Here is a 56555-nt window from a genome sequence, read left to right on the forward strand (position 1 = left end):
AGCTAATGTTAGTTTTGCGCTGTCTGAAGGTGACAGAAACCCATGTCAGTGTTACACTTTTTTTGTACAGATTAAACTAACACGATATAATGTGTTGATCAGACGGCTCTAGAGGTGTTGGATTTTGCTACTTTTGGTTCAAGCTAGCTAGCTGCTTCCCCATTTCCAGCCTTTGTGCTAGGCTAAGCTAACCGGCTGCTAGCGCTAGCTTCATATACATGACAGTCGACTATCTAATTCATGGCAAGAAAGCAAATGAGTCTGATCACACAGACAGTACAGCAAAGAAAGACAGTGTGATTATGAATCCAACTACATTTCAAAGACTGCTTTTGTTGACCCTTTCTTTGAACCGGTAACATTCTTGAGACTACTTGTGTTATTGTGTGATTGATTGGGAGATGAAGAGGAATGTGCTCCTTGTACAGCATGTTTGCAGTGAATGCAGGCACACACCCATGCATGAGGACATGTAATCTGTATTTGACTCAAAATGAAACTGACACTGACATGTCAGATCTCAGTCAGAATAGTTCTACATGTGTTTCACTTTTAACTACCACATGCACGATATAAAAGCAGCATCCTCGTTTGATCCGACTGTGACCAAGATTCATATCACATACAAAGTCAATGCTCACCTGAACATGCTGGCATTGGTGTGGATTGTAACACGGTATACTATTTAGCCATACAATACAAAAATCAACAGAACTGACTCTAGCTCTGCAGGGCTATTAAATGTTGATTATAAAACATTATCGTAGATTATTTCTGAGTCCATTTTTTCTGAATGGTTTCACATTATTACATTTTTACAGTACACCAGTAGAACCTGAAAAGATGGCGCATTTCTTCATTGCAAATGTAATAATACTCATAACACACACTGTCTAGCACAATGTTTGAACTAAAACACTTTGTGGAAAGTACCAACATTAAAAATGCAAAACTCACAAACAAATTGGCAACACTGACTGTCAACGAGTCCACATCTTGCTGTGCTTCATACTCATGAAACTGTGCTAAAAGACTACGCAGTCAATTATATTCATTAACATAAGAGTCAAAATATGAATTCGAGAGAAAAAAAGAAAGAAATATCGATATAAAATGAAAGATAAAAAAATTGAACCAGAACGATGCACATACATTTTCAAACAGCCCAAAGTTGTGAAACAATTTTTAAAGCTAAATCTTCAGACCATCACTGTCTGCAACACAATTCATAAATCACTGACAAAAGCACAATCTAATTATATTGATGGAAAATGTCTCTCTTCAAATATGACTTTCAAAAATTCTATCCGGGTAAAATACAAATAGAACAAAAGAGAATGACTCACTTTTCACTTCACCAAATGACACAGCCCACACAATCCTCCTGAGAGCGGTAAGGTGTGGAGGTTGAGGTGGCACAGACCTGATTTAGAGATTATTGTTCGCAATATTCAAGTCTGAACTTGTGACCTGTAGCCAAACCCAACTGTATTTTCTCAAAGCACTGCATTTCTGTTATTGTACCTCTGTTTGGCAAATAGCGTAATGATCTTTTTCAACAAAGTCCTGTGTATGTACATGAGCCATGAGTGTAAAAAAAAGCGTTTTAGTTCAAATGATATCATGCACAAAGCTTCCATTTATTTTCGAATATGTTATATATTCTTCACGTCTTTGAGAAATGGAAATACAGAATTTGCAATGTCATGTTTGGTAAAGGTTGTGTTTTTGTTGCATCTCTGTGTTGTAGGTTGTTAATCCTTCCTTGATCTCAATCTGTGCAGGCTGGGCAGTTCACATGGCAGCTGACTGTGGTGATAGCCATCTCTGCATACCTGTGTGACATCGTGTGCTTGGTCGTGTCCGTGTGTCTGTGCCTGTGACGTCAAAAGGTGAGGGTAGTACCACCCACAGCGACTCTTCCTGCCATCACTGATTGGTTTAGTTTTGAGTGAAAAGAACTCCCCCTCAGAGCTGATTGGTTGACTGAACATTAAGAAGCCAGTCTAAGTCGGCTGCTGTAATGTTTGGTGTCTTACTTTCCTCTTACTTACGTGAGGATTACTTCCAGGAAGCAAAGCCAATAAATCACTCAAAATGAGTTTGGAAACTTGAGCGAGCTAAAGACATGAAGTAGAGACTTTGTGTGAAAGTGTGTGAGTGTGCGTGTGTATGAGTTGAAAGCGTTTATTTTCCATCATGACTGTGAGATGTAGGAGATTCTCGCTGGACAGCTCTATGTAAGTATAGATACATAATTGTTTCTGAACACGTTTCATTTCTCTGCACTTTTCAAATATTTCCTGATATATTGTTGAAATGAACTTCAATGTTTTTTGCATATTTTATATATTATCCTTTACAGTTGAAAAACAGTGTACATACGTCTCCCTCAATCTCCATAATCATGTTATGTATCCAGTGTTTGTAGCTGCTGGTTTTTAAAATTGAAGCCTCTGTCCAGACATCATTTGTGTTGCCTGGAAACAGCAGACTAACCACAGGTCGAACAAGCTGACAGCAAGCAGAGTCAATACAGCTGGTATTCAGTTTGGAGCTTGTTTAACTTTTGCTTCCACGTAAAGGAACTTCTTAAACTATTCGATTGGCCTCACAAACAAAGAAGAAAATCATATTCACATATTTTACCAACCAGATATAATGAAATGTTTACCATCAGCACGTCCACACATTCACTCTGTGAACTAAATCCATTTACTGACGTTCCCACCAGAGAGAAATCCATTTCTCTTTATATATATATATATAGATATATATATTTCTTTTTTACTTTATGTTGTTTACTTTATGTTCTTTGGACAGCTGTCTGGATGGAGTTGAAGTCATTGGAGGAAGAAGAGGCAGCAGCATGTTTAGCAATAACAAATCCGGAAAATGTGAAAGTCTGGACGATGCCCGACTGGAAATCCAGGAGCTACATCACAGCCTCAGCTCCAGCACGTCCCCCAGGTACACTCTACCTTCAACACTACACTTGGATTAAGAAAAACAATTAAATGTTGTATCCAGACAAAGTACTGATGTGGTGTCTTTCGTCTCCTCAGGCAGCAGACCATAGCAGAGGAGAACATCGAGCGTTCAGATGGGCTCGTCCATAAAAATGTAAGACTGCTTCTCGTCATTCAGCCACTTCCTGTTCCTTACAACATAAATGTTTTATCTTTGCAGCACAAGGAGAATTAAAGTGGCTATAATCTGTATTTTTAATAACAGCAATGCATCAAATGACAATGTGAAAACAATGTGTCAGCATGAAGACCTCTCGTAAAGAGGGTGAATATTGGACTGACATTCATCAGGTGGACTGAAACATGAAATGAATAATGATGTTGCTCGATGACGTGTAAGTTAGCAATTGTTTGCACAAGTTCCCCATATCAACTTCAAAGGGGATGTTATGTCAGTATTGTGTTCACAACTTCTGCTGCCCCCAAGTGGCCAAAAAACATAATTTTAAAGTCAATTATTTCAGACAACGAACACCAAACCTGTTCCTTATCTAAGAAAACAAATCCCAGACACATACTGAGTATTGTTTAACAACATTTGTTTCCCTACAGAGCTTCCAAAAGCACAGCAAAACCTTCCACAAACTGTTTCAAAAGATTCCTGTGGGGGAGAACCTCACACACAGTGAGTTAAGAGTCACTGTTACTTATTCCGTGATATTGATTATGGAAATGACATCACGTTGTGACCTTTTCTCACTTTGTCCCTGCTGTTTGATTAAGTGCTGCCTAATAATTTATATGTGTGTGTGTGTGTGTGTGTGTGTGTGTCTTTGTCTCTATTGTAGCATTTACCTGTGCCTTGCAGAAGGAGGTACTGTATCACGGAAAACTCTTTGTCTCAGAGAACTATGTGTGTTTCCACTCGTCGGTGCTGCTCAAAGAGACCAAGGTAACAAACTCAGATACAATGAGGTGAAGCATTAGTCACACCGGTGAAATCATTTAACACTGAAATGTCACAGCAGTGGTGGCACTACTTGGGTTCTCTCACATTCCAGGTTAATTAAACCAATATGTTTAATTTTGGAGGTACATTGCAATTTGGCAGAGCAGACTTTTAAGCATACACGTCCCAGAAGAGGTAAAAGGAGACGTCAACATTAACGTTAGCTGTCCTGGGAATTCACTTTCAACTCCAGTATTTTTGGCTTTTTGTCCTAAAATCAAGGACTTCACAGAGGGGAGTGGAATATGACTGTAATGTCCTCTTTAAGGCGGTGAACGCTACAAGAGTCAAAGTATTTTGTCCACATATTCCAGGTGGTGATTCCTGCGGCCAGCATCATGGGGGTGAAGAAACATAGCTCTACTTTATCCATGTTGTCTATTCAAACTGCTGATGGAGAGAAGGTCAGAAGACACACTTTAGAGATGCGTTTATTTTATTATTTCAAGTTACAGTCTCTCTGATTTGTTCTCTTTTCTTTTGAGCTCTATAAATATACACATTGACTCGACTGCATCTTTGCATTACAGATGAGCATTATAATTATCTAGCACATCTGTGGGGAGTAATTGTAAACCCTCCTGTAAACAGATGTGTTTCTCTGTTGGTGAACTCCTTAACCACATAACTGAAAATAGATAATTTATTCATGTTCTGTATTGTTTTGTATGTATTTTGCTGTAGTATGTGTATTTGTACATTGGTTCATTTAGGGAGGAGCAGTCCAAACTGGCTAAGACTATAACTGCTGTGGTTTGTGGCAGTGGGCAATACTATGTCCCTATTAAATCAAACATTAAATGTAGCAGTAGTGTCTTTATTAATCAAGTTTATGAAGTAATTATTAATAATAATCAATTCCAAATTAATTCAGCTATTAATTCTATTGTTAACTCAATACAAGGAAAGATGGAAACTGAATTTAAAAACCAGGGAAATTATTATTCAAAGTTTATGCAGCGAAACTGTCAGCTTGTCAAGCCAAGACGTCATCTCAACTTTAACATTGAGCGTACACATAGATTGTCTTGCCCTATAATTAACCCTTCCCTTGCCTCTCTTTTCAGCACACGTTTGTGTCTTTGATGCACCGTGAGATGTGTCATAAACTCCTCCAAACGGTCTGTTCCCGTGTACAGGTACAGGCACTCCACTGATCTGCATGCACAAATACGCATCAGTTTACACTCGCGTCTCACTCATGTTTCTATATTCGTCTGAAACAGGGGAAGAGCGTCAACAGCAGCCCTCATCTCTCCTCTGCAGAGAACGAAGCTGATCACGACGTGGTACGTCTGCTGCTCATCTAACGCAACCAAACTGAGAATTTCGGGGATTCGAGGTTATAGTTGAGTTGAATGTGAGTGCATGATGCACGACAGCAGAGTCTTTAACCTTCAGCGTCGCTGTCCTTGTCTGCCAGGCCTCCAGTTATTCGAATTTGGAGGACTGCGCAAATCGTGATCTCAGCAGAGAGGACGGCATTAATCTCGACAACAGCTTTCCTCAGAAGTCCAGTGAAGGTGAGAAACAGATGGGACATACGGAGAGAAATGTGAATGGACTACCGGTCATCGTCATTGGTTAATCCTATCTTCTTTGGCAATTTCAGCGTTTTTAATTTAAATTAAAAATTGCATTTGTCTATTTAGGATAATAATGTTGAAAGGGTTCTTTACTGAATGCAATATGTGTATTTATGCCTTTCCAGCTCCCACAAGACGACATTCCAACGGTCAAAACAGCTTAACGGACGAAGACAACAGAGGTGTGTGTGTAAGAGGTCACAAATAGACATGTTAACTGTAATGTACAGTCAAGTTACCCATAAGGCTTAGAGGAAAGAGCCATTAAAGAATCACAAGCAGATTTTTCTTTTAACCAGCTGTGTGCTGGATTTGGAGGCTCACTGAGAGGGTCGCACCGCTCTTCGTTCTGAGAGAATTGAGGAGTGTCAGCGCTCTCTTCTACGTCTACATTATGCTGTGAGTATCTTTGTTTCACACTTTTAGTTGTGATGAAGTACTTTTATGTTTTGACTTTGCAACTTTTACTGAAGTGAAGAATCTGAGTACTTCTTCCACCGCTGTGCATCGCTCTGCTGCTGCGTGCACAGTGGAAATGCTCATTTTTTTACGTAGTATATATTTCTACTTACTGAGTATATATTTCTACTCAGTATATTTTATTCATGCATAAGTAATTTTGCTCTGAACTTTGTTCAACTTCACCGTGTCTCTGTTGTGCAAAAGAAGAATTCTCCCTTGCCTGCTCCAAAGATAAGTCAGGCCGCTTGTTTTGGTTGCTGGCCGTTTGTTTTTGGTTGTTGCTCCTATCAGTCTGAGACCAAAATGTCTGACATTGGCCATCGGCCCCCACCTTTGCTCATTCAAGACCTGTTAATGGAGGAAGTTTGGAAGTTGACCGCGTAGGAATAAGAGACTCTTTTTCTTTCCTTGAGCTAAGACTTTCAAAGACGACTAAAAACATCTCCTGCTTTGTGTAGAATACTTTGCAGATCCCACATACTGCTGCACATTTTATGCAACTTTGCATATGAGCAGAGGCACATTTTGGTATGTTGACTTCCTGGATTGGCTGAAAGATGTAGTTTTAGAAATGGTATCACACAATGGTCCCTCAGCCTCAGCACAGATATAATTTACTGGTATCTTATTGTCAGGAAGTTACCGTATGTACCCATCTTAGACCGTCTGCTCGGTTTTTGATTCACTCTGCACAAAGTGCATTGTCGTGAGGGACTGTAAAATCCAAGGCATTGTTGGTCAGTGTACACTGTGTGCTTGCAGGATGGTGCTGCTCCTGTTGGCGTCTGGGTACATCGGGCTGAGGATCATAGCACTGGAGGAGCAGCTGACTGAGTTGTCTGTACAACACAAAGAGTGAGTAGACACAAGGACATAAATTAAAAGGAAGAAGAAAGAGAAATACCTGGTCTCGTGGGGAAAAAATGAAATGGTTTAAACCAGTTTTGGGGGCGTTTAAAACCATTATTCAGATCAGATAAGACCTGAAGAGAGTCGTTCAGCAGGTTTACGACAGCATTGTGAACAAGAGATAAGTGATGAATAGAGTCACAGCCACTATAATGTGTTTAAATATTTACATGTAGACATTCTTTGCACCAGTTTTAACAACGGTGTGGAATAGAAACGCCACTTAAATCCTGAAAGATTAGTTTGTAATCCATCAGTAATGAATGTAGTCTGTGATTACGTTGAACAATGTGCTCCTTTCTCAATGTTGGAAAGTACATCTTCGGGTTTTGACTTTGTACAAGGTATACTTTGCTCGAGCATCAACATTCCTGCGACTTACTTTTCAAAAGGAAATATTGTACTTTTTACTCCACTACATTTGTAAGAGCTGTAGTTGCTTTACAGATTCCCATTCACATGTATTTCATGTGATTAGAACACAAAATATGATGTATTTTCCAGAGATTATATTACCCTGCAGTATGGAAAGTATTCTGCTTCCATATTAATACATCTATACATCGAGCCATTTAGCACAATTAGTAACTTACCTTTAGTACATTCTGCTGACAATACTTTTATTTTGTTTTGCATTTTGACATTATGGTGCTATTTTTCCTTAAAAGGATCAGTGCTTCCTCCGTCACTGTCCTCTCCTCATGCTGCTTCCTCTACTTTTGCAGGTATCAACAAATGTAGCCAGTGGGAGAGGACCAACTCCTCCTCGGAACTAATGCGGTGCACCATTCTATTAAGATCCTGCTGTATATTGATCCCTGTCTAGACAGGCTCCCAAAAGCATCTTAGCTCTGAGACTCTGTCCATTTGACACACGGTACATCTTCCAGTTAAATTTACAATATTGCGCACAAACAAGTTCTCTCACAGTAGATATTGATCTCCTGTGATAGTACCCTCTCTGCGGAGGATGCAGGTCGGCAATAAGATGCTTTTTGGATGTCTGAACCAGGCCACACGCGGGGAACTACACGGATGACTGACTGCTTTGGCAGAGAAGCCATATTTCTATTCGGAGCACATCCATTCTCTGCTGACAAATCAAACATTGCAGTGAGGGGCTCGAGCCATATGGCAGCCTGCTGAAGCCATGTTTATTTCCTGGCCGGTGAATAGCTGAGGTCAGCAAGCTGAGTTCGCTGGAGTCTTGGTCATCGTTATCTTGGATCAACACAACCTGCAACAATGAGAACACACACAAAGTGGAATAAGCTCTTTATTGTTGCCTGATTTTAAATGATGTGTGCATCATTAAGTGAGGGTTCCCGTTTTCTGCATAAAATGCTGGAATCTCATAACACAAGTGGCAATAATCAGCCAGCAGAGGGCAGACACTCCCATTAAACACTGTTACCAAGGCAGGATTTCACTTGCACTTAAAACAATTCAGGCACTGAAACTTCTTAAATAATATTTAAATCTTTTGCCACTGCCCTTTTGTCAAATGTTGTTTAATGTGTGGTGTCAAAAAACTGTAGTGATACATAAGGTATAGTACATCTGCCTTAATATTGTGTGAATTAAAAAATATATACACAAGCCATGTTTGAATCTGATCATTCATTGAACTACATTAAACTATTTCCCGAAACCTTTTCAGGCCTGGAAAACAGTGTTTTCAAATCCCAGGATTTACTGTACATTATCTGCATCCTTGCAGTCAATCTTGGAAGAGACTGAATGATTTTATTTATTCTCCAAAAACCATCTTCACTGGTGAAATCATGTCATCTGAATGGTAAATCATTATGTACATATAAATATTGTATCACCATCTTCCAGATCTCCATTCGTATTAACTTCAGCAATGTACAAAAAAATACAACGGTTATTTTAAAAACAAGTCGGTCACATTTTTGTACATAAGTGGTCTTTTTTTATTATTTAGTTGTCCATAAAAAGGTCAAGATTCAGTCCCATGAATAATTCATTACATCATATTCTCAGTTCAAAAAAGCAACATAAAATTACAAATACAAAGAATAGAATAGGTAAGTACAGTAACCTTATAAACAGCCCACTAGTATAGTCTAGCCCCAACACTGCCCTGCTCAAACTCTAGCACAAAACTCATAACAATACATCAGTATCAGCATTTTAAAAAATTCAAATAAACGTCCCGTTTTTTTTGTTTCTTTTCAAAAGCACTTCAATGTTCCAATGCCTCGAGTTCAGCTTTATCCTCACATAGAATACATAGAGATAACGTCCCACACAATAGACATGCATACAGTTTTCACTGTTCAACCCCCCCCACCCCATCAATACACATTCAGGGCCAGAGGATACAATATACGTCAACCATAGTGGTGCATCAATAAAACGGCAAGTCTCCGCCCCGTTTCTTAAGCCCGATGAATGAAAGGTGGATCCAGTGGTTTCCCTGATAACACGACAAGTCCAGGAAAGAAAACTGAGGCCTACTTCTACTTCCACAGAGAGCTGATAACTCTCTCTAATTCTTCTATCAGCTCGGACCCCTGGTCCAAGACGGTAACAAGCTTTCCATTACATAAATATCAGAGACACAAAGCACAGGATGAGAATGGAAAGACTCCCTGTTTTGAAGTGATGACAGGGTACCCACTTGTACTCCCACAATAGAGTAATCAGATCAGTGCTAGTTCAGTACATGTTCCCTTAAAAAAAAAAAAAAATACGCAGCTACTATCACTGAAACTGACGGGTCTTGTGTAGATCTGAAATGTGGTGCTATAGCCTGCAACCATGAAATCAGTTCTTGGACTTTTTCAGGTCTACACACGGAGGCCTGTTGCTAGTTATTCAAATGTGATGTTAGTATCCTTAATGCTGGCCTGTGAAAGACAGTCAATAATAATGAAGAAACACAAACTTACATTTTATACCCTTATTACACTTTGGATACTTTGTACAATAGTGCTGAACTTAAGACCTGCTTTTGTCATGCTTGATCTGATATATATAAATATACTGTATTGTACAGTACATATTATGTGTGTTTGTAGGTGTGTGTGTGTGTGTGTGTGTGGTGGAACCTGCACCACACCAACAGTGAGAGGCTCAAATATGGCTTGTGTCAGACATGAAGCGTGCTGCCACCCATAAGAGAGCTCTTGTACATTTAGGGCCACAGAGGTTCGAAACAGCTATAGTAGGCATGATGTCCCGTCCTGACACCCGATCCGATGCGTTGGTCACGACATTGACACGCATGGCTCTGAAACAAACAACCCACGGCCCCCACACTACGACAAACACGTTTGGATTAATTACATCAAGACAAAAGAAAAAAAAAGAAATGTGCATATGAACAAGAGGCTGACTAACCCTTGTGATGAGAGCTACTGGAACAAGACTTGTAACACAAACTGTGCTATCAGACTACAAGTTCATCAGCGTAAAGCTTCTCGTGTAACTCAGCAAAAAAGCGAATGAGCGTATTTGCCTAAATGTCAAACAACACCTTTGAATCAGACTTAATCCTGCCGTTACCAAGTCAGTGCAGTCTGCCCAACCTTTAAACGTCGCACATCAGTAAATACTGAAGAGCAACAGCCTTCTGTTCGAGCCAACTGATCCAATGTGACATAAGAATTAGTCAGCAAACCTGCACTTCTATAGCGATTCTTTTAATGCCAAAGAAATGTCCACATACACAAGAGATATACTCTGTGTCGCTACCGAAGTTTCATTTCAAGCCCACCGTCATTCTTTATCACAAATATGTAGGACTGGTTGGAGAAAAGCAATGAAGGGGAATCAAAATAATTGCCTGCAAGTTGCTGCTGCAATTCTGTGGACAGGTAAAGGCTACAGCTACAGCACAGCCAGGAAATAAAGTGGAAGCTAGCCATTCTGCAATCTTTCCAGAGTCTAAAATGAGGGAGAGGATGAGACGCCCAGCAGCCATACAAGCTATGACAATATTCCAGACTAGTCCTTATGTAACCACCAAAAAGGCGAGGAGATGGACCCCCAAACCACACAGATAAAGTAGGTTAGTGTTAGCTGGACAACAACTTGGGAAATGCCCTGGCAGTCAGAGGGATGTCCGTTAACAGGTAAACAGGAAGTAAAGGAGGAGGGGGCGGGCACATGCTCGACCAGCATTTGTTCCCTGGAGAGAGAACTGGTCAAGCTGTGGAGGTATTCTTCATAAATACACTCACAAAAAGAAAAAAACATCAATAATGATAAGTTTCAATTAGCGTCCTCCACTTGCAGATGTCCAAGTCATCAGGATGTCCTTCATTTCTTTCAGCACTGCCTCACACACACACATATGGGCACGCATGTTCATGGAGATATGAATATACACGCGACACTTTCATGCACGACTCATACATTCACCATACTTAAAAAAGAAAAGAAAAAACGACATCTGTGTGCCTTTTCTGGATACTTCTTAAGTTATGTTAGTGACACATTTCAAAGCTGCAGTTCATAAATATCCTCATCCTCGGATTTGTGATATTGTTTCATCTCAGCTTTTGTTTTTAGCGTTTTTCTCCCCACACCCCACGCTACTGATATTAAAAACCATACGGGTGTGCTGCTTCAAAGACACACAGATGTGATTAAAAATAATCACAAATCGTTCTCTCACACGTACTTTGCAAACATGCTGACGTTCTCACTCAGTCGCCCGCACAAACACCCCCCCCCCCCCCCCACACACACACACACACACACACACACAGTGTGTCATTCATACAAACGCAGAGAGGCCGTTGTTTGTTTCTCAGGCATGCTGTGCAGCCAGGTCCTGGTTGATGAAGCGCCGTAGCCTCTCAAGGTACTGACTGTAAAGCTCAATGTCGTTGTGACCGGCTCCCTCCACCCAGAGGGGCTCCACGGCTTTGGGACAGCGCTCGAACAGGGCCAGGCCGTGAGAGAAGTCGATCACCTCGTCCTCCGTACCGTGGATGATGAGCACTGGCGATGGGATCTTTGACACTTTCTCTATGCTGCAAGAGAAAAAACGATGGAGGCTGTTCACGCACTGACCAGGTAAATCTGGAGAACAGGGTACAGGGTCGTTTTTCAGTATTGACCAACAAGGACAAACTACATTAAATACATTAAAGTGTATTACAAAAAAACAATTGCAAGCCACATAAAAAAAATTAAATGTTGTGGATCCATTAGTACCGTAACTCAGACGTGCTCAATGATGTGCAACATTGCCCACAGTGGTCCGATATAACCAGAGATACTTAAGTGTGGCCTTCCATCTCACAGTAGATCTTCATAATGCACAACTTCATTCATTGATCCGAGTTTGTCCAAAGTGACTTACAGTAAGTGCATTCAACCTCCATGGGCCATCATGCTTCCATGTTGCACTACAAATCCCCAACCACTATCAGAATTCCAATGGAAGCTGTGTATTTACAGCATCATATTCTGGCTTTGGAACGTCTTTTTCTTTTTTTAAATATTATATTTAAAACGTTGATACTGCAGAAAATACAACTAACATAGATCAAGAGACTTACTTAGGGAAGGCATCAAAGCAGTATGTTTTCTTAGTGTCGGGGAAAGCCACTCTCATCCCAGAGGTGAGGGGAGAGTGGAGGACCACAGCAGCACACTCAAACCGGGATGCCAAGTCTACTGTGGGCACCGTGCCGATGCTCTGCCCGTACAGGATGATATTCTCAGGACTGATGCCATACCTGAGACAACACACACACACACGCCAGAGTTTTAGTGCAGAATACAAAAATAAGAGTCGCTTTTATTCTGCTAGTATGAAAAGTGCAGAAGGACTGGCGCACAGTGTTTAAGTGTTTACAATTCCATATGCTGATGAAGTGCAGTAAGCCTGTGTTTCATGTTGATTATCATCAAGCACGTTTGACATCAGTACAGTACCAAATACTAGCTTAAGCTCAGAACCGGGGACTGTTTGAGTAAATTCAGATTTTATTATAAGACACATTTGTGTTGTCTTATGTCTTAATGTTTTAAGTTGCTCTGTTAAGTTTCTGCTGACATTAGGCTCATTAACCATGCTGGCAGCTGACAAGCAAGAGGAACATTTTTCAGAAGTTTAGTTGCTGAGGCTTCATGCAAAGCACAGTATGCGACGGCCAATCATCCGTCTTTTAGATACAGAGCCATTGTTTATCTTTGATTTGACTGGCCGATGGTCAGAGAGAGCCGTGCTGCCGTGGTTGGCAGGGACAAAGTTTGCATATAACCGAGCCAACGAAATGTTATTTTCACAAGAATTTACTGGCCAGTGATGTGAGTGGCCGCTTTAACTGGCATTTGGTGCTTGTTGGCTGTTCATTTCAGATCCTGTGTGGACGGTGACGGGGAGTTTCTCCCTGCTTACCGGGAGCGCAGGGCGTGCCAGGCAGCATCAATGTCAGCATATAGGTTCTTCTCGGAGGGCTTGCCAGTGCTAACGCCGTAGCCTGAGTAATCATAGGAAAAGATGTTGCAGTTGATGCGCGTGCCTAAGCCGATGTAGAAGCTGCTCATCTGGCCCAGATCTACTGCATTGCCGTGGGAGAACAACACGGTGAACCTGAGGGACAGAGCAGGTAGAAGAAGAAAAAAGAAGGAAGTTTGGCAGCAGGCTGAGGGGACACTGCTGAACTGGGGAGCCTCCAGCTGATAGAACAACATGGGATATAATGAAAAATATATTTGAATTTGGTGCCTACAAAAAACAGTTAACCCGCCCTATTAAAAGTACACACAAAACACAGAGATACAGGGTCGTGATCTGTGCATCTTCAGTCTCAGGTGTTGTGGTGCGTGTCTCACCTGGCATTGGGGGCACAGCGGATGTACATGCACCCCACCCTGTTCCCTCGGCTGGATCTGGTCAGGAATACATCAGTCAGATCCAGCTCTCTCTGTGAATACTGGAACTCCGCTCTCTCTGTCAGATGAAGCTTCCACTTGCCCTCACTCCAACCACTGCCGCCGCTGCCACCACCTCCTCCTCCTCCTCCTCCTCCTCCACCTGCTGCTGCTGTTGTTGCTGCTGCTGCTGTTGTTGTTGCTGCTCCTCCACCACCTCCACCAGCCCCACCTCCAGCACCTCCTCCTCCTCCTTTGTCAGCTCCACTACCAGTGCTCAGCCGGGAACGCAGTCCTGGTGCTCCAAGAGAAGGCTGAGCAGCCCCGGACCCAGAAGCAGTTCCAGCTCCAGCAGCTGGATCTGGGTCAGGGAGAAGGGCATAGGTGGGCTCTGGAGGGAGGAACGCCAGTTTGGCTGCAATACGGCTGGGGCAAGGGGGACAGCAGAACAGGCAGCATAGCTCTCGTATGGACAGGCCGTTCATCTTCTGGTAGAAAAATAAACATGTTAGACGGAATAATTAGGTGGCAGAAAATGTAAAAAGGAAAGCACGTAAGAAGCAAAACCATTCACCTCTGATTCAGAGCAGGGTTTCACTCAGTGTTTTATAATGGAGGCGCACTGCCTACACTGTTGTCATAAGAAAATGTTCCATTTTGATGAAATATAACATCAGGATTATTAGCTTTAGGGAAACTGACAGTGGCACTATATAAACACAGCAAAGGTGACATATTGAATTAATGAGGAGAATGTCATCTAGCAGCTACAGTAAATTGATTTTGAGATGTGAAGTGTAAAAAGCTCAGCAGGTGATTTATTGATCGATCACATCCTATATTTGCTTCACAGGGGAGAATGTTGCAATGTCAGGTAGAGATAAAAATCCACAAACCTATTTATTGAGGGAAACCCTGCACATATTTACAGTTATGAACATACCTGGATTCAGAAATGGGCCTCTCAAAGAAGTGGCACACGCAGGTGCCAAGGTCTTCTGATCTAATCACTGTACCAGCAGGATCTTGATACAAAGAAAGCATAACACATTGAAATGCAACAATTTACTATACATATCAGCATAAAGTCACAAAGTCTTAGTTAGCCTGGTCTTTAGAAGTAGCTGTTGCTAGAGCTACTGTGTGCCATTATAAAGTAACAGATTATAAATGTTAAAAATCTTAAATCTATATCAAATACAGCAGATGGAACCAAATAAAGTACACCGACACAGCTGTGAGGGAGATATTACTTTGATTTAAAGATGTAAAAAAAAAAAAAAAAAAAAAAAAAAATGGATTTATTATAACAGTTAAGGCGTCAGCTGTTGTCATTTCACAGCTCCTGCAACCAATTAGCATTTATTTGGGTGGCTTGATGTGATCGTGGACATTGGTGACTAATTACAACACCCCCTCAACACAGACAGGGAGCGACTGATATGCTAATGGTGGCTACATGGTTAAACAACGATATTAACCTCTAACGTTAGCCGGTGATGTGGGCACACAGCGGGAGCAGAATGGTGAAAAAGCACACGTAGAAGCGAAAAGGAAGATAAGCGACGCACTGCTGCTCTTATTTGACATTGCCCGCTGCACAGGTTACTGCCAGCTAACAGTCAAAATACCATCACTTATCGTTAGCAGGGCGACCAGCTAGCGGCAGCTCGTTACCGCGTTAGCCTCAGCTAGCTACTTACCGATTCACAGTCGGTTGGAAGGCAGGCCGGTGTACCCGTATATGTACACAGAAGCGGCACAACACTTCGACAATTCCTCTTGTGTCTTGACATGGATGGTTTTACTAAAGTGTAATGACAGTTCTCGGTGGCTAGCTAGCTGAAATTCATGGCAACCAGATTTTTTTTTTTACTACTGTCCGATTAAACTCGGAAGTGACGTCATGGCATAGTCCTTTTTCAAAACTTTATTACCTCGATATAATTTAGGATTATCACATTTATATCGCACATATAAACGGCATGATAGTGGAAACATCGCTCCAGGATTGAGAATGGTTTCATTTAAACAATTTTAAGACCTCGCAGCATTTCAGTTTGGTTGTATTATAGCGAATATCATAATAGTTATAGTAAAAAATGGCTTTAATGGTGTCTTTATTTATTTTTTTTCGATTCAGTTGATATGATTCTGTCATAAAACATTATAAATATAACATAACTCACAAAACCGGGAACAAAATAAAAAAATAAAACATTCAAAGTCAAAGTGAGTCTAAATGTTTAAAAACCTATCCAGAACCATTGCATATATTCAGATCCTTTACTCAAGTAAACATTGCAATATCACAGTGTAAACGTAATTATTTACAATTACATATTATCTTCTAAATGTACTTGTATTCAAAGTAAAGGTCCTCATTATTTAGCGGGATTGCCCTTATTGATGTTATTATTTGAGAAATACGTTAAAGTATTTAATGTTATATAGCTGGCCAAGTGGGATGATAATAATGCATCATATTTTAGTTTTTTTTTTAATCAAAAAAGTAACGGTATATGATATAATAATTTGTAATAATACAGCTAGAATTTATTTTTTTCACAAAATCATTGCCTATAAAGGTGTTACTCCCCATGAAGGTTTTCGTGTTTTAGGCCATCTAACCCACAACTTTCCTGAACATTATTGAACACGTATTTCAATAATGGCGTGTGTGTGTGAGAGAGAGAGAGAGAGAGAGAGAGAGAGAGAGAGAGAGAGAGAGAGAGAGAGAGAGAGAGAGAGAGAGAGAGCGCGCTCCTCCATTCATCATTGATCCACTGCAGGACTCTGTTTCAGGGGGTATGAATTATGGGCCCCTGCTGTCACTGTGACTGCTCTGCGTTGGACATTTCCCCTCGCCACTGTAAATTTAAACAGGGGATTACATTTTGCTGACTACTGATTTCAAAGCCGAAGCTTGCCCAAGTGCAGACTACAGCCCGGTCCCCCTGACAGTGGACCTAATACAGTCCGCAATTGCAGGATTTGGGATTTTACAGGGGTCTGAACAAAGCTACCGGGATAGAAAACGTATTCTGGATCACAGAAAACTCGCATAGGTTTCGTGTATTACGTATTAAGACAACGGACTTTTTTTTTCTCCAGGGGCAAAAAAAAAAGAAAAACCTTTTGTAGTGGACTGGGCGTTTTGTACGCGCTCGGTAAACGGTGATGCTACGGCGGCGCGCAGGAACCGTAGAGGGAAGAGACAGGTGAGGTGCGGCTAAGGAGCTGCTGTTATTTCAGGGACGCTTTAGATACCGAGAGTCGTGGTATCCATCACCCTTTTCTCCACAGAGAGGAAGAAGAGCGACCGGAGAGGGCGAGTTGGCGACTGGCACCTGCCACCTCCTCCCTACCTGGCCATCTGGTGCGGTGAGTGTGCCAAACGGTGAGATTGAGAGATGGATATGTGTGAGGGAGATGGGGGGTGGGGGTGGGGGTGGGGGCGGATGGAACGAACAGGTATACAGCATGTGAGCAATTTTATTAGGCTACTGCCACTTAACGCGATGCTGCATTATTAGGCTTCTCCTCCGGGTTAGCCAATGTGTTGTGTTTGGCATCGCCTGGACCTCATTTGGACGTGAATTGCTCTTTGTGTTTGCTGCGAGTTTGATGTATGATTTGCATATTATGTGCATATCTGTATTGCATATCTCTGCATGTCGTTGTTCTGTCACGTGTTGCATATAATCTTAGGTTAGAAGTGATGCCTCAGCAAAAACAGCTCACAGTTACAGCACTGCACTGGAGCACAAAGCCTGAAATTGTTATTTAGACGAGGACCTGTGATCTGGCCGGATGATAGGCCGTGATAGGTGCCCAAATTATGTCTCTTCAGAATTTCAGGCTACTTTAGACAGATCCCAAGACGACTGAATACTCTAAAAACTCCTTTGTCCAAAATATGTCTTGCGCACTTACGACAACATGTCACCTAAATTGGCCATGACCACGCTGCACACTCACAACCACCCCGGCCCAAGTGAAATGCTCACTCACTGGCGTCTCAGCTCTTACTGAAGTGATTTAGTAGTTATATGTAATTCATTGTTTACAACAGCATCCCTCAGACTAACAGCTACCGAGCGCCACAGAATGACTGTAACAGCTCCCAGCTGCTGCTGTTTATGTTTGTGTTTCTGTGTGAGTTGAAAGGCAACAAGAGATGGTAGCAGACAAAAAAATAAAATAGAAAGGAGCAGCGGGGAAGAGGAGGAGAGGGAGAGACAGAAACACAGACGGAGAGATCGAGAATGCAAAGGATAAAGTGTGGTATAGCAATCCGGCGTACAGGCTACAGGGGGATAGGCAGAGGACGTGAAAGACAGAAAAAGAAATGATGGAGCAGAAAGCTCAGAGCGAATGAGCGTTGAGGGAGAGGGGCTGCAGACAGCAGTGTGAGCGGGGTGTGAATGGTCTCCCTGTTATCCCTGCTGCCCACACAGACAGCCACACAGCAGCCGTGTGAGCAGGTGCTAACCCCAACACACAGCAACCGCAGGGAACAACAGGTGCAGCCACTGTTTCCTCCAGCCTCCCTTTGGAAGGCAGTCTAACAGCCGCCCATCCCAAACATCCAGCGATCCAAAAAGCCCTCTAACACCAAAACACGCACAGCCTATATAGTGAAGGGAACCAAATGGATACTTCAATCTACATTTAGGGAAATCGCATGCAAAGGCCAGGCTTGAGTAATTCAATTAGAAAATGAATTATGCCGCAAACAAAGTTGGAGCCACTTGAAGCAACAAGGCAGAGCAGGCTGCAGGTAAAAGCAATCGAAGAGAGCCTTAGGGTGAGACAACTGCCCACAGGGACATTTAATGAGCTCTATTGATCACATAGGACTCTATTTAATCACACATGCTGAGCCGCAAACAGGACATCTCAAGCACAGAAAAAATAGATTGGATTGCAGCATAATACAGCCTTCCCACAAAGGGAGCAATTCGCCAGCAGATTAGTATGTTGGGGTTGCTGAGGAGCACGTTTCAAGAAATGTGTAGAATGGCAGTCAGAGATCGTGTGTGTGTGTGTGTGTGTGTGTGCGTGTGTGTGTGCGTGTGTCTTTGTGTGTGGTAAACAGAGTGAGATGAAACGGACAGAACATTTTAGAGGGAGAGAGATGTTACCGAACAGCTTCTCTCTACGCTTCGCCAAGAGAATACGCCGAGCAATTGGCGACAGATTTCCTGTCTTTACCTCCGGTACACAGAGAGGATCATTGAATGAAACACTGTGGGGGCTCTAAGCTGCCACTAAACCCGTAGTTTTCTATTCCTACTTCATATCAGACAGTGGGATTGATTTAGTTTCTTTTTGCCAAACCTGAGCCACCCAGGACACTGTTTTAAAACTACTGTGACTCGCTTTACCCTCTACATGGTGTAAATGTCTCTGTTTTCACACAGTCTGGAGATACCTCCCTCACTCATACTGAGGGAATGTGGACGTATGCTCCTATGGTGTTTAGATGAACTTAAAGTAACTTTCAAATCTGCCCTGAAGCAACCACTCCTCTCTGCGTCAGAACAGAGGCAGGATTATTCACTAATCCGATCATAAAATAAAGCAAAGTTGTGACTAGTGTCAAGAGATTTGAAGGAATGCTGATTCTTTTCAAAAGCAGCCAGCTACAGCATCTTTTGAAGTTCTGGTTTCACACAGAGCGCTGTGTTTAGGGTTTGGTGGGCTTCTTTAGTACAAAATCAACACTTGAAAAGCGTGTTGACGTCTGCAGATCCCGGTGCAGTGAGATCAGAGGGACCTAGCTGGCCAGGCATCTGCTGGGTGACCTATTCCTGCAGAGTGCCCCCAGGTGTGGACCTCAGTGCTTCATTGTGCACGATTAAGAAGGTCAGAGGGTCAGGTGTCACGCAGGCATATACTTTACTTGTCAGAAAGTAGCTTTTATCCTCAGACAGGTACATTCTAAATGAACTCCCTTATGCAAAACATTCTGTGTTGACGTGAGAGGCTTTCAGGAGCCTAACTGGGCCTTTCTGACAACTCTTTCCAGATGTTTGAAAAGGAAAGGAGCAAGATAATAGGCACCACACAAGCTGAGGAGCTTTAGCAACCGCTGAATTGTCCATGGTACTATAATTTGAACGCCACCAGATGCATGAGATGGCGAAGGTGTCTGCAATATGTGGATTTGGTTGCCGTATCAGCCACATGTGCCGTATATTAATGCCTTGCAGTTGGTTTCAATGTAAAAATCCTTTGTATACTTTACAGCGGCCATGCATCTTCAGCTTTATGACTCTCTGTCTTCACTGATTCCTCCCCCGAGGAGCAGCCTCTCTTATGCGTCCCTCTGCACATTGTGTGGGCTATAACAGGCTAACATGTGTGATCATTGTGCAGTGTATTCTCCTGTCCACTGTATCACCTTAACAACACCTCTGGCGCTCCCTCATCCTCATCAGGGTCGGGCCAGATGATATGACACGCACGGCCTGTGTGGCGGTTTAAGGCACACATACATGCATATTTTATGAGCGTATTTGTTGTAGTGTACGTGAGGGGTCACAAGAAGTATGAGATCGTTTGTGTCTCCAATACATCGTTTTGGATGCAGCTGGTCCTCCCATTTAAGTGCCTGGCAAATTGGTTGTGAGTGATATCACAGCTGTTTCAACTTTTGAAAGATAAAGGTCGTCGAATCTCATACCTTCTGTGTTGTCATTTACATCACAAAATTGCAGAGTGAGAAAATGACCATCCTCTTCATGCTTTCACTGAGGCACTCACACACGTCTGCACGCACACACACACACACACACACACACACACACACACACAAACAAAACAAAATAAGCATATAAGAAAGTAACCTGTTCTCAAATGCCACCGCTGAGGCACTTGACCTGTTCCTTCTTTGCACAAAATGATTGCAGGTATACATATTTCTCGGCTGTTTGGTCTATCCTCTCATATTTCGCTGCCTTTGTTGTCCAAGAAATTCAGCCAGCACCTAAGCCAACGGCAGGCTTTCGTTATGGCAGCTTAGCAAGAGGGATTTGAGGACTTTTTTATTGGGCGATAAAGGCACATCCGAGTCCTTTGTCTCCCAGCTACGCAAGATGGTTTTGTTGCCCGATGAAGCTTTGTTGTGGTTCATCTTTTTCCCTCCTTCATCCTGTCCTCTCCCACACCCATCCCTGCCTCGCAACAAACACAACTTTTCTCTTTTAATTATGCCTTTTCATCTGCGGCCCAGTCACAACTGAGGGGAGAGGAACAAAGTGTAGCCGAAACACAATTATACCTGCGCGGAGGAGAGAAAGCTCCCAGGGGAGGTGTCGTCTCTGCGTACGGGTGTGTATGCTGTAAGCGTGTGTACAATGCACACGTCAATCCACGAGCAGGTTCTCTGGCATTTTGATTGTTGTGTGTAGACCACCTTTTGTGAGCTGTGATCCTCTTAGCAGGCTTCTGCCAAAATAGCTATATTTACCCTTACTGGTGATCGCAGCACACAAAGAACAACACGACAAGAATATGAGCTACCTTTCAGCTTCAGCCTCCTTCTACGGCAGCATAAGAGAAGCCTCAAACAGGGTGTGAGATATATGGTAATGGCTGCCACGTTGAGACATTAGCCTCGGCCTATTTAGCATAGTCTTTGTTGAGGTAGAAAAATGGCAAGCAGGAAGATGTTGGGCAGTGATCAGTAAAACATAGAAAGCAAAAATGTAACAAGAAAGAGATATTTTTCGCCTGAAATTACAACTTATTTATATGAAAACACCAATTCTCATGCCGTAAGATGATTCTGATCTGTGTTACCTGAAGACACAGTTAAGCAGATGCAAAGATGCACACTAGAGACAGATATCATGGACTACCTTGTACAGTACGAAGCACAACCTTAACACTGTGTGACAAAACCCAATAGCAGCAAGTCAAATCCACGGATTGAAAGCCCTCATCACGGCTGTGTAATTTAAACTGCATCTTCATTGCCATCGTACGCACTGGAGTGTGCGTGTGTTCAACTCTGTGCTCGTAGTGTGCGTCTGAGTGCGTGCACTGCATACTCATGCGCTCGCCTCTAGCTCAGAGCTGTGCAGTGAATGTATATGTGCTTACTGCAGTCAAACTCTGGTTAGTAACGTTTGCCCTTGCTGCAGCTTTGTACAGCACCATAAATGTGTGTGTGTGCGCGCGCGTGCGTGTGTGTGTGTGTGTGTGTGTGTGTAGGTGTGTGCGTGTTGTTTTCATGTGCATTTCTGTCTCAGTGCAGCACCACAACATTACCTGTTTTGTAGCCCAAAGTCATTTGCGAGTGTTTGATTGCTTTGCACCTGCATTTCTGAGCAGTGTGTTTGCGTTCGTACATGTCCATTAACCATGAGCTGATAACTCTCTGCATCCATAGGCTTCTGTGTGCCTGTCACAAGCAGCAATTTGGCTTTAGGCAGAAGGCCTGATTGGGGAAGAAGTCTGAGGGGAGATGGAGCTCTCTCTGGCTAGACTCCAGCTCTGTCCATCCTATTTTAATTACCTATGGCACTCACCCAGGGGAATATCTCCCTCCCTTCTTCTCTGTGTCTGTATCTTCTGTCCTCTCCCCCTTCATCTCCCTGCTCTCCCTGCGCTACCATCTCCCTCTTTCTATCTTATTTTCCCCTCTTTCACGCACACATAACAGCTGCGTCAAAGGCCCATGCAGAGGTAACCTTTGCATTAGCATATAAATGACCCTGTAGATTGAATAGTATTTTAGACCTGTATATTAGACCTGTTCTGAGGAGACAGGCAGCCACTTGAGGGAATATCGCCTCCACCTCGATAAGATAAAGACTTGACTCTTCTGCTGAAGAGAGCATGGTTGCGTGTGTGTGTGGGTGGGTGTGTGTGTGTATGTGTGTGCATGCATATTTGTTCTTCCCTGTGTTTGTATATGAGTGCATGTGAACAGGTCTGGCTATCTGAATATATATTGATGTATTTATTTCTTCTCATTTTGATATGATTGATTTGACAGCATGTGGTTCTACCTGTCTTGCCACCTGATATGGAAGGTTTTGAATAACACTTATTATTCCCACAGCAACCATTCTGAACCAGTTACCTCACAGTTACCTCTACGACATTTACCATATGAGCTTGTAATCTTTAAAAAAACTACTTAGACATAGTGAAATTAAAGGAATGGTTTGATATTTTTGGAAATATGCTCTGATGTCACTCATATGGGAAAACAATTCACAAAATGTTGCATTATTCCTTATACAAGGAATTTAAACACGAGAGTAATGAGCGACATTACTAAATACGTGTAGCCTGGTGGGCCAAATATACACAGATCTTAAAATTTGACCGTTATTGCCTCTGGGTTCTTTAGATCCATGTGTTTGTCAGACGTTCTTCAATTGAGTCTCAGTCAGACCAGCTGAATGTGTGAAAGTGCGAATATTTCTCCCTTGAATGCTGGTTTCCAAACCCTCTTCACTGTAGTGAACGAAACAAAATTCACAGCTTCTGTCTTCTACAAAGTCAGCACAATTGCATTCTTTCAAATTTTACTTTTTAAACTTTGTGTCTTTGTGGTGAATTAAAGAAAATAGATGTACGACACCAAAGAGGAATCCTTAATCCAAGCTCCAAAAACGTCCTTCTTAACAACTTTTGTCCTGCAGATTGAGGTTGGGCTCCCGAAACATCAGTTCAATTAACATAATGCACCTACATGGTGTTGTTGATGGACAAGCTATGATAGAGGTATGTTGTGGAGTCAAACAATGTTTGTCTGAACTTTTACGACTATATTAATGCTGTACTGGAATCATCACTGTACCGTGTGAAAAATAACTATTCTAAAATCTGTCACGGTTACATTTTGTTCACGCCTTGTCCATTTTCAGTGGAGATCCGTTTTAAGTCATGAAGTAATGAAGCTGTAGTGCTCGCAGGGTGGAGTCTTGAAGTGTGAAGGTGACCCACTTCTCCCAGTTTAGCCCGTGTCTGTGTTTCTACCCTCGGGCCATCTTTGTTTTATTCCAGGCTTTAACCTGCATTCCGTCTTCAAGGAGCAAGTGTGTTACACATGAGGAGATGTGAAGGATTCGTGTGGATACATCTTATCTTGTTCTACAGTTTATGTTTCACTTTCTTAATGCATCTGTTTCAATATTATAAATTGCTCATGCTTCCTTTGACAGCGAGCATGAGTTAGAAAGAGGGATTCATCTTCACACAATCTTTTTTGTTAAAAAAAATCAAGTTTCACCTCAGCTCCAGTCAAGTTGTTCTTTTTAATGAGTCTGAAAGGCTCATAAAGATTCAGCTCTCACATTGTTGAAGGGGAAACACCACGAAAAGAAGGGCTCAGCAGTAAAAAAAAACCTTCTTAGTGAATGTGTAATAAATGCATTGTTGAGTTTCAGATGAATATATTCCATTGTTGCCATATTGATTTCAAATGAGCTATACTGTCTTGCCAGAGTGTGGATAATGTGGAGACAAAATGCTTGCAGCTCCCCCATCCCCCTCCTTGCTGAGAAAAGGGGGGGGGGGGGGGGACCCCAGCACCCGGCATCTGTGTCCACGAATGTGTTCATGCACACGCCTATGAAGTACATTTGGGATTTGGGGTTAAAGCTCAAGCGTATGCATCAGTGTGTGCATTCTCACACAAATGTATATGCCTGTACGTGTTCAAAGGGCGAACCCGCCCTCCCAGCGTTCACATCTACTGCAATACAACATCGCTGCCTCGCTTTGCTATTGGTTGCTACGGTAACAAAGGCACGGAGTGGAGTGGCTGCAGCAGCGAGCGAGAGACAGAGGGAGAGACAGAAGGGGAGACACAGGGAGAGAGAGAGACAGAGGGAGAGACAAAGGGAGATACACAGAGAGAGAGAGAGAGAGAGAGAGAGAGAGAGAGAGAGACACAGAGACAGAGAGAGACAGAGGGGGAGCCAGAGGGAGAGAGAGACAGAGGGAGAGACAGAGAGAGAGACAGAGGGAGAGACAGAGAGAGAGACAGAGGGAGAGACAGAGAGAGAGACAGAGGGAGAGACAGAGGGGGAGAGACAATGAGAGAGACAGAGGGAGAGACAGAGAGAGAGACAGAGGGAGAGACAGAGGGAGAGACAGAGGGAGAGACAGAGGGAGAGACAGAGAGAGAGACAGAGGGAGAGAGAGATTTGTTTGCCTGTAGACCTAATAACAACGACAGATTTAACGCAGAAAAAAAACAGTTCAGATACAGAGACTAGAAAAATGTCAACACCAACGGACAGAAGTGCTTTGATTTTACTTGTCTCATTTCTATCACACACACACACACACACACACACACACACACACATATCAAAGGATTCATTTATTGCTGTAGTTGGTTGCAGAATGTCATGACTCGAGCATTTCAACAGCAGTGACGTTGGGCTTGGTTTTAGCTGTGCATCTGTGCCTTCAGACGCACCGCTGAGGCCTTTTGTATTTATGTCTCAATGCTTCCCCGTGGTCAGTAAATGCTGCTCGGTGCGGATAGGGATGTTGCTTTTTACTTGGTCTCTGTTTAGCAGGATGAGACTGTATTGATTTTGCTCAGTAGCTTTAACAGTTGAGATGCCTTGTGTAAACATGAGCATGTCCCATATGCACTAAAGGCCACTGAGGCATTTTAGGATGGAATCATGGATAGACATTGAAAGGATATATTTCATGTAGTTTGTTGACATACTGTGGGGCTGTGTAGAATTTCCCAGCGTGCTGCTTGACCCCTATAGCCTTCCCGTCGGATCAGCCATGTGGCAGCTGAACAAGACCACACTGGAGAAAAAAAGACTTCATCAAAAGGAGCTCAGTCGCAGCTGATGAGGACGAAACATATGGACAAACTGATAACAGGTGAAAGCAGGTGATTATGCTTCTTCAGATGACCTGCTGATTGGTTAATGATGTGAGTGTTAGCAGGTGATTTGCTAATGAGTTATTACCTGATGAGGGTAGATTGCACTGCGCGGCTGTCGCCGTCATTACATGCGTCCCATGATAACCGTGTCAGTGTCACACCATTTAATCCTATCACGCCAACAAGATCTGACACAAATACATAACACCCTTTCTTCTCTCCACTCGCCTGTCTCTCTTGAATTCATGATACTCAATCTGTCAACTGCTGCTGTTTTTGTTTTTTTAATAGCTTGATGAGCTGCAAGTCTGTCGCAGGCGGTGTCTCGCTTCCTCTTTTTATGTCTGTTACTCAAACCACGTCTGTCTTTTATCTTTCATCTGTCTGTTCTGTCTCTCGGCGCTGCAGGGAGGACTCAGAACCCTTGATAACCATGCGTCAAAGCGCTGCCCCAAACCTCTTTTTATAGCCCAGGGCATTAAGAATACTGCCTTCGTCATGGCACTGTCCAGCAGCAGAGTTCTAATACTCTGGCCTTGGCCCAGATCGGGTTTATCTTACAGATCGACAGCTTTAATCAATACACATTCTAATGAGGAGGCTACATCAATGATAGGCCGCTGGCTTTTGGTATGTAGCATGTGAAGGCGGTTTTGCAAGTGTGTTTGTGTGTGCGAGAAAAAGGAACAGAGTGAGGAAGGAAAGAGGGATGCCCAGCTTCTCTCTTTACTTGCAGGCTTTTAGCAGAGTCACTGCATGTATATATAAACACATTTTTGTTCGTTTTTTGTCTGTATGTATCTGTATATGAATGGATAGAGAAGAGTCTCTGTTGTTGATGCTGCAGTTTGGTTGTATTTGAACGTAATTGTGTGTGGGTTGCAGCCTTAGTAATGTACGTTTGTGTCTCACTACATCTGCCACAGCATTTACTCAGTCTATATTTTTTTACATTTCTGAAAATTTGCACCATTAAATGTCTGGCAAATCATTTATTAGCAGTTCCTGTCTGCAATGTACCCATTAATGTAGACAGTCATGTGATGTGATGATTTTGTCCCGAGTTATCAGGAGCATCTTTTTTCTACAATATCTAATGAAATGTATGGATGTTTATTATGTGACGGATGGAGATAATGATACTCTCAGAAATGCTGAATCCAACCTCACGCTGACTCTAAACATATGTATACCTCGGCGTGTGTTCAGATTTGACTGCGTTATGACTCTGAGAAGAGGCACTGGGATTTTATGATGCAAACCACAAACATATGATGCTTAAGCTCTCTGGAACACATGCTTAATTTAATTCCATTCATCCTTTTAGTCCCTACAAGACAACATCATTTCATTGCAGCTTTAAGCATCAAATTTGGTTTATTTCATGAAATGGCCATAATGAAATGGGCCTGACCCCCTGCACCTGACTCAATCAGTTCTAATTCAGGGAATCCCAATGGAGATTAAGATGAAACACGCTCCCCCCCCCCCTCAGGGCTGTTCCAGGGCTTCTGATGAGGAGAGGGCTCAGACATGTCAAACCTGCAATCTCTGGGCTAGGATTTTTATTTGAAGTGGCCCCATGTGTATCGTCTGCAGAGCCACATCGACTCACTGCTGTCGTCAAACAGCTTGTCACTCAAACGCATGCGCAGTCTGAGGTGCTGGCAACACATGTGAATGTGCTTATTTATATGTAAGCATGCCTGTTACATCTGTGCATCTGTGTGCTTCAAATAGCAGTTGTCATCACCTTAGCAACTAGCCCATCACCTACCTCTCTACATGTTCTGTCTTTCTGGAACACACAAGCTGAGAGGTATAAAGGAAGAGAAATGACGGCAGGAGGTGGGGGACGGAGGGACAGTGATGGAGGATGAAAGGAAATAAGCTGGGGTTGGGGGAAACTTGGAACACGGCATTCAGGTTGAATTTGCTGATGACATTCATATTGCTGACGTCTTTTTCTTCAATTTCAAACCTTTCTTTTTATTCGTGTTTTCATCAAACATTGTTCGCGGATTTTAGCGGCAGTCTTAAGAACCTTAGTCCTCCGCCCTTTTTGTTCTCCTCATTTGTCTTGTCTTTTCTTTCCTTCTCTTTTTATGTCCTCTCCTTTGTCAAAGTATTCTCACATCAAAGACGGTGCAGCTCAGCCACAGGCATTTTTAATAAATGCATAGAAAAGCTTATAGATTTACAAAGTGTTTGATGGCGCGGCGGCTACAATTTATGACTGGTTGTAACTTATGTGCTGCAGTGTTATTCCACTGTCTTGGGTTTATAGGTGAATGATATGTTGATGTACAGCATGGGGGCTTGTTTTTGACAGTTTGACCCCTCTACAATGGTTTTTGGTCAGTTTGGTCCGTTGTCAGTCCACCGCTTTTGTCTCGATTGAAATGTCTCAACATTAGATGGGTTGCCATTACATCTTGTACAGATATTCATGGTTCCCAGATGATGAATTACACAGACTTAAGTGATCCCCTGACTTTTCACCACCACAAGATATTATATTTCTATTTGTCCAGCAGTTTGGTTGATGAACAAAAGTATTGACATTTCTTTAAGCCACAGCTGTAACATGTCTTTGTGTTGAAAGCTAATTAGCAAATTGTAACATGCCAACTAAAATGGTGAACATGGTTAACATTAAATCTGCTTCACGCTTATGTTAGCATTTAACTAAAATCAAATCAACTTGTGTTGTCACACATGTACACTGCACAGCACACAGAGATATTAATCCTCTGCATTTATCCCATCCTAATATTAGGAGCTGTGGGCAGCTTCTATACAGCTTATACAGCAGTTTGGGGGTCTGGTGCTTTTGTACATGTGTTTGTGTGTGTGTGTGTGTGTGTGTGTGTGTGTGTGTGTGTGTGTGTGTGTGTGTGTGTGTGTGTGTGTGTGTGTGTGTGTGTGTGTGTGTGTGTGTGCGTGCGTGCGTGTGCGTGCACGCGCGCGGCCCTTGCACAGTGTGACCTTTTGTGGCCTCTTAACCTTTTAAAGACCAACGTTATTTTCCTCCTCTTTTCCTTGCTTGTGATTTAGAGCATTCTTGACTTTTGACCTTTCGAAAGACATTGTCCAGCTTCCCCGAGTCACTCCCTTCATCTTTTCTTTTTTTACTCCCTCTAAAGACCAGCTATTCTTTTTTTGTCACAAATTGCCAGTAATATATCCTCCATATGTCCGTACAGAAACACAATCAACGAAAGGAACATTATCACCCAAAGTGGCTTTGTAATCCTGTGACTGTTTTGTCTCTCGGTGTGTTATATGACTGTGAGAATCCCATTCGAGTCAAACAGTTTGACAATGGAGTGACAGTTCTGACAATAGAGCCCCATTACACCAGTGAGCAGACAATAGAAACACATCAGCTCCCTGCTGAAGCCAGGCTGGTGGCTGCAGTCACCCTGCTGCACTTCTGACCCTTTCTTCTTGCACACACACACACACACACACACACACAGAGAGACCTGTTGCGTATGTCATAATGTCAGTCACAATCTCATGCACATGCACACCCAGAGGAACATGTATTGTGCACAACAATGATATTCTTCTCTCCCGTCTCTCTTCAGTGCATGTGTGTTGCTGCCATGGCGACCGTGGCTCCACCCCTCACATTTCTTCTCCTGCTGCTTCAACTGGCGGATGGCTCATTCCCAGAGGAACCCAGTCCTCTCAGCTACGTCCCTGTAGAGGGTACGTTTCCTTCCTGCTGTGTGTGTGTGTGTTTGTGTGACTTGATGATGAATGGCCTCATGGTGGAGGTGGAAATCGGGGGTCAAGGGTCAGAGCCTGTGTGTGTGTGGACCCAGGCATACAGATAGATAAAAAGACTTCACTCGGCCTCTCAATGGCTGTATGGTAGACTGATACATACGAGCGAGAGAGAAAGATGTAAAGACAGAAAGAAAGGGAGCAAGAGAAATGATTGTTATGGATTTTTAGAGGCCCGGGAAGATGAAAAAGTGTGAGACAATTGGATCGGAGGGGGTGATACAGATGACAAGAGAGAAGGCTGAGGGAAGAGAGAAGGGGTGGCGACAGGTGGAGATGGATTGCAACGTCCTCCTTTCTCCGTCCCCTGCAGTCAAGGACAATGAGACGTTCTCCCAATCTGTCTCCTGATGATGAGGGCTCCCTGTGGAGACCGTCGTCCTCCACTTTGAAACTTTCTCATACTCTGATACCGCCACTTTCTCTCTCCGCCTCATCTGTACTCTCCCACTTATCTGAAATGTAGAGAGGAAAGGAAGGTGATTCATTTTTTTATGATAACTTTACAGTCATGGTTGCACACAGTTTTTGTCATTATAGAGCTACATGCATCAACAAAAGCAAAACAGAACGAGGATAAAAGTATTTTAGTGTACTTATGCGGCACCAATCATCTCTTCACATCTTTGTTTTCCTAAAGAAAGGCATCAAGAATGTGCGAAGATACAATTAAAGTGCAGGTGAGAGAAGTCTTTGGGGTAAATGTAGATTGACTCGCTCTGTTATCAAAGTATCCTTGTGCAATGCACTTCATTTCCAGATTCTTTTCAGTAAGCGTTTCACTCTATTCGACTGTGTGTGTGGGTGTCCATGTCAGTTGTGCGGAGGTATCCAGTGTTCTTGGGCAGAGCTCATCGTTCGGCTCAGAGGCAGGATCTGCTCATCCAGACGGTCCTCCAAGTCAACCGCACGCTCTACATAGGAGCCAGGTAACCAACGGCAACCACCTCCAACTGTGCGTTACTGACGTGTTCGCATTAATATCCGTTTGCTCTTCATTTGATGCCCCGGCTTCCATCTGCTGTCACTCCGCAGAGGACATTTTCAGTTTGTTGTGGCGAGTAAGCAATCAATCATTGTTGTTAAATGTCAAGTGAAAGCTGTTTGTTCACATTACTCTAATACATGATATTCGGAGAATAGTGGGCCCTGGGCACAAAAATCTAATTTAGCCAATGAAAAACACAAATACATTGTTAGTCAACCTCATTTACATGAAACACAATTCAAACTTAGTTTTAATTCCACTGCTGTAGCGGGTTTGAACAGATTTGTGTCATCAAAAACACAAACAGGTGGCAGTCTAACAGAAATGATGTGGTGATGAAATGTTTTTCTAAGGCAACAACAACAGCAGAACTTTCATTCAACTATAAACGAGTCAAGCCACTGTTATGGGCCGCACAGATCATACATTCACATCCACTCATTTTCTGCCAAATGAATATTAACATATAAGCTGCTGTCACTCTGTTAGCCCTCACGTACTAATGGGGGAAATTACATCTGCTGTTAGATAAAATCAGAGAACAGGATGTTTGATTCCGACATGAATTAAAGAAATAAACAAATAAAGTCATGTTGAAAACTGGTTTAAAAGACCCTCACGAAACAATGCTGATAAACTGTCCAATTGCTGACCCCTTCCCGCACCATTGTTTACATTATATATCAGACACCTGTAGTATTAAATTGGCACTGATTTGTTGTGTGTTTTGTAGAGATGACGTGTACAGAGTGGAGCTGGATAACATGTCAGGTGATGAGATGTTCTACAGCAAGGTAAGACTCATTTTCTTTCACACGCGCAAAATCAAACGCGCACTAACAACTGATAATGTATACAGACACACGTAACAAAGTTATTCAGACTGTGGTTTGCTCCTCTGGCAGAAACGAACATGGGAATCCAATAAGAACGACATTCGAGTGTGCCGGATGAAGGGCAAACATGAGGTACGGTGCTTGTACACGGCACCCTGAGATCCACTCTTACATGCATCAACGCCATCTATATACTCTATCACACGCATGGACGGACACTACAGCTGTTAGAGAAACCTTATTTCCTTCGGGCGCACCTGCATACGGTATTTACACAAAATCACGTTAGCTCAGTGAAACGTTGCCAAGGCCGAAAGATATCCATGAAGCTTGAAAGCCATTGTCTGGCACACCTGCATCGTGCCAATCGTCTTCATATATCTCATCCATAGCCTGCGGGGAAGTGGGGCAATTATGTGTGGATATGAAGTGATAGATGACAATGTTCTGAAATATTAAAGGTATGTGATCAAATCTACAAAAGAGAAAGATTTGATGGGATGGTAGCTCGCTTGACAGGGTGTGACCTACAATATAAGCTTTATTGTATAAATGTAGGATTGCCAGCCGCAAAATCCAATCTGGGCGGATCTCACGGAAAAAGAGAAAGAGGCAAGAGGAAGCATTATAAAGGAAACTGAGCAGAGAGAGTGACACCGCCTCGGGGGGGGGGGGGGGGGGGAACAGTAATTGAAATCAGTTGAGGAAGAGGAAAAGTGGGGAAGAAACACATAAGGAGGGCAGGGCAGCCTCCGGGTACAAGAAAGAGCCAGAGAGACAACAAAAGGAAAAGAGTTGTTGCTTCAGAGAACACAGATGAAAGAAGAAAATATGTATGAGCAAAAACAAGCTGTGATAAAAGACAGGAGGAGAAAGACTTGCCCAAGGGGGAGAGAGCATAAGAGGAAGAAGACAAAAGACAGAAGGTTGACGCTTAAGCCCACTAACTCACATGAAGAGATCAAATTATAAGGCGCAGGGTAAATGATGCAGCTGTGAATCATCTGACATATAGAACAGACATAATGCTTTTCGGTCTTACAGCATCTAAGTGTGCATATGAAGTCATGACAGTCCAAAAATAGACATTTTTCACAGCAGACACTTAGAAATGTGTTTGCCATAGTGCGGAAAGCACAGGTGGAACTATTAACATTAACGATGGCAGCAATACTTGGGAACTGAACTGAAACACCGGTGTGGAATGCATCCATTAATCACCATTACTCAAACTTTGTTAAGGGAATAGTTTTGGAAAATTCACTCATGTGCTTTCCTGCCGAGCGATAGATGAGAAGATTGATACCACTCTCTGGGTCAGGTCTGTACTGTAACGGTGTAGCTAGAGCCAGAAGCTGGTTGGTTCAGCTTTCCTCATTAAAAAATGGAAACAGGTATATTTGCACTTTATTTTATTGTTTGCCAAATGCCAACCAAAAAGTGCTCTTGGCATTGAGTTATCCATGCTCATAAACGTATAGTATTCCTCTGTGTTTGAACTGGAGAGGCCAATTGTTGTTGGTTGGTGTTATTTTAGTTGAAACGAGACTGAGCTAGCAAAACAGTTATTTCAAATGTGGAATTTTCCTCCTGAAAATATTCTGTCAATAATGTTCTTTTGTGATACTGTGAGAGTGATTTTTGTAGACATGTTTCATAGTGGGAATAATCTCTATAGAGGCAGCGGGACAAGATTTTGGTAACTGAAGCGTTCTGGTTTCCATTTGAAGTCTTAACCAATCATGTTTGAGCAGGCTTTGATTGAATGCAGCTAAACGGTCTGTGTGGAGAGAAAAAGAGGCCGAAATGAAATCTCTTAATCCACCGGCTATCGTCTGACGATGATCTAGCTTTTTAATGTTTGAAAAAAACAGCTTGTAAACTGTCTCAAGTTGCTAATCGGACTTGAAACAATGAGCGATTATCGAAAACACTTTATATGTCATTTGTTTAATTCATACAGCGGAGACTCCAGGAGGCATAACCAGCATTGATACGATAATGTGTTCATTAGTGCATTTTATAAGTGCTGGTACGCAGAGCGAGGCTGCTTTTATGCAAAACTACTTTCTGCCTCACTCTCAGTAGTTAGCTACCAAATATCCTCCAATAAAATATAGCTCTGTCACACAGCTGTAAGCTGGTAACACTTGCTAGCATCATTAAATACCAATTTAGCTACTGATGAACAGGTTTATTCAAGTTCCATCGATTATTTTTTCATCAGACACCGTTGTCGTATCACAAAGGAACCGAGGAGCTGACCAGCAGCTCAATCAGCAACCCCCACTTTAAAGACAGCTTTCAAAGTCTCCATCCTGCTGTTCCTGCAGATGGAGTGTGGTTATGGGTGTTAAGGATAGTTTTATACTGCACTTTTCCTACTTCGCAGTTGCAGCCTTCTTGCTCTGACTGGTAGTTTTGAGTTTAGCTTCGGTTCAAAACTGTTGCCCCGCACCTTGTGGTTTTCTTCTCCCCTTTAATCGTTTCCTTTGTGCTTTTCTCTGTAGGGAGAGTGCCGTAATTTCATCAAGGTTTTGCTCAGCCAGCATGGTGGCCTGTTTGTATGTGGAACAAACGCCTTCAACCCGCTGTGTGCCAACTACACTGTGAGTAACCATCTATCTGTCAGCTGGCCACTCTCTGTGTGCTTGCCAGCTTGTTCATCTATACATATATTTTTTTCTTTTTGCAGAAAGACACTCTAGAAATGGTGGGAGAGCCTGTCAGTGGGATGGCACGGTGCCCATATGATCCACGACATGCCAACGTGGCTCTATTTGCAGGTAAACTATCTTCAGTTTGCACACTAAAGGGTGAAGAATTCAGGGTTTCTAGCAGACATCAGACTCAGTTTCAAGCTCCAGACATTGAAACGTCTGTGCCCTTGTGTTTACCTTTACGAATGATTTATAGTCAGACCTCTCGCTGCATTGCTTGTTGGGTTTTAATCTTCCTGACCTTGTGCTATCTCTCCAATCTGTATGTTCCCCTTCTTCTTCTTCTTAATCTCCTCCTTCCCTCCCTCTGTGCTCCTCTCTCGCTCTCAGATGGAAGTCTCTTCACTGGTACTGTGACGGACTTCCTGGCCATCGACGCGGTGATCTATCGTAGTCTCGGCAACAGCCCCGCCCTCCGCACAGTCAAACACGACTCCAAATGGTTCAGAGGTACTTTTAGAAACAGTCACATTTAAATGACTCTCCTGCGTCAGACACCTTCGATTGATATTCTAGAAACAAATATCAGAAACCATCACCATTATCTACAATAGTTTACTAAAAACTGACATTGGTACGGCTGTCTTTTCATGGAGCCAAATAAAAAGCTACATTCAATGAAACCAAACATAGGTTTCTTTTCAGTGAAACACGCTCAGACCGAATGATGTATTTAGGTTAGTTTGACTCCACAGATTCACGGTTTTAACAAGCCGCAGATTGAATTTTGTTTTTCATGGAGAGAAAAACAAGCTGGGGTCGGTCAAAGCTGGAACAGTGCCGGATGAATAAATGATAAATAATGTGTATCGTCTTGTCCAAGATGATAAATTAAACAGGACATGAATATTTGATGAGCGAGGCCCGTGGACAGCAGCGGCCCATGTAGATGTGATTGTTATTACAGCTCCATGTCACGGACTGTGGAGCGTTACCTTTGGCCCCCGGCACTGCGTCGCTACTGTTCTCTGTGTATGTGTGTGTGTGTGTGTGTGTGTGGGTGTGTGTGTGTGTGTTTGTCTAACTGTGTTTTTCTCATATTATTTTTCAGAGCCCTTCTTTGTGAGCTCCATGGAGTGGGGGCCTCATATTTATTTCTTCTTCAGAGAGATGGCCATGGAGTTTCATCATCTAGAGAAGGTGCTTTCTTTCTCTTCCTTTCTTCTTATTTATTTATTTTCCACTGTCGCTCTATTTCACTAGACTGTGCTTGATTTATTCCAGGTGATGGTGTCTCGTGTCGCCCGTGTGTGCAAAGCAGACCTGGGTGGCTCTCAGCGGGTCCTCGAGAAACAGTGGACCACATTTCTGAAGGCGCGGCTCAACTGCTCCGTGCCGGGAGATTCGCACTTTTACTTCAACCTCTTGCACGCCACAAGCAACATCATCCGCATGCAGGGGCGAGACGTCATCCTGGGTCTCTTCTCCACGCCACCTAACAGGTAAAGAGAGGCAAACAATGTGCACACACAAACAAGCACAAACGCTGTTCTTCTCATCACTTGTCTTATTTTTGCTTTTCGTCGGTAGCATCCCCGGCTCTGCGGTGTGTGTGTTTGACATGCAGCAGCTCGCTCACGTCTTTGAGGGCCGGTTTAAAGAGCAGAAATCCCCCGAGTCTATTTGGACGCCTGTGCCGGACGAAGCGGTGCCTAAACCGAGGTATTGTTATGCAAAGTGCATGTGAGCCGTTCTTGGGCAAAATACTGCAGTGCTGCTTTACTGAGCATCTGTCTCCATATATAGTCTAGTTACTCCCCTGCTATAAGCTCCAACTGTCAATCACACAGCAACTTCCCTACTATTCAGCAAATCTTCTAACACAGCCTCGAGCAGCCGCAAAAAGAACCCCTCTGGCTCTTTTCTTCTTGCTCTCTGGACTTCTATCGCTCTCTCTCTCCTCTTCCTATCGGTCTATTCCTCAACTCTCACTTTTCTGTGTCTTTCTGTCTGCAGACCAGGAGGATGTGCAGTGCAGGGTTCCAGATTTAGCTCCTCCACCATGCTGCCGGATGAAGTGCTGAACTTTGTGAAGACCCACCCACTGATGGACGAGACCGTTCCACTCATGGGCCACAGACCTTGGGTGGTCAAGACCATGGGACGGTACGCATACTGACTCAGAACTACATTTTATTGATTGAACGTGGTTTCACTATTGATGTGTTTAGGTACCAGCTGACATCCATGGTGGCGGACACTGAAGCCGGTCCCCATAAGAACCGTACCGTCTTGTTCCTGGGCTCTACCCGGGGAACCATCCTGAAGTTTCTGATGATTTCCAGCGGAGATTCTGTCTCCCACGGCAGTGTGTTTCTGGAGGAGGTGGAAGGATTCAACCCAGATAAGTGAGTAGGAGTCAGGACATTTTGTCCTTGGTCTTCATTAAGTTGTTGAAATGTTGTTGCAGGTAGATACGGTCTCATGCTGCCTGCTTCTATTTGAGAACTTGAGAGCAGCAGCAACAGTTCACACGAGAACTGTCTGCAACTACACTTATTTTGAAAATTTCACTTTAACATTTTTGAAGTGCAGCTAAGAATAAAACTCAGTTATTTATTTGACCGTATCTGTTACAGTTGTATTCACATATATAGTAAAAGAGTTGCGTCCATAGACTGTAATAAATGAACCTAACTGTGACGTCACCCATTGGTTTGTGGACTGCTTTAAGCCTAGAGTTCTGCATGTTGGCTGTCGCCATCTTGGCGTTTTACAACCACAAGTGACACGAGAGGGTGTTGATAAGTGCAACCGAATGCTGAAGTGCTGAATACAACATTTTCAGGCGCCCAAATGTTACAATTATTTTTTTTTGAACTGAAAACACACTGTGAACGGGTTACAGTTCTAAGACAAAAACACTGATGACTCACAGACCGGACAACGCCGCTGTAGCGACCTGTCAGTCACAAGTCGCGCCCTGAAGCATACCTGCTTTATTGTCGATTTTACTCTAAATGACACCATCATTTACGAAATGAACGTCATGTGGTATTGAAGAAGACTTGAAAGTAGCGATTGAGACCATAAACTCATGTTTACAATGTTTACTGAGGTAATAAATCAAGTGAGAAGTAGAGTCATTTTCTGATAGACTTCGATACAACCAGAGGAGTCGGCCCCTGATGGCCATGGAAAGGTTTTTTTAAATGTATTATTAATTTAATAGCCATTAATAATAAAAAAATGTCATACATACATCATTATGTCCATGGTTATTCTTCAAATTGTGTTTTTCAAACAGTCCAAAACCAAAAGATACAAAGAAAAGCATAGAGCGTGCACTTTTAAAAGGGTAGAACAGAGAATATGTGGAGTTTAAGCTTGAGTAGTGATTGAAAACATCATTGAAGTAGTTTCTTGTCAACTGAAACGTTTCAGCTCTATTTGCCAAATGTATCATAATATATACAAACTATTCCTGTTTTAATGTTTTCCAACCTTTCGTAGCAGCAGAAAAACATAACATAGATTTAGTGTGAAGGACTTTGGCTTCATCCACTGTCAGCTTTCACAAGAGAGTTTCTTTCTTCATACCACGCAGCTCTGGCTCTGTGCTGTAGCTGAGCAGGCCTAGATAAAACAGTGCTGATGTTGTGACCCTTTGTATAAGGGTTAGGTCATGAGTCTGTCTGACTTACCAACAGATGACCCCGTCACAACTTGATTTGAGGCCAAAGGGTGTACATTGTCCTCCGTCTGCTGGCTCCTTCACCTCTGTTTCCAGTCTTCACACATCTGTGTCTTGCTGTCTGCAGGTGTGTTGAGGACTCTCCTCAGGCTCGTCAGCTCTTGTCTCTGTCGTTGGACCGGACCAGTCACTCTCTGCTGCTGGCCTTCCCCTCCTGTCTGGTCCGAGTGCCCACCTCTCGCTGCCACCTGCACTCACGTTGCATGAAGTAAGTAACACACTGTCACCTGCTTTTGCCTCGGAGAGTATTTTTCTTCTCCTCAATGTTTCTTTGTATGATAATGCGGTTACTTTAAATGTAGCCATGGCCATTAGCCAAGGTAAGACTTAGTGGCCAACTTTGGTTTGGTCACTGAGCTCTCTCGCTCTCATTAATCGTACAGTTGTCCATAAAAAAATGTAATGCAATTCTTCTGATGTTTCAATCAGCAAGGGATAGATTGTGTGTGTGTTTGTCAAACTACAGCTAACTTGTTTATTTTGGGAGATTTTTTTTATCCCTGGGACATAATATTTAACTTGACACGAGAGGCTTCAACATCGTCTTGATGTTAGTTTGTAATAAAATAGATGATGTAATATTATTACCAAGAAGGCATTTTTTATTGCTGCACATATGGGGAAGATCTTTTGAAGTGGAACCCCACACTGTGAACCTGATTCCCACAGCGGTCATATATCACAGCCATAATCCATCATCATAATCCATATCATAATACAGGAAACTATGAACATGCGGAAACATGATACACTACGTGTAACTGCAGTGATCAATACCAGATGAGGAGTTATCGTTTGACCAGTGATCCACATATAGCATATGAAAACAAATAACAAATAAATATCATGATACCCATCCATAGGGACATGTAGTTTTTTACATTTTAGGATTTCAATGGCCCACTATACCTAACTAGTTACCTGTTAGTCAGATAGACAATAAGCAAGCTGACTCACTGCAAATTCATAGCTGTTAAACTTGTTCCCAGGTTTGATTTTTTTCTGAATTTCCCAGGGAGAGTTTCCTGCTAAGAATGCTAAAAATGGCCACTTTGAAAATCAGGTCAGTGCTCAGTCTTTCTAAACTTTGTATTTCCATTGGTGTGTAGGAGTTGTTTGGCCTCCAGGGACCCATACTGTGGCTGGACCAGAGGCAGCACCTGCTCCTTCCTGAGACCAGGCACACGGTGAGAACAACATACACACACTCTGTCTCACACACACACATACACACACACGTACACACACCAGCCTGTGAACAGTTTCTTTCCTCTGCAGCAGACCTGCTGCCTGCAGACTCAGGACAAGTTATTGTATGTGCAGAGTTTTATTGGCAAAGTAACAACATTCCTGTATTTTGTTCATGAAAAGGTCTGGCAAGTAAGCTAGTGTTGAATGTGGACTTCATCAGGTAATATAAGGAGAGTAAATGCTCAACGATGACAGTGTTCAAGCTCCCGTGACTGCAAAAGCAAGGATTTAGATTTTTGTCTGTTCCACAATGATCCCTCAAGGAGAATTATGGACATATTACACATGTAGGAAAACAAAAGAAACAGACAAATGGTGGACAACGACGCTTGTTACTCAACTGGGGGCAAATACAATAAAGAAGATAATGATCAATAAATAAGTAAAGAAATGGCCAAACAAACACACTCAATATTCTATAGTTACATGTAAGAACACACTAAAGTGGTATATGTAGAAGGTCCAGACATATTAACCAATATAAATCAGTTCAATGATTTATTTTTTTGCTTATTCATTTATTTGCGTCGTAGGAATTTAATGCAATTCTGGTCTATTTGCTGGTTACGCAAGAAACCACTGAATTACAGCACACATCCCATTTCAGTCAGGAAGTTTAAATAAAGCTGCACACTGATGGTAAAATGTTGTAGTAGATTAAAATAAATGTTATGAATATGTAAAAATTAATATTATTTCAATTTTGTATTTATTTCAGTTTGTAAGCTAACTAAACCAGTAAAGATGTGTGGGTGTATAGTATTTGATTCAGCATGATTTACAGTGTTAAATACCAACCTTTAGCAAAAAAGAATAGTTCAAAAAATGATTACTATCATTATCCTTTATAAATTCATGTTCCCATAAACAATATGAAGGATTATTGGTATCGCAATCCGTACTCGCTGTGGCTGACCCTGACCTCTGACCTCCCTGAGGGATGATGGCAAGCATAAGGAGAAAAGCAATAGTGTATCCTATTACACTGGATGACACATCAATATGTACCATATCCATTTCATTGATAACTATCAACAAATGTCCCCATTAATGTGCCGTTTGCATGCTAATGTGAACATGTTCATACCAAAAGTAAACGGTTCACATTCATGAGTTGTTTTCAACAACATTTGTTTCTGTTCTGTTCGACTGTAAACATTCGTCCATGAGCGATTACACACCGTAACTGTACATATTGAATTAAGGGCACGATAGTAACACGTTTCCTACTGGACGGTGTTTGTATGAAGAGAAATATTGAAGTCTCTGATGTGCTAATCTCCGTGTGTTGCAGGCTGCCTTTTCAACAAGATGTGGAATATGGAAACACCACCTCCCATCTCGGAGACTGTGACGGTAGGTTGCAGCACTATGACATTCATGTTTCGGGCTGTGTGCAGCGGGTTGAGGGCAGACGCCGCCTAGTGGCTAAATCCCTCATTACTCCTGTCTGCTTGTCATTGAACATTTTGTACTTCCATGAGAGAGAATATTTTTGACAATTTATGTAATTGAGCACATTTTAATTTAATTATAGGTATAATGGGATTTTATAATGGGCCAGTTTCAAAGTCGTTAAATCCACGTAGGTAAATCCGAATTTCCACATAGCACATTCCAAGCCTTCATCAAACTCATTTGTTTCAAACGAATGGGCTTCACATTTTTTTACCTGCACTTAGAAACCGATAGTTGAAGTCAGTGATGCCAGGCTGCAGACCTGACAGCCTCTAATCCGAGTGGTGAATGTGCAAGCAGAGGCCGATCCGAGGACAGGCATGTGCTGCTGTGTCTGCAGATGGGAGTGATTAGAGCTGGGTGGAAACACTGAGGTAATAGTGTGCTGCGAGGAGAGACTCACTGACCGGGCTGCAGGATGGAAAGTGTGAGGTGGAGCGGAGAGAGGAGAAAAGGAGCGTCAGCTGCTGTGGTCTGAGCTAACCTGGAGCCTGTGGAGCCCCAAGGCCAGACTGGAGCGAAGCTCCTTTTAAAAGACAATCATTGTATAATGCTGAACCCCATGTTCACCAATTATGAGTGCTATTGCGGTTATTGATTTATTAATTGTTATATCTTGTGAGGGGAGAAACACTCAGTAGAAGTAGCAGCGCTTGTAGTAATGATCATTTACAACTGCGCCCTCTGGACAGACATTGAGAGAGAATGTCCATCCACTAAATGAAGTCAGTTCCACTAAATGTCATCTTTGTAATTGTGTGTCTTAATCTTTAGGAATTCTGCAGCAGAGTTTGCTGATTGAACCGGAGAGCTTGGTCTCCCTCAACCTGCTTGTGGCGTCTGCTGTGTCCGCGTTCACCATCGGGGCGGCGCTCTCCGGCCTCGCCGTCTGCTGGATCATGGCCCACAAACCTGCCAACCGCCGCCACGGCAACACCTCCCAGTCCTCTATCCAGCGCCGTGAAAGAGGCCTGCTGACTAACGGCGGTGGGATGGGAGGCTCCGTGCTCAGTGTGACGCGGCAGGGTGGCGGGGACCGCCCCTGCACCCAGGGCGGGGAAACCCTGTTTGTCATGCCCAACGGCTGGGTGAAGTCGGGAGAGCTCGACCCGGGTTTCCTGCCGACCCCGGAGCACACGCCCCAGCAGAAACGCAGAGGCCTACGACTGTCTGACTCCAACTCTGGAGGGTGGGACACCAGCCAGACGTACCTGGGGGGAGGCTCTGTTGGTCTGGGCTCTCCCTGCCGCATCCCCTCCTCCGTCTACCTGACCACCAGACTCTTCCAGCAGGGGGGAGGCGGGAGACACATCGGTGAGGGCCGTGGAATTGACGCGCCACGCCAGCACTACGTCTGCCTGAGCAAGCAAGAAAAAGGAGTGAAGGGCACGCCCAGAGCTCCTCTCCGGAAGTCTGCAGGAGAATACGTATACCCCATGACCCCCCAGGACTCGCCCGAGCGTCGGAGGGTGGTTTCAGCACCCAGTGCCCCAATGGAGTATGGCGAGCCGCTGCCTTTGCGCTGGCCAGCCCCGGAAGGATACATCCTAAGCAGCCACGGCATGGTCCCCGTCCCCCTGCCTCCACCCTCCATGCCCGCTCCCAGTGGCCAGGCCTACATGTCCCAGCAACACCCCCCTGGGCTGACCAGGGCTCTGCTGAGAGGAGCGCTGGAGCGAGGGGAACTGGGCGAGCTGGTGGACCTCAGCCAGCTGATGAGTAAGAAGAACTGCAGTGATAGGACTCAGACCGGCCAGTGACTCTTGAGGAAATGAAGTGGATGGGAGTGTTTCCATGTCTGGAGCTCTCTTTTTTTAGTTACATAGATCTCTCTTCTCTCTTCCCTCCTCATTCTGTCCATTCCCCTCTCCCTTCACTTCTCTGCTACCTACATCTTTATTTGTCATTCAACCCCTCTGAGCTCCTCTGTCAGTCTTTCAGGCCCCCCTTCCGCCCCATGATGAGTCTCTCTTTGTGACTGGCTGCTGGGTCTGCCACTCATACCCTGGCTCACACTAATTGGTCAGATGGATCGAGGTTGTTGCTGTGTCTGCATTGCAGAGTTGCCTCTCTCTCCTGCTACTCAGCGGCAGCAGGATGAGGGAGGAGAGAGCATGTAGGAGAAAGAAAGAAAGAAAGGAAAGAAAGGATAACAGCAGAAAGGGGGGCAGAGACAACGGAGACAAAGTTGGACATGGCACTTCGAGGCTGCCTTCTCTGTTCAGATTAACTGAGACTGCAGAGCCAGTAAGATATACTGCTGTAGAAGCGGGATTCCTTTTCCCTCTCGGATAACATTAACAAGACTGCCACCCATCTGTTCTGCGCTGTATTACCTGTTGGTCCGATTGCCAACAAGGTACTTGAAGGGAAACTGCGAAATCTTAGCGTCGTAGAGGCTGCAGGTGACTCATCAGACAAAAAACACTGACTGTGAACACAAATTGAATGGACGATGAGGAAACGCAAAATCCTTCTCTCTGTTTCTTTTTTCTCTCTCTGTCCTCTTTGCTTCACGCACACAGTAGATGCATACATCTTTTTTGCACATGTGACGGAGGGTATGCAGTATTCAATGTGCACGAGAAGCACGACTTGTGTGTGTGCCAAATGCCTCGAACCTGTCTCACGGGGATATGGGACCATAACTCACGTGTTTGGAGAGCAGCGTGCAGGACTGGAATGTCAGCACTATTTCTGCCAACCGCATGCTCTCTGTAATGACGGCATCTCAGCCCATCGTTTGCCTCCTTACGCGCCATGTACTCTTGAATTACCAATTATTTCACGAGGACGTCTGGGGAGATTGCCCACCATCACTGGACTGACTTGTGTTGGAGCTGGACAGAAAGGAAGAAAGAGAGTGTTTTATAGGATTTAAAGTAAATCCACTGTAATGTATGAACACGTTGTCCTTCACTGTCACCTTAGGTTTTTTTATCCACAAACACACTCACACACACATTCATTGGCGCTGAATTAGAGAACGCAGTCCGGTTTTATTGGGCAAAATGTTCCCCTAAGGCCACAGGGGGTCAAGGTCCCACAGACGTGATGCAGAACAAAGTGACAGTTACAGAGGTGATGATTGAAACCTTTGGCCTCACTCAAAGCCAATAGGGGTAATGGAAATGTTCCCAGCAGGCAAACGGGACGATATATTCAGCCCGTCCAAGTGTCCTGTGCCGCAAAATGGTCGGCGGTTAGATCAACAGGACATGGTGTGAGTGTGTTAGTGAGGAGATGGAAGTCATAAAAAAAGAGACGAGATAAAGAAGCAATTAAGAACTGATGAAAACGGCTGTGGAAAATAGTGAGAATTTGTGAGAAAACTGGCCGCTCACTCCCAGTCAGTCATCAGCATATGAATGCTGGTTTGTACCGGTGAGCAGCAATATATGGTCTATCTGTACATAGTGAACTTTGATTTAGATTAAAATGATTATGTAAGATAAACAGTAACTCCAAAAAAAAAAATGATATCAGGCACGAGCTTGCAAACAGAAATAAACATGTATCATGTCATTGTAGCTATATATGTCTGAAAATCAACCCGCTTCAAGATTGAAATCAATTTGTTTTTTACACATGAATGATTTACTGATGCCTGATTACTAAAGCAAAAAACTTGTTTTGAAGTGCCATGAAGACCATTCCAGTCAGCAGTGCACCTCGTGGTCCCGGAGAACTCACTTATTGCAGAACACTTGTGATATGTATGCCTTTGGCCTTTACACGCTGAATGTTATATGTTATTTTTTTTATTTAGATGTCGGCTTGTACTGTTGAAAATCATTTGTTTCAGCTCCCCATGTCCGTCTGGATGCTACTGACACGGAACGCTGCCAGCAGTGTTTGAGGGTCTGTTTATGAACTACTTTCATGTCACACTTGTGTCCTGTAAATATGTAAGAATGAATGCAGACTCTTTTGTCATGCCCTTAATGATTATACTGCAATGCCTTCACTGATGCCATGACATTCGCCATGTTTATTCCGATATGTAACAATAACGATTTATAAGTAGTTCGTAAGCAAACCTTCAAATGGACTGAAATGCTGTGAGGGAACTCTGTGTATCTCATTTTGTGTCATATCCGTCCTGATCCTGGGCTTTTTTGGTCGTGTTCTGTAGTCTAGTGATTGTCTGTCTGTCAACTGCCATACTGGAGGATCTTGATAATACTTGTCAGCATTGTGAGTGAATGAATGTCGTCATCCTTTTTCTGTTTCTCGTCATTATACTGTGCAGTACTGAGGAAAAGCACAAGAACGTTTCTGTTTGTTTTGCATTTTGAAAAGGAGCTGCTCTGTATCATTTGTGAATAGTGTAAATAATCATCTGTAGGTATCGTGTTTCAGTTTGTTATTTTTTGGGGGGGAGGGGGGGGTCCTTCATGCTATTCTGAGACAGGACTGTGTTTGAAGTGTGAGGTTTTGTTTAGTTCTTTTGGGGGGTTTTTCAGTGACAATGCTGTGAATAAGATGTATGTACAGTATTTACGTGACTCTGGCTGACTGCTGAGTTCAGCTTTTTTCCTGTTATTAGAGTAGAGTCGCAGGCCTGACCTCAGCCAGAACTGAGCCTTCTCATTTGACTGATGCCTGCCTGACTTTTTTGCAGTTGCTAAGATACTGCTGTTATAATAACCATCAATCTTTGGAGTACTGCTATTAAATGGCATTATATAATTGACTGCTAATGTTGTCGAGTGTGGTTCCGAATGCACTCATCGCAAATAAATTCATATCATTACATGCGTATTCGCGCATATACACACATTTACAAATGCAATACGATTACTTCACACTCTCAAGTAATGCGTCATTCGTGCAGTTTATTTTCTATAAATCAGACGTATGTCATCAGATTGACTGTTTCAAACTTCTCAACAGCCAAAGCTCTGGAGCAGAGAGGCAGGGGGAAATCTTTCTTGCATTTCCTTTCCTCGCCACAAGAGGGAGCTGGACACTGGCCTTCATTCAGCTGGCCTCTGTGAGAGGGTGAGAGGCTTGAACTCCCATGGGAGTTGCCTGTGCATTGCTTGGCTATCGTTTGGCTGTGCTGCAAGACACCGACTAGCTTTGTTGAGAGGTCTGGTGCAGAGATGAGAATAGCCCTTGTTCTCTGCTTTGAACATCACACAGAGAGCATGAGGTCAGCAGAAGGTTGAGTGAGTTATGGAACAGGTATTTATATCCCAAAACACACAAAATCACACACATGAACCCCATGATCATCCCTACAGCAGCTGAAGAGTTCATGCAGCAACTTGATGATTTGGGCGAAATCAGATTGAGAGGTGAATAGCTATGTTAACAAATCAACTGTGCAATGAACCAATTAGGAAGCGAGGAATCACATGGGACAAGCTGAGAAGTTTATTTCTCCATAGTTTACACATTTCATCGGAATAAATCATGAAAAATTGTCAAATAATAGACGTTGCAATCAGTCAGACAGCTTTAGGGGTACTCACGCGTTTTGGTAATGCGCATTCAAAAAGTGTTAGGGCTCTCAAGAGACATAATAAAATGAAAGAATTGTCAAAAACCAAGCAGCGGTGGGTCGAAATATTAGTAACAGCAGGCGCGACAGTAGCGCAACTCCCCCCTCCCCTCCCCCCTCCCCCAAAGTACTTTGGATAAAAAGATAAAAGCGACACGACTGCGTTTCCATGCGTGTTTAGCCGCAACATGTAAACCCCTTAATGTCCACTTCTTTCAAACCCCACACCTCCAATTTGTAATGCATGTTTATGTCAAAAATGTTAACCCAATCCTAAGCCAAGATACTGGTTATAGTTATTTTCCCTCCAGAGGTACATTATACAGGCTAAATATTACTTTTCATGACCAGTAAACTGAACTTGATGTGTGAGATCAGTGAAGTACCCCTTAAATAAATGATATTTTTCATTTATTTTAGGCCTTCATTGTGCAGTCTCAAACGCTTCTACTCCCAACGTGCTTATGAATAAAAGCGTTTCAATAGAAAATAATAGCTGATGGAATCAAAACAGCAGTTTGTGGAAGCAATCCATTCAGACACAAGTAAATACACGTGTGCAGGTAAGTATTCAATCTGCCAGTTTTCTGGTAATTTGTTGTAGTAGTTGACAACAAAGCCAACGTGGATCGGTGTGTAGCAGACAATGAAAACGATCATGTTGGCTGTGACTATGCCAATGGTGCTTTGCGTTTCCTCTGACCTGTCATTCACCTTTAACAGAATACGGATGATGCAACTGGAACAGAAAACAACCATAAACAGTGGAACGATGTAGCCTAGAAACACCAGAATGACCATCAACTCTGGATGAAGTGGCAGATTTTTACATCTTTCGTAACAGGTCCAGAGTTTGTTCGGATAATTGTCCTCTCGGAATACAATGCATGCTGTCCCAAGAAGTCCCCAAAAGAGCAAACACACAGCAAAAGCTATCTCTTTCTTCTTCCTCCATGATCTGGCCTGCAGTGGGAACCTTATAACCAGGTAGCGCTGGACACTGATGGCCGTGGTTGTCAGGATGCTGGCATACATGTTGATGAAATGTAAGAACATAAGGAAAGTACACAAGCGAGTCTTGGGCAGGCAGAAGAAGGCATCATAGATCCTCAAGGGAAGGAAGAGGATGAGGGCAGAGTCAGCTACAACCAGGTTGAGCATGTAGATGTGGGTGTCTGTCCAGGAGGCCCGTTTGGCAATGAAGGCACGCAGAGCAGCAGCATTGACAAGGAAACCCAGAAGAAACACTGGACTGTAAGCCAAACCCTGAAGGGTATCCAATTTGCAACTGGTAAAGTTGGTGGTGATGTTGCACAAACTTATCTGTGAGAAATGTGCCAGAGGGGGAAAAAATGTGTATGTTAGTTAGGAGAAGGAGTAAATACTGAGATGCAACTCCAAAGAAGCACATAAACAAACGGTTAATGGTTATTCAATACAGTTTACAGGATCTTACTTTATTAAAGGATAGGTTCTCATATTTTTCAAGTCTTAAAACAATACTCACATGCCCATATGTAGGCCTACATTTAAAAAAGCTTGCTGTAATCGTTCTTCCAAAAGAGTATACTCTACTGATTTAGTATTACACTCCATCAACATTGTCGGTCTCACGGTGGAAACAAAAGATCAAAACCAATGCAGCTTGGAAACCTCCTCCGAAAAGTGAAGCCAGTGCGAAAGTGCCTTAAACTTCAACATTCTTTCAGCAAGAGGCGACTCCTCTGGTTGCAAAAAGAAGTCTGATTGTATAGAAGACAATGAGCAAATGACCCTACCTCTCACTTGATTATTACCTCAGTAAACATTGTAAACATTAGTTTATGGTCTCAATCACGAGTTTCAAGTCCTCCTTAAAATGTCCAAAATCACGTCCATCTTCGTTTTGCAACTTTTATTAACAAATCCCACGGTTAAGCACAAGCACATTTTTCTATTCAGCATACATCGCGTTCTCGGAAAAAGCTCTCTTCTAAAGTGTTGGTACAACAACTTCCTTCCCTTCACAGTTCACAGAAGCAGCAATGAAGAACAAACAGAAGTGTACAGTCAAAGTAATGGAAGACAAAAAGAAACACATCCGCTTTGTGTTGCTGGTCACAATGATCCAATTCAAACAAAACTTACCATATTAAACATAAACCTTATTGAATTGACTGAAGGCAGCTGCACCAGTATATCTGTCTTCTTGAAACGAGCGGGTCCGTGTGAGACTCATTTACATTATTTCCTCTCTTTTTGATGCATGCGTCAGTCTCTGTGGTTGTAACAGATCAGCTAACATTAGCACGTCACAGACACAGTTCCCCGTGTTGTTTCACAGCGATGCTTTCCACTATCATGCATCAGATATGAATATATATATATATATAGATATGCATATGTGGGTAGTATGAAACTGAAGCAAGCAGTGTTGTTTTGCACCACTACACGTACCTCCTCGCACCATATAATATCCTGTTTGTACTTTTAGTCAGTGCTATTGAATCTACAACCCAAGTGGTAATTTCCAGCATCAGTGTTGCAGAGAAAAAAAACAAGGTCACAGCAAGGCAACTGCAAAAAAAAATGTTTTACTTGCGCAATAGGCACGATTTAGACCACGGCCGCTCCACTCTTCAACAGCTGGAATGTAAAGAGAAGTGAATCCGTGTTTTTGTTCTGTTGTTCAGCTGTTGTTCTGTAAAGAGGAGACAACTAATTCAAGCAAGAACTTACACAAACCCCAGAAATGACACTTGACAACAAAACCGTGAAGGTAACGGGGCTTCTGCTTGGATAATGTGTCAGCCCTGATTGGCAACATTTTTGTCTCGTGCATTATTTTCCGTTGTCATTGTCAAGCTGAAATAGCCTTTTCATTTCTGCTAAGCTTGTCAACAACTGACAGTCACAATCGAACAGCCACAGGCCTCTGGCGTAAAACCTCTGTTTATGAAATAACCTTTTTTAATTGAGTTTCTGGATTCAATTGAACACAGTTAATTGAAACAGCCTGAGAAACCATCAAGACATCTGCAGGCCTCTCTCTGCCATCATGTAGCTCTGGCAAACCTGCTCCGCATTCGTGAGTCGTTTTGTCAACATGTCCTCATCAAAGTGTTTCTATTCTATCAGGCAGACGCTGGGGGGGGGGGGGGGGGGTGTTGTGCTTCCACACACGCAAGCCAGACGCTGCACAATGATGGCTACCTTAATGGGCATTTAATATAAATGGCCGCCACGCAGTGTTTGTGTGTCTGCATCGTGTGGCTGGTATTGTATTCACCTTGTGAGTGTGCGTGTCGTCATGGCAGAAAATGTGGTCCAGGAGACGCCTACTGTAGCGGGAACAACCACAGAAGCGGGTTCTGGGTGCATATGTCTGTGGACAGATATTGTCAACTCCATAGCGTTGCAACTGCATAATATACAGAAACTTTACAGGTGTGCAGTTGAGATCGAAATGAAGGCAAAGTTCGAAGACGGGTGTGATCTGAGCAAGGGCGCAGGAAGTAGGGCGGTAGTGAGTGTGGAAGGGGCCCTTGGCACCTACTCTTGGTTTGATTTGGCATCAAGGCTGGTGTGATCCCATCAAGATGGTCTCAAGTGTTTTGCTTTGTTTTTGCTGACAGTAACTATGTCTTCCAGCAGCTTTGTGCTTGTTTGTCTTCTGGGGTGATTCACTTGTTTGTGGCAGAGCGGCGTATTCACCAGAGTGACTAAGCTGCCGACCGAGAGTCTCATCACACAGATCCTGGACATTGATTGAACATCTCAGAATTAGTCCGTTGTAATATTTACTTTGCATCTGGAGAAAAGAAATTGGATCATGGAACGTTTACTGAAATTGCTTGACCTCAATAATCGTGAAGCCGGACCAGATTTGAACGAGATTACACAGACGAATCATTGTCTGCATCACAATCTTTTACACAGCATGGGTCTGACACTGTGCTCATGTTCGAGTGCTCAAGTGCAGATAATGATGGAAAGGAGGCCTTCGGCTTGTGTAGATGAGGTCATGGCTGCGAGGAGAGAAAAAAGAGTTGTTGAGTGAATGAAAAGGACATTTAAAGTAGTATTGCTGATTGTGGCTCCTGGCAACATTGCATACAATGGTTGTCTCTATATTGTGGCCTTAGATGTTTAGTACAGAAGGACTGCTTTGTTAGAGAGGCAAAGAGTAAAAAGAGGGCTGTTTTGGTGAGTGAGGACAAAGATTCATATTAGAGGTTTAGAGTGTATCCTTTCTTTGTATGGTTCTTTAGTCATCATTAAAACAGGAATAAAAGTGGCGTAACAAAGCATCAAGTGATGTTCAACGAGTCCAGATGGCCCCAAATTAATTCAGGGTTTAGTGAATTGTTTTTGCAGACTCTAACTCTAAAGAGTCAGCTTGCTCCACTCCAGTCATTTTGAGAGGTAAGAAGAATATCAGCCTCTGTCTTCTTTGTCGCTAAGACGAAGACTTCAGCATCAAAATGCAGGAATGCAGAGCTGAAAGTTCACTCAAAAAGGGATTGATGGAAAGAGACCAAGGGTGAACCACTGAAATGGGGGAATGGAAATCTAAAAATGTGGCCTGGAAAAAAAAGAATTTGGATGGGATGAACGGAACAGTTGAGAATACACAGCACTAAAACAGATGACGGAGCAGAAAGGTTTGGAGTATGGCGCTGCCCTTTAAGTTGTTGTTAGAGTCAAATCTATTTTTAGCTGATACAGTTTGGTTTCAGGAAGGTTTTGGTGTGCCCTCTTGAGCCAAAAGAGTCAGCTTGCTCCATTAGACTGCAACCTCTGAACTGTGTGAAATGTAGACTTCGTGAAGCCAGACGGGGAAACAATCATCCATGAGAGAAAAGACTGAAGGTCAGGTGTAGCTGTTTATTACGGCAAGGCAAGGCAAGTTGATTTGTATAGCACATTTCAACAACAAGGTAATTCAAAGTGCTTCACATAAAACCATTAAAAGCATCAAAACATAAGGCAAAATACATTTTTTAAGCGAATATTAAGCGAATTATTCATAATTAATGCATTTGATTGGATAGAAACTTTCTCTTACATCGTAATGGCCTTGACAATTCCGATTTCTACAACAATACCCCTGAAAAGCACAGGGAATGTTATATTGCATCCTGTTTATTAGAAATTACTGCAGTTATTGCCTTCTTAGCGATGCTCTGATTTTATTAAAAGCTGCTTTATTCTTCAAAGAGGTTATTGCCTGAAAATAAAGGCAGACATCTAATATTAGGCAGGATATGAAGGGCTTCCATATTGCTGATGTGGCCTGTTGTTGTCATTCATTTGTTTTAAATCCCTTTAGGCTTATCCTGTTTTCACAGAGATATTTCCCACATCTACCCGGATCAGGTATATCATTGTGGATATATTTGTCTGCTGGTCTCGCTCAATCTCCTTTTTTCTCGTCTTCCGTCTGCCTGTCTGTTGGTCTGCCCCCTGCCTGTCTGCATTTAAACGCTCGGCTTTCTCCTTTTTCCCGACTCCCTGCATTCATTGCTGTCTGTCTGGTACTGTTTGAAAGTGCCCTTTACACGTCTAGTGAGGCAGGATGGGTGAGGGAGGGGGGTTTCCAACGCTCTAACTAGGTCAGTGAAGACGCACCCCTCTCTCCCCTCACTGTGCCCCCTCCTGTCTCCTCTCTCTCCTCTTTTCCTCGGCTCCCTGCTGTGACGCAATGCAGACTTTCACGGTCATGTTTCGGTCTTATCATCTGGAAAAACACAACACGGCCTTCCACTTTGGTGATGACAGACAGTGATGCATCCTCCCAAATCAGCATCCAGCAAAACAAATCGGCTGAACAAAGACAGCTTGCACTTTTTTACAAGTTCGACGAGTCAGCTGCACCACATGGATCGGCTCATCGGCCAGTTTCAATGATCTGGTCCATCTTTTTGCTGTGGTGACCGATTACATCATGCTCCGGCATTGCATAATGTTTGTGGGGGTTTTCCATCTGTTATCGGCCACTTGCACATTTGGAGGGGCAGTCAAGTGCACCTTTCAGAAAGCATGTCACTGTTTGTGTGCTTTTGTTTTGGCAGCAAGTGTGCTGCGTGTGTCAGCGCTGGTAGGCAACAGTTCGGCTATTGCATTCATCTGCTGTTTTTAAAACCCCATAAAATGCTTAACTTGTAACTTACCATGTGTGTGTGCACGCTAAACAGCAAACTCCAAGTATTACATAAGCCCAGCCTCTTATACCACATTTTAGCACAAGATGTCTCTGTTTCAGCTGGCTGTGCTGCGATGAGTCATCTGGGCAGTTATATATGAACCGAATAACCAGACCTCACCCATGCCTGATTTTAAAATGCAGGGTGTTTATTTCAGTCAACAACGATCTGAGGTCAGATCTATGTGGATGCACTTTGTATTGCATGTGTTGATGGTGTTGAAGCAAGAGGCCAGAAATCTGGTTGTTGAATATGATAAACCAGTGATTTTTAGCTGATGTATCATGTATGAAATAAATCTCTAAACACAAGAGGATTATTCAGTAATTCCATTCTTCCCTGATTGCATAGTTAGAGGATTGCACATAACAATGAGCTCTGGTCTTGAAAGGAAATAGAGGATCAGAGGAAGTGTGTGAGGACAAAGGTAAATGGTGGGTTGAAGATGAGGGGTCAATGAGTGTCTAGCAGTGCCTTGTGGATGGCACACAAGATGTAGGTCATCAGGCCAAAGATGGAGGAAGCAAGCGGGTACAAGGCGGAAGCGAGCGCGGTCACAGAAAAGGTGCAGGATTCTGGAAAAAACATATTTGCTGTTGATGGAAATACCACATGGTGATCCATGTGGGATTGCATGTGCGTTTGGCGCGTGTATTTGTTGTGCACTTGCGCTCACTCGGGTGTAACTGGGTCATGCTCACATGGCCAAGCACATTGATCCCCACTGGAGGTAAACACAGCCGAGTTGCCGTGGAAACCTCCTTTTTACTCTGGCCACGTCTTTACGTGGCACATATTTGTATTTGCATCAGATATCTACGTGAATGTTGACACAGTCATTCATGATCATGACCGGGATCGCACTTTGATCAGTCATGACTGTCTTTCGTTTCCATAACCTGTTTCCTAAATTAGTGGTTCAGTCGTGCGAACATGTCAACACCTCAGGGTCCTCCTTTTGTTCGAGTTTCTGTGGGTGTGGATGTTCAACCTGCTTTGCAAGAAACGAAGCACAAGAGACGTAGACAGGTTGGGGGGGGAAAGAATGGGGAGACCGTGAGTGACAAAGAGAGAGATTTGCTGCTGATTGTTTGTCATGACAAGTCCAGACCTTCTGTAGAAATTTAAACATAGGTGTAACTCAATCAGCCACGAAGAACATGTTGTGTCCTAGATGTAGACATGCTAGTGTGTTGCGGAGGTTTAGAGAAGTAGCCTCCTGATTGGAGGGCTGCTAGTTCATGTGACCTTTTGCACAAGGGAAATAGAGAAGAACTATACAGTACTTCCCCTGTTCAGTACTTACTAGAGTACCCTCGAACAGGAATGCTCAGGTTATAGTAAAATGCTGTGGTCTGACTGTGCAGATCGGATTGTGTTTGCAGAAAGAAGGCGTTTGCTAACACATATATGATTAACACTTTAATTAAGAGGAGAGACCCCAGGTAAATAGGGAAACATTTTTATCTAATATGTACCACCATTTTGTTGACATGATAGAGTCGAAGGTTTTTACATGGATACCTCTCTTTATCACTCAATAAACCAGAAATAACATTTCCGCCATGTTTGTTGGGAAAACCTGTTCAGGCTATGAATAATATATGAACAAACCCCTCTGAATGTAAGTGCTACTGAAGATTTCTGGCTCGAGAAAACCGCCTTTAAAGATTTGTATTGTAAAATCTAAATGGTATGGAAGCATAACATTTAGGTGTTATGGAAGCAAAACAGCCCAAAATGGATCAGTGCATGAGAAGCTATGTTTTTGCCTGAGGTGTCTCTGATGGTCTGTAAACATTTCTAACTCTATTTGAGTTCATGCCAATAGAATAGATTTGTTTATTTAGAGTCAAACTTGAACTTAAAGCCAAATCTTAAGTATATTGATTTAACAACAAAAAGCATGACTGAATAAGGTATGTATGTGCTATTTATAAAGAGTTAAACCCTCCCAAACTGCTAATCTCCTTTATCTGCATAGGTGTGTGTGTGATAACGTTTGACTGTCATCCAGTCCTAATTCAAATGCTGCTGAATCCTGATTGGTCCACGGAAGTATAAGCATAAAAGTCAGCCCACCTCAAACCAGTGAGAAGAACAGAAATGCAGAAAATTCTCATGTGAAACAACCAAACTATTCTTTATTCGGCAGAAAAGTACAGGACCCAATCAATCACCTAAAAAATATGTTTCACGCACCCTTTTATCCCCAGAAAACCTTCATTTAATTGCGGTGTAGTGGTCTTCTGTTCAGTTTAAAAATAGACATGAAAAAAAAATGTTATTAACATATTATATGCATATTTAGTCACTGGTCAGGTTCTGACTCCCTCTTCCTCTATAAGATGAATTCTGGTTTTACTTCAGTGCAGGTTGTGCTCGGCCTACAAAACAGCTGCTGCTGATTTTTTAAATGTAAATCTTTTTTTGTAATTATGTTATGAATATTATAAGACTTCACAAAAACTAATTTACAGTAATGTAAGGTAGGCCAAGGACACTATATGTAACACATGTGGGTTGGAGGAGTGTGAGTGCTCAGTGAGATAAATCTCTACCTAATGACCTGAAATTGAACTCATATTCTATTTATTCTGCAGGCTTTAACAAACGTGTGCAGTGTATGAAAAATGAAACTGACAAGGAGAAACGGAGAGCGAAAAAAAGAAACAGATGTGCTACAGTGTCGAGTGGTAACAGGAGCTGGGAAGATTAAAAAAAAAGAACGGGGAATGAGAAATAGAAAAGAGATAGAACGAGGATGTAAAGTGGAGTCGAGAGGAGGAGGATGAGCACATTGTGACAGGAGGGAACGGTGTTTGTGCTCCATCTGACATACTGACCTAGTGACGCAGCAAAGCTCCCAGCTCCAGATTACAGAGCCGTGGCTTCAGGGAAGGGGGGAGAGAGAAGGGATTAATGGTGCCTCCAGAGAGGAGGAAACAAGGAGATTAATCGAGTGGGGGATTGCAGCTCTGGATGGCAGGAGCCTGAAATAATCCCAACAAATTGACTGGCACAGTCCAGTAGATGCATGTGTGTGTGTGTGTGTGTGTGTGTGTGTGTGTGTGTGTGTGTGTGTGTGTGTGTGTGTGTGTGTGTGTGTGTGTGTGTGTGTGTGTGTGTGTGTGTGTGTGTGGGCGTGCGTGCGTGACACATGACAGATCTTAAATTACCCCTCTTGACATAATGTGAACATTTTCCAATGTGCTGCATGAGAAGATGGACTGGAATGTAAGCGGTTGACGCTGCTGAGGCACAGCGATTGGCCCCACCGAAACCATGTGCGCCCAATCAGTTACAGTTGGTCCCTCGTCCCTACAAAGACTCTTTGATGTGAGCGAGGCCTTTCAAATTCACAAGTCACAAGGCTACACTGGCTTTGATGTGAGTCAGGAGAAACCTTATGCCGGTCCTAACAGCAAGGACGGATTCATGGGTGGCTAAACACAAACGTATGCTGTACATGTATGTCACTGGTCGTCCATGTGTCTGGACATAGCGGGTCATGATAACAGCAGAAAGTGTCACTGTTAACCTACTGTATGCTGTACCTCGCTGCATCTCCTATTTTATTATGCACTGTGATCAAAGGTTGCATTTGCTTTAAGATACTCTCTCGCAGTGCATTTTATCTCGCAGCAGGTGTGAACTGGGAATATCTCAGAATGTTTCTCTGCAGAAAGCAATTCTGTCTTTCACCGGCTCCACAGGGCTGCCAGTTTAAACCGCAGCGTTGCTTTTCTGTTCTTGAAAAGACTCGAAGCAAAGTGGGCTATTTGGCCTCTTTGTGTTCGCTGCAGCTCTGTTTGTTGTTACACAGTCTATGATGTAAATATCCCTCCATTTATATATCATTTCTCCCCCCACCCCCTTCTTCTCCCTCATCCTGTTATGCTGCTGCTGCTGGCAACCTTCCAAAATCCTTCTCCAGCTCAAAGCTCTTCTTCTTCCTTGCCTCTTTTCACCTCTTACTTAATCATCGGGCAACAAAATGTCTGCCACATACTAGCCATGCCGAAGCCCTCCTCCTGCTCCCTCTCTCTCTCTCTCTCTCTCTCTCCCCCCCCCCCCCCCCCCCCCCTCTGCTGTCTAACTGAGCTGCACAGCAGTTACGTAAGACCTAAGGTCAAAGTGTCACTGCCGTTGTCAAGGGAGACATAGAACAGAGGGGCTTTAGAGGAGATGTGCATGGGGCGAGGGAAAGGGAAAACAGCAGACACCAAGCGGCTGAGAGGAAAAGACGTGCAGGGAAGGCTAGAGAAATAAGGATTTGAACATGTGGGCATGATTATAAATATCAGTTATATCAGAGTCACAATATCAGATTCTGGTAAGCAATCAAGTATGACAAACAAGGAAGAAGCAGAGAAAAGGGGTTTGGAGAGGGGGGGAAACAAAGGCCTTTGAGTGTCTTTCTGTGTGGCTGAATGTGT

At 43.1% G+C, this 56555-nt stretch overlaps 3 protein-coding genes and 1 pseudogene across 5 annotated transcripts; 2 read left to right on the top strand and 2 right to left on the bottom strand.

The window, feature by feature from the left end:
• Positions 1-2869: 2869 nt before the first annotated feature.
• On the top strand, positions 2870-6885 carry LOC306789816 (GRAM domain-containing protein 2A-like; the record flags this gene model as incomplete). Its single annotated transcript, XM_079285884.1, has 11 exons — positions 2870-2970; positions 3066-3123; positions 3582-3654; positions 3818-3921; positions 4293-4382; positions 5046-5117; positions 5205-5267; positions 5402-5501; positions 5690-5746; positions 5864-5963; positions 6789-6885. 11 exons carry the CDS (start codon positions 2870-2872, stop codon positions 6883-6885), a joined length of 915 nt encoding a protein of 304 aa, XP_079142010.1.
• A 1978-nt stretch (positions 6886-8863) lies between these two features.
• On the bottom strand, positions 8864-15660 carry LOC306789241 (alpha/beta hydrolase domain-containing protein 17A-like). Of its 2 annotated transcripts, none has more exons than XM_079285079.1 (6): positions 15500-15660; positions 14740-14821; positions 13758-14281; positions 13321-13515; positions 12476-12655; positions 8864-11944 (listed from the first exon to the last, which is right to left on the bottom strand). In XM_079285079.1, the coding sequence occupies exons 3-6, from the start codon at positions 14279-14281 to the stop codon at positions 11719-11721; spliced, it is 1125 nt and encodes a 374-aa protein (XP_079141205.1). In that variant the 5' UTR covers positions 14740-14821; positions 15500-15660; the 3' UTR covers positions 8864-11718. The 2 variants fall into 2 exon arrangements, with proteins under 2 accessions (XP_079141205.1, XP_079141204.1); XM_079285078.1 differs by having other exon boundaries at positions 13758-14284.
• A 1316-nt stretch (positions 15661-16976) lies between these two features.
• LOC306789015 (semaphorin-6B-like) lies at positions 16977-42182 on the top strand (annotated as a pseudogene). Its single transcript, XR_013773194.1, has 18 exons — positions 16977-17017; positions 17103-17180; positions 29274-29397; positions 30293-30404; positions 31197-31257; positions 31369-31431; positions 33810-33908; positions 33995-34085; positions 34350-34469; positions 35071-35159; positions 35244-35461; positions 35550-35681; positions 35976-36125; positions 36191-36367; positions 37781-37921; positions 38823-38900; positions 40259-40320; positions 41197-42182. The product of XR_013773194.1 is annotated as a semaphorin-6B-like (transcript).
• Positions 42183-46393: 4211 nt separating this feature from the next.
• LOC306788881 (G-protein coupled receptor 55) lies at positions 46394-48125 on the bottom strand (the record flags this gene model as incomplete). The annotated part of the gene is made up of 2 exons (XM_079284560.1): positions 48059-48125; positions 46394-47254 (listed from the first exon to the last, which is right to left on the bottom strand). The coding sequence occupies exons 1-2, from the start codon at positions 48068-48070 to the stop codon at positions 46394-46396; spliced, it is 873 nt and encodes a 290-aa protein (XP_079140686.1). The 5' UTR covers positions 48071-48125.
• Between the last annotated feature and the right edge of the window lie 8430 nt (positions 48126-56555).

Source organism: Melanostigma gelatinosum, assembly GCF_949748355.1.
Source record: "Melanostigma gelatinosum genome assembly, chromosome: 15".
Taxonomy (NCBI): Eukaryota; Metazoa; Chordata; class Actinopteri; order Perciformes; family Zoarcidae; genus Melanostigma; species Melanostigma gelatinosum.

What these genes read in the sequence shown, in the direction of transcription:
- LOC306789241 (XM_079285079.1), bottom strand. Translation starts at nt 14,281, where the DNA reads ATGAACGGCCTGTCCATACGAGAGCTATGCTGCCTGTTCTGCTGTCCC. An exon ending in CGCTGTGCCCCCAATGCCAG is followed by an intron (nt 13,516 to 13,757) that starts GTGAGACACGCA and finishes TCTGTCCCTCAG; the next exon opens with GTTCACCGTGTTGTTCTCCC. An exon ending in TGGCACGCCCTGCGCTCCCG is followed by an intron (nt 12,656 to 13,320) that starts GTAAGCAGGGAG and finishes GTGTTGTCTCAG; the next exon opens with GTATGGCATCAGTCCTGAGA.